Source organism: Lontra canadensis, unplaced genomic scaffold (genome assembly GCF_010015895.1).
Source record: "Lontra canadensis isolate GAN:19392208 unplaced genomic scaffold, GSC_riverotter_1.0 scaffold88, whole genome shotgun sequence".
Lineage (NCBI taxonomy): Eukaryota > Metazoa > Chordata > Mammalia > Carnivora > Mustelidae > Lontra > Lontra canadensis.
The window spans coordinates 6459512-6515237 of NW_022631082.1; the positions used below are offsets into that span (position 1 = coordinate 6459512).

Genomic DNA, 55726 nt, shown 5'->3' on the forward strand with positions numbered 1-55726 from the left:
ACATGCAAGTGGGGGAGGGAGGGCAGAAGAAGATGGAAAGAGAGAATCCTAAGCAGACTCCATGCCAAGTGTGAAGCCTGACATGGGGCTCGATCTCATGACCTTGAGATCATGACCTGAGCTGTAATCAAGAGGTAGATGCTCAACTAATTGAGCCACCCAGGTGTCCCTCTATATTTTGATACAAGTACTTTTCAGTTATATTATTTTCAAAATTTTCTTTCATTCTATGGGTTGTGTGTTCATTCTCTTAAACATTTTACTTCTCATGGTGGTAATATACACATTCTATAAATAATCTTACCCATTTTTAAGTGTAGAGTTCAGTAGTGTGAGCCACACTGACTGTGAAACCAGTCTGCAGAACTGTTTTCATCTTGCAAAACTGAGACTCTATACATATTAAACAACAAATCCCCACTGCCCTGGGACCCTAATCCCTGAGAACCACTATTCTTCTCTCTGTCTCTGTGAATTTGATTACTCCAGGCGCTTCATGTAAGTGGAATCATACAGTTTTTGTCTTTTTTTGACTGGCTTGTTTCATTTATGTCCTCAAGGGTCACCCGTGGTGTAGCATGTGTCAGAATTTCATTTCTTTTAAAGCTGGTTAGTATTTTGCTGTATGTGTATACCATATTTTGTTTACCCATTCATCTCTGATGGACACTTGGGTTGCTTCTACCTTATGGCTACTGTAAATAATGCTCTTGCAAACACAGGTGGACAAATATGTTTGAGTCCATGTTTTGAATTCTTTTGGGTATACACTCAGAAGTGGGATTGCTGGATCATGTGATAACAATCTGTATATTAAAAAAAAAACAACTGCCATACTATTTTCCTATTTTCCACAATGGCAGCATGGAGTTACATTCCTCCCAGAAGAGTGTAAGTAGAAACAAATGAGAATGGAGAGAACACTTCACGCTCATTTTGTGAACCCACAAACCTTATCCAGCAATACATAATATTCTATACCATGACTAAGTAGGATACAATCCAGGGATGAAAGCTTGGGTTAATATCTCAAAATCTGTTAATGTAATAATGAGAAGGACATCGATACAATAAGAAACAAAATAGCAAGATCTCAGTTGCCTCAGAGAAAATAAGTGACAAAATTCAATATGCTTGTGTGATTAAACCACTCAGCATATCAGGTGTAAAAGGAAATTAACTAAGCTCATTAAGAGCATCTATGGAGGGGAACCTGGGTGGCTTAGTCGTTAAGCGTCTGCTTTCTGCTCAGGTCATGATCCCAGGGTTCTGGGATCGAGCCCCACATCAGGCTCCCTGCCCTGCAGGAAGCCTGTTTCTCCCTCTCCCACTCCCCCTGCTTGTGTTCCCTCTCTCACTGTGTCTCTCTCTGTCAAATAAGTAAATAAATAAATAAAATCTTAAAAAAAAAAAAAGAGCATCTATGGAAAACCCAAACTAGTATTGTTTGTGGTTGTGAAAAGCTGGATGCAGTCCCCTGAAGTAAGGAACAAAGCAAAGATATCTGCTCTTGCCATTTATATTCCGGATGCACCATCTATTTTAGCTAAAACTATTATGCAGGAAAAGGAAACAAAACGCATTAAGGTTGGTTAGGATGTAAAACTATACCACCTCCCCACTGAGGTATCTTGTTTCTAGAAAATTCTAAAAAATCCACTAAAAAAAACCAACCCTCCTAAAACTTATAATTGAGAGGTGCCTAGTTGGTTCAGTTTGGTAGCGCATGGGACTCTTGATCTTGGGTTGTAAGTTCAAGCCCCATATTGGGTGTAGAGATTACTTAAAAATGAAATCTTTAAAAAAAAAAAAACCCTGATAATTGAGTTTAGCAAATTGGTTGAATCCAAGATCAAGGTATAAAAATTAAAAAAAAATTTTTTTTCGAGAGAGAGAGAGCAGAAGGAAGGGGCAGAAAGAGGGAGAGTAATCCCACACAGGCTCCATGCCCAGTGCAGAGCCTGACTTGGGGCTCAATCCCATGACTCTGAGACAATGACCTGAGTGGAAATCAAGAGTCAGATGCTTAGCTGACTGAGCCACCCAGGTGTCCCACAATTGTATTTTTATACACTTGTAAGGAATAGTCTGGGGACACCTGGGTTCAGTTGGCTAGGTGTCTGCCTTCAGCTCTGGTCATGATCCCAGAGTCCCGGGATCTAGCCACCTGTCAGCTCCCTGCTGCTCCCTCTCCCTCTGCCACTCCCCCTGCTTGTGCTCACTCTCTCAAATAAATAAAATATTTAAAAAAAGGAATAGTCTGATAATAAAATTAATAAATGCATTTACAATGAAATCAAAAAGAATAAAATACTTAGGGATAATTTAGCAAAAGAAGTCCAAAATGAATATTCAGAAAACTAAAACATGAGCAAAAGAAATTAATAAATGTGTAAATAAATGGGAAAATGAATCAGAAAACTTAATATTGTTGAAATAGTGTTAGCCCCCTAAATGATCTAGAGACTCAGCACAATACCTATCATGATCCCAGCTTATCTCCCCTTATATAAATTGGCAAGATGGCTTTTTAAATTATATGGAATTGCAAGGGAACCAGAATAGCCAAAGTACTCTTGAAAAAGAAAAACAAAGTGGTAGGACTAACATTTCTTGATTTCACAACTTTGTAATATGCAGTAGTAATCAAGAGAATGTGGTACTGGGGCACCCGGGTGGCTCAATCATTCAATCAAAGTCTGCGTTTGGCTAAGGTCATGCTCTTAGGGCCCTGGGATTAAGACCCACATCAGGCTCTCTGCTCACTGGGGAGCCTGCTTCTTCCCTCTCCCTCTGCCTGCTACTCCCCCTACTTGTGCTCTCTTTCTGTCAAATAAATAAAATCTTTTTTAAAAAAGAAAGAATGTGGTACTGACGGTAGATTAAGATTTGAGAAATAGGGGTGCCTGGATGGTTTCGTTGTTTAAGTTTCTGCCTTCAGCTCAGTTCCTGATCTCAGGGTCCTGGGATTGAGCCCCATATCAGCCTCCCTGTTCAGTGGGGAGTCTGTTTCTCCCTCTCCCTCTCCACTTCCCCACGTTCTCTCTCTCTCAAATAAATTAATAAAATCTTTTAAAAATATATTTGAGAAATAAACCCACATATCTGTAGTCAACTGATTTTGGGGGGGTACTAAGAATAGGACAAGAATATTCTTTTCAAGGGTGCCTGGCTGGCTTAATCAATTTAGTGTCTGACTCCTGATTTCAGCTCACGTCATGATCTCAGGGTTGTGAGTTCGACCCTGTGTCGGCCTCTGTGCTAGGCGTGGAGCCTGATTAAGATTCTTTCACTCCTTCTCCCTCTGCCCCTCCTCCCTGCCACTCCCTCTCTAACAAAGAAAAAAAAGAATATTCTTTTCATAAATTTGTGCTGGGTCAATTGGATAGCTATATGCAAAGGAAAGAGGTTTTATCCTTACAGGACACCACAAACAATAATTTAAAAGAAAGGATAAAGACCTAAACATAAGAGTAAATTATAACACATTTACATAAAATATAGGAAACAATTCTGAACTTGTATTTGGCAAAGAATTGGTAGCTAACACACCAAGAGCAAGAATGGAAAGGAAATGGGCTTTATCAAATTTGGACCTCATTAAACTAATGACTTTCATTCTTTTTTTTAAGATTTATTTATTTATTTATTTGACAGAGATCACAAGAAGGCAGAGAGGCAGACACAGAGAGAGAAGGAAGCAGGCTCCCTGCTGAGCAGGGAGCCTGATTCGGGGCTCTATCCCAGGACTCTGGGATCATGACCTGAGGGGAAGGCAGAGGCTTTAACCTACTGAGCCACCCAGGCGCCCCTATAACTTTCATTCTTAAAGGACACTATCAGGGAGACGAAAATACCTTTTGGAACCATTGTTACACTATTGTTGAGAATATAAAATCATGTTGATGGTATGAAAAACAACATGGCAATTCCCCCAAAACTACAAACTGAGTTATCCTCTAAGCTAGCAATTCTCTCTTGGGAATTGAAAGCAGTGATTCAAACAGCCTTACTCAGTCATTGACCACAGGGGTCTATGCCCCACTGGAGTTGCTTATATTCTATGTTCTAAACAACACAACCATTATATACTATGTTCTAAACAACACAAACCAAGTGTTTGAACAAAGTCACTCAAACTCAGTGTTTATGTGGAAAGGACTAAAGAAACTGTAATGTACATTTACTAGTTCAACCACAAAACATCAAATATCTACTCCTTTTGGGGAAAGATATCAATTATTTTTCATGGCAAGACATTGTTTTGCAAATAATTAGTCCTGCTTGAATACTTTCACTCTGCAAATCTAAGCAGATTTGAAATCACCCAGAATTAAATAATAGGTCTCAGAAACTTACAAGACACTCTCAGGAGAAGAGAAAGTGAAATCAAAATCCTTAACAAATGGAATGTAATATTAGAATATCTCGTTTTTTTCTGAAATTCACCGCTTTCTCATTTCATACTTTCTTTCAAGCTCTATTAATTAAATAAATGTTATCCCTATTGGAAAAAGATAAATAAATTAGCACATCTTTTCAAGGTGGCAAACCCTGTGTGGGGCAGTTCTAACAGGACAGATTCCCCCAGGAAAGTTTCAAAGAGGAAATTCTACCAAAAGACTTCCCATAGGATGTTTGTGCCCAGGAAATATACTTACAGAAGAGTCACATGGATTTCATACAGTATATTGAATGTTGTCCTGCCCAATTAAAACATTGTGTCTGTTCGAAATACATCACAGAGAGCAAATAGTTGGTAATCATGTCAATCAGAGAAGAAAGTGACATTTGGTAACGTGGAAGTGATCTCAAAATTAGGCATTTATTCCAGTTCTGACATTGATTTCTCAGCCTCATGCCAATCCCAGAACACCATCTAGTTCCGGTCTGACCTGGCCTGGTCTAGCCTGGTCGGGGACCCTCTTGCTCTGAACAAGGGCGTCCTTCCCCTAGAACGGACTCTCGAACTCCCTGCGCACATCTGAGTCCCCACGTTTAGAAAGAGCTGCAGGAAGACGCCACTGTCCCTCCAGGGACTGGACCAGGTGTTGTCTAAAGGCGAACGTCCAAGGAGGGGGCCTGTTCCCCACCCCCAGCAGAGACCCCTGGGCCTGAGAGATCCGGACCTCCTGCCCTGTTGTCACTCAGGAGCGGAGGGGCGGGTCCTTGCGAGCTGTCCAATCAGGGGCGCCGCCGGGGCCGGTGGGTGTGGCGACGCTCCGCAGCCACGTGGACTCTCTTGCTGTTGCTCCGGGTGAAGTCTCACCTGCGCTTAGCTGTCCCAGGTGGCTCAGTTAACGCTTCTGTAGCGCGGAGAGCTTTACCAGGTGCGGGAGCCGTAGGGACGACGCTGGCGGACCGAGAAGCCGGGAAATGGTGAGTGTGCGGGGCCGGGTGTGCCAGGAAGGGGCGGAGGGGCTGGCGACGGGCGGTGGCGGGGACCCAACCTCCCGCGGCAGCCGGGGAGTCTGAGTCCGCGGTGGCGCCGCTCGGACCTCAGCCCCCTCCGGCGCGCGGCGTGCGGGCTGGGCGGGCAGCGAGGACCTCGGCGTCCTGTCCCGTCCCTGCGCGCGGCCGCGTCTCCCTGATCGTGCGGTGACCACGGGGAGGGAGGGTCGTCAGGGGACAGTCGTGACTCGGTCTCCGGGGTTCGTGCGCGGGAGGTGCTGTGGTCCGGGGCCCCAGTCCCTCCTTTCTGTCGAGGGGCACCCGTTTCTCCTGAGTGTTCCCGATGTTTGGGAAGCAGAGGGTCCAATCCACGACCCTGTCCCTCAGCCTATCCTTTCCTTGTACTGGCAATGAATGCTTGTTTCCCAGTCCCGCCCCGCCTGCCCCGACGCCAGCTTCCCCTCTTCAGTTCACGGCATCAGCATCAACCATTTGTCCTCCGCGGTGCAATTCACACAGCGCAGTATTTTAACTATTTATCGTTTTCACACAGTCAATGAATGGCTCATTATAAACGTTTATAATTTTTGTCTGGATATTTTACATGAGAGGCAAGCAGAGAATAACCACGTGGAACTACGTTTTTATGAAATCCTGTGCCTCTCCTCCCAGGATCTTTTCCTGGGCACGGACATCCAGTGGGAAGCCCTTTCGGGGGAGGTTCCTCTTGAAAGTTTCCTGGGTTATCTCTCCAGCCAGCACTGCCCATGCCTAGGTTTGTCACCTTGATAAAATTTATTCATTTTTAGTTTCCAGGTTTTTTTTTTAAAGATTTTTATTTATTTATTTGACAGACAGAGAACACAAGTAGGCAGAGAGGCAGGCAGAGAGAGACGGAGAAGCAGGCTCCCTGCTGAGCAGAGAGCCCGATGTGGGGCTCGATCCCAGGACCCTGGGATCATGACCTGAGCCGAAAGCAGAGGCTTTAACCCACTGAGCCACCCAGGCGCCCCTAGTTTCCAGTTTTCAAATGTAAATGTATTTAATCGATAGATTGAGAAACACAGTATTAGATATTTCCAAAGAGAAAGAGAAAAATTCTAATATCACATGGCATGTGTTAAAATTTATCATTTTTCTAATCCCTGAGAAGGTGTAGTAATATTCTTAGGTGAGTATGTGTGTGTGTGGGTGAGTGTGAGGGTGAAGGGGAGCAATTTCCAATGTAATTCCACCATTTAGTGTATTCAGTGATTGATTATAGACAATTTCTTGCCATGGAAATAATTATTTACTATCATTATTTCTGAAAGTAATAAATGTGGATTTTCTTGTTGAACTACAATTTTCTTCCACCTTTTCTACATAAACATTGGGTGTGTGTTACTTTCCTAGATTCTTCATATCCTGGGTTTGTGTCATTAAAAATATAAATATACAGGGCGCCTGGGTGGCTCAGTGGGTTGAGCCTCTGCCTTCGGCTCAGGTCATGATCTCAGGGCCCTGGGATCAAGCCCCACATCGGTCTCTCTGCTCAGCAGGGGGCCTGCTCCCCACCCCTCCCCACCTGCCTCTCTGCCTACTTGTGATCTCTGTCTGTCAAATAAATTTTTTTAAATCTTTAAAAAAAATAAAAATAAAAAATATCAATATAGTCCAAAGCTATGTGACTGGGAACAGAAGGCTATGACTAGTGACCCAGGCTAGTCTTCCCACACTCTGCCCCACTGAGCCTGCAACAGGAAATACCTTCAAGACCCCAGATAGTTCTTCTTGAGAGCCTCTGCAGGTGTCCTACCTGCTCATAACCACCACAGAAGGAGGCTTTATATGAAGAGAAGCTACAGAGCCTGAAAAGCTGGGGATGCATGTGCACAAAGGGGAAGGGAGGTAATTTCCTTCCGAGGCAACTGTGGTACCCTTGTGCCTGTGTCTGGACATAGTTTGGAGTTTTGCGTCCCTGTGCAGGTACGCTCAGTGTAATTTGGATTGAAAAAGTCTGTGAAAGTCAGGAGTTCCGTGTCTGGGTTAGGGTTCACAAATTTGGGAGCTCATTTAGGTAACAGCCTAAACCTGAATCCAGCTGAGGGTTTCCCTGCTTGTGAGAATGCAAGGCTTAAGGGGAGAGGGGTTCCATTACGCCCCAGGGAGGGGAGGGTGTGCAGGGCTCCCAGGATTCATTCTTGTGGCTGCTCAGGTGTCCCTTTCCCCCCTCCCCCACTTTCTTGGGGATCTATCAACTCCAGGGCTTTTGTCTCCACTGGAAGAGTCAATTTTTTTTAAAAAAGATTTTATTTATATATTTGACAGACAGAGATCACAAGCAGGCAGAGAGGCAGGCAGAGAGAGAGAAAGAAGCAGACTCCCTGCTGAGCAGAGAGCCCAATTCAGGGCAGGATCCCAGGACCCCAGGATCATGACCTGAGCCGAAGGCAGAGGCTTTAACCCACTGAGCCACCAGACGCCCCCTCCACTGGGAGAGTCTAGAGTGTGTTCAGCAATATGAACGTGGCTCTCCTAATGTCCTATGAGAAGCAGGCCTCTCCTCGGTGCTGAATCCAATGTTTACATTTCTTTTCTCTGGATTCCTTTATGGATTGAGTACTGAAGCCCTTTGGTTCTAGGTTCCCTTAGTACTTTGTAATTTTTTTTGAATTTTTTTAGAGAGGGAGGGAGATGAGAGAGGTGCAGAGGGAGAGAGAGAATCCCAAGCCGACTCCAGTGGAGCCTGACTCAGGGCTCCATCTCACAACCCCGAGCTCATGACCTGAGCCGAAATCAAGAGTTGGATGCTTTAACCAACTGAGCCACCCAGGCGACCCGGTACTTTGTAATTTTATTCCCTGTGGGAGAAATAGCACTTTTTGTTTCTTGGGCTTGCAAATGTAAATTGGTTGAGAGGGATAATGGCTGTAAGGTGAGAAAACTATGGAACTCAGTAGAATTTTTGTTCCTTTTAGGCGAAAGAACTTCAAGATTTGAGATGAACGTGCTTCAGTTTTCAGGTACATGTTTTCATTTTTACATCAGTGCTTGTATGCGCATGTTTCTAGAGGACTCTGACATTTAAAAGGATAAAGAAAGTAAATTCCTATTTTAATTGACATGAGGAAATGTACCTGTAGCTTATTAATTAAGTCCTTGAAAATCCAGTCCATTTAAGGAGCTAAATTCAAACCCCTATTGCATCAGAACATTATTTCTGAAAATACTGCCAGTGTTGAACTCGGAAGGGCAAACTATGATGCCACATATCCTTCTAGTTAGAAAAATATTTGAAAATATTCATTTTCTATGGTTTTCACTTTTGTAACTCTTAGTGTTTAAAGGAATTAAATCTGGGACACTTGGCTGGTTCCATCTGTGGAACACGAGACTCTTAATCTCAAGGTTGTGGGTTCCAGCCCTATACTGGGTACAAACTACTTAAAAATAAAATCTTTTTTAAAAAAAGGAATTAAATATGAGAATCGTTTCCTATGTACAAAAGTTAAAATTAAATAAAGATTGCTAAATAGTAAAACTTGGTATATACAAACTTCTGTTGATTTGAAGTAAAACCATGAGATAGAAAGTCTGACTTAAGAAAGCTCACTGCTGGGGCATCTGGGTGGCTCAGTGGATTAAGCCTCTGCCTTTGGCTTGGGTGGGGATCCCAGGGTCCTGGGATTGAGCCCCACATCAGGCTCTCTGCTCAGTGGGGAGCCTGCTTCCTTCACTCTCTCTGTCTGCCTCTCTGCCTACTTGTGATCTCTGACTGTCAAATAAATAAATAAAATCTTAAAAAAAAAAAGAAAGAAAAAAAACTCACTGCCCACACATCCCACTCCCCTCCAGTGCTATAACTCCAGCCATCTTCCAATCCACAGTCTTGATCATTTCATGAGCTTACAGCCAGCTTTTGTGTTTCTTTAGATAGAAACCAAGCCATTTCAAATGCATATTTTTCTTATCCATGCGTGTCCTTGTAACAAGCAGCCAGACTCCACATCTTTTGATGTTTGCTGGCAGCTTACCCCTCACCTCTCCCTCTTTCCCTTATCTCCACACTTGGACAAACAGACAAGAAAGTCTGGAGACGCCCTTATATGGTACTGACTTCAGATTCCCAGCACACAAGCCCCCGTGTCCAGAATTCTTGCCCGGGCCCCACCCCTGACAAAGATTCTTTGTTTGACCAAACTTGAGTCAGACTCCTGAACCTTCTCATAAGTCTGTCAGGGTAGCTCCTTGTAAAATCCGGTTTTAGCAAGAACGCTGCTAAGTCAGTTGATCCAGAATCATCCCCATACCCTCCATATCTGATCACCCTTGATATGTGACCAAGTTCCTCCTCCCACTTGCTGTGTGTGTTGGGGCAGGGAGGAGGCATCAGTCTTAACACTGGAACCGCATATCAGCTGGTGACTGTTAACTCGTCTGTGAACAACATATCCAGACGAAGCCACCACTCATGGGTCTGCCTTCTTTTACTCTGACCTGCTCACCTGCTCTGTCTGATGGTGGCGTGCACTGTGGGCTGCCCAGTCCCCGGGAGCTCGTGTAGTGTGCTGTGCTGCCCTGTGCCGGTGACCCTACGAAGCCTAAGTTCTAGAATCAAACTGACCAGAGGTGGTAGCTCTAGGATTCTTAGACCTTTCAGAGCAGGAGTATGGGATTGGGGCCCTCCTTACAGTGGTCCTGGGTTGATACGTTTGCAGGGATTTATCTGTATGTTAGAATGAAACTGCGATAAAGGCTGGGTTGGCCCTGAGATAGCCCAGGGGCGGGGCTGGGGGAGAGGACTATACAAGAGGAGAATGTATCAAGGGGTCACCCCTGAAACAGCTGTCATTTAAAAGAAGAAGGGAAGAGAGGGGAAAGGCGGATCATTAGAGTGCAGGCAGAGTCCTGACCCCAAATACCAAAGGACCCATCAGGATCCTGAAATACCTCTGGGGCTACTTCTCTGCCTGACTGTGGCAATGATTCTGACCCTCAGGGTCACAGAGGCCAACACACACAGCACAGCAAAGGTATTCATTTAAGATGACTTAAGTCCAGGATCTTCAGATCCTATAAAGCAAAACATTTGTCACAGGAAAGTCTCCTGTCCCTGATGGCACTGATTCGAGGCTCACTGAAGGAAAAAAATATATATAAATACCTAGGTAGAGAGGACACTCCTTTCCCTGAAGTTGATCCAGTGACCAAAAACAAACCAAACAAAACAACTCAAAATAGGGAAGGATAGGAAGAAAATTCCAATTTCACCCAATTGGAAATCCAAAATATACTAAAGGAATCTACACAACAAAAAAAGAGTACAGGGCACTGTTTAAACCCTTTAAAAACCAGGGGCACCTGGATGGCTCAGTTAGTTAAGTGTCTGCCTTTGTCTCAGGTCATGATCCCAGGGTCCTGGAATCGGGTTCCTTGCTCAGCAGGGAGCTTGCTTCTCCCCCTCCCTCTCCCTGCCACTCATCCTGATTGTGTACCCTCTCTCCATCTTGAATGAAAAAATAAAATCTTTAAAAGACAAAGGATTTGGGGGCCTCTACAACAGAGATTCTGAATTAATTTTGCCATCTGCTTCAATGCACTAATTCGGAAACCTTCATGCAAATAAGACTAGGGTTCAAATTATAGTTATATTGGGATTCCAGAAAATTTCAGCAAGTCATCCCTGCTATTGTAGGGAGTTACTGAATATAAAATAGGGGACAAATAGGTATGTATGCCTCACCTTAATGCTCTTCGCAGTTTCTTGCCGGGTACCATCGTTCTGCAAGAAGTAACTTTTCTGCATTCAGTATGATGTTAACCATGCATTTGTCATTTATGGCTTTTATTGTATTGAGGTACATTCTTTCTATACCTAATTTGTTTCTTTTCATCATTAAAGGATGTTGGGTTTTGTCAAATGCCTCTTCTGCACCTGTCAAAATGATCATATGACTTTTATCTTTTGTTTTGTTAATTTGGTGTAACCCATTTTTGGATTTGCAGAAGTTGAACCATCCTTGTATCCCAGGGATAAAGCTAACTTGATCATGTTGTCTAAGCCTTGTAATGTGCTGTTGAATTTGATGTCCTAGTATTTCATAGACAAGTTTTGCATCTATGTTTCCCAGGGATATTGGCTTGTAATTTTCTTTTCTTGGAGTGTGCTTGTCTGATTGTGTTATCATTGTAATGCTGGCCTTGTAAAATGGTTTTGCAAGTGTTTCTTCCTCTCTGACTTGTTGCAAGCATTTGAGAAGTGTTGGTTTGAATTTTTTTTTAAGTGTTTGGTAGAATTCACCAGTGAAGCCATCTGGTGCTGAGCTTTTCTTTGTTGGGAGTTTTTTGATTGCTGATTCAATTTCCTTACTTATTACTGAGCTTTTGATTTCCTATTTCATGATTCAGTCTTGGTAGGTTATATAGTTATAAGAAATTATCCAGTACTGGGGCGCCTGGGTGGCTCAGTGGGTTAAAGCCTCTGCCTTCGGCTCAGGTCATGATCCCAGGGTCCTGGGATCAAGCCCCGCATCAGGCTCTCTGCTCAGCGGGGAGCCTCCTTCCTCCTCTCTCTCTGCCTGCCTCTCTGCCTACTTGTGATTTCTGTCTGTCAAATAAATAAAATCTTTAAAAAAAATTAAAAAAAAGAATTTATCTAGTACTTGTAGGTTATCAAATTAGTTGACATATATTTATTCATAGTAATCTCTTATGATTCTTTATATTTCTGTGTTATCAGTTATCATTTGTCCTTTTTAATTTCTGATTTTATTAATTTAATCTTTTCTCTCTTTTTTAAGGATTCTATTTATTTATTTGCCAGAGAGAGAGCAAGAGAGAGAGAGAGAGAGAATGAGAGTACCCGCAGGGGGAGTGGCCGGCAGAGGGAGAAGCAGGCTCCCTGCTGAGCAAGGAGCCCGATGTAGGACTGGATCCCAGGACCCTGGGATCGTGACCTGAGCTGAAGACAGATGCTTAACCAACTAAGCCATCTAGGCGTCCCTAATCCTTTCTTTTTTTTCTTAGTCTCGGTAAAGGTTTGCCAGTTTTGTTTATCTTTTCAAACAACCAACTCCTAGTTTCTTTGACCAGATAGTTTATGCTTTCATATGTTTTCATGTTACTAATTAGTATCCTTTCAGCTTAATAAAATTCCTATAGCATTTTTCTTTTTTTAAGATTTTATTTATTTGAGAGAGGGAGAGTGTGCACAAGCTGGGGGGGGGGAGGAGCAGAGGGAGAGGGAGAAGCAGAGTCCCCACTGAGCGGGGAGCTCTACAAGGGACTCCATCCCAGGATCTGAGCTGAAGGCAGACACTTAACCAATTGAGGCACCCAGCGCTGCCGCCCCCCGCCCTCATAGCGTTTCTTATAAGGCAGATCTAGTGGTGACGAAATTCCTTCAGTTTTGTTTATCAGGGAGTCTTTCTCTTTCCTTTCTTTCTCTAGGATAGCTTCACAAAGTGAAGCGTTCTTGGTTGGCAGTTTCTTTCTTTCAGCACCTAGCATAAATCATTTCATTGTCTCATGTCCTCAAGGTTTCTGTCAAGAAATCGGCTAATAGTCTAATTAGGATTTCCTTGTATGTGATGTTTTGCTTTCCTCTTGCTACTTCCAAAATTCTCTTTGATTTTTGATAAACCACTTTTAATGCATCTTCGTGAGGTCTTTAGGTTCAACCTGTTCAGGGATCTTTGAGTTTCATGTACCTGGGTGTTCACATCTCTCCTGAGATTTGGGAAGTTTCTGGCCATTATTTGTTTATTATTATTTTTAAAGATTTTATTTATTTATTTGTCAGAGAGTGAGAAAAAGAGCACAAGCAGGGGGAGGGGCAGGCAGAGGGAGAAGCAGGCTCCCCACTGAGCAAGGAGCCCAATGCGGGACTTGATCCCAGGACCCTGGAATCACAACCTGAGCAGAAGGCAGAGGCTTAACTGACTGAGCCACCCAGGTGTTCCTGTTTATTATTTTTTTTAAAGATTTATTAACTTATTTTAGAGAGAGCATGAGTGGGAGGGGCAGAGGGAGAAGAAGAGAGAATCTCAAGCAGACTCCATGCTGAGCATGGAGCACGATGGGGGGCTCAATCCCACAGCCCCAAGACCAGAGCCAAAACCAAGAGTCAGATGCTTAACTGACTGCACCACCCAGGCACCCCTAACCATTATTTCTTTAAATAAGCTTAATACCTTTCTCTCTTCTTTTGGAATTTCTATAATGTGCACATTATTTATTTTACTGGTGTCCTCTAATTCTCATAAGCTTTATTTATTTTATTTTTTTTTTTATTTATTTGACAGCAATACAAGCAGGCAGAGAGGCAGGTTGGGTGGGTGGGGGGGGAAGCAGGCTTCCCACTGAACAGAGAGCCCAATGTAGGACCCAATGCCAGGACCCAATGTAGGACCCACCCTGAGGTCATGATCCAAGCTGAAGGCAGAGGCCCAACCCACTGAGCCTCCCAGGCGCCCCTCTTCATTCCTTTTCATTCATTTTTCTTTTTTCTTCCTTCATCTGTACAATTTCAAATGATTGGTCTTCAAGTTCACAGATTCTTTCATTGTGAAGAATTTCACAGTTCCTCCCTCCCTGTCCCTTGTAACATTGTGGTCATTCATTTTGTTTATCTATAAGCTATAATTACTGAAAACATTGCTATTATGACTTTGAACAAATAGTTGTCAGATTAAATAAAAATCATTGTATTTTACCTTTATTGTTTTGTTCTCTGACACTCTTCCTTTCTTGATTATTATCTTCCTCCTACTGAATTTCTTTCAACATTTCTTGGGAAGCAGGTTTTACTGGTGACAAAATCCCTCATATTTTGTCTCCAAAAGTCTTTTTTTCCTCGTACTTTTAAAGAATTATTTTGTTTGACACAAAACTGTAGTTGGAGTTTTTTCTTTCAACACTTTTACAATTTAACAAAACTCTCTTCCTGCTTGCATGTTTCTGAAAAGAAGCCTGAATTAATTCTTTTCTTTCTATATAACTATATTTTCTCCCCCTAGTTTCTTTCAAGATTTTCTGTCTTTTCCTCTCAACTTTGAATATGATATTGCTAGGTGTGCATTTGTAGGCTTTTATCTTTGGTGATCTCTGAGCTTCCTGGATCTGTAGTTCCATGTCTAACATTAATTTGGGAGTATCTCAGTCATTGTTTCACTTATATCTCCTGTTCCTTTCTGTTTTTATTTTCCTCCATGTAGTCCAATTATGTTATGTTACACTTTGTGTCACTCTCCCAAATTTCTTAGATTTGTTTTGCCTTTTTTGTTTATTCTCTTTGCATCTCAGTTTTGGAAGTTTCTATTGACATTTCCTCAAGCTCACTGAATCTTTCATCACATATTTTCACTGTATTGATGAGGCCCCCCAAAGGAATTCTTCATTTTTCTTCTATTGTTTTGTTTCTTCATTTCTTGCCTATTTCTTTTGGTTCTTTCTTAATTTCCATCTCTGAGTAAATTACCTACCTGTTTTTGCACGTTGTCCACTATTTCCATTAAAGTGCTTAGCATATTGACCATGGTTGCTTTACATCTCGTCTAATAATTGCAACATATCTGCTACATCTGAATCAAGTGCTTTTACTTGTACTATTTCTTCAAACTGTGTATTTTAATATTTTTGTTGTTGGTGTTGAATGCCAGTCATGATGTACTGTGAAAAAAGAACTGGGATAAATATGTCCTTAGCTTGAGGGTTCATGTTTATATGACGAGGGTTTAGTCTATGTTTACTCTCTGTAGCTGTCAAAGGCTAAAATACCCAAGGTGTCCTTGCTTTTGTCATTTTTGGGAGTACTGAAAAGACTTCTTACAATAAGTTCTGAAATGTATATTTCTTTCAGTTTATTCCATTGTTATTAAATGGGGGCCATCCTGATGTAATGGCATGTTGTGGATGGAGAGGAAGTGTTCAGTATTGGTCTCAGTATTTTAATGAGCATGTGTCTCTGGGCTGTGACCTTTGGTATAATAAGAAAAATGTCTGGGTTTTTTTTTTTGTCTGTTTGTTTTAATTTAAGTAGGCTCCACACCCAACATGGGGCTTGAAGTCATGACCCTGAGATCAACAGTCATGTGCTCCACTGACTGAGCCAGCCAGGCACTCCCCCAAAATTTCTGGGTTTTGTCCTTAGTTCCTACTAAATACCATCAAAGCCCTTGGACTTTCTGGGTGAGAAAGGTGATAGGAGCATCTTATTTTCAAAGAGGCCACTATTTGTAAGCCTTCAAGCATTTAGTAATGCTTCAAGATTGAGGTTGGTCACCAGGAAGACCAAGATCTGATTAGAGGCTTAGAATTTTCAGCCCAGCCCCCAACCTCTGGGGATTGGGAAGGAGCTAGAGATTGAGTTATTCACCAACCACCAATGATTTCATCAGTCATGCCTATCTATGTAAGGAAACTCCATCAAAACCCCTACACCTCAGGATTCAGAGAGATTCTACTTTGGTGAAGACATCAGTGTGGCAGGAGAGTATTGTATCTGGTGAAGACATGGAAGTTCCCTTCCTCCCCCACCTACTTTGTCTTGTATACCCCTTCCATTTGGCTATTTCTGACTTTTGCCTTTTAAAATAAATCAATAATAAGTAAATTTTATTCTAATAGTGTTTCTACTGAATTAACAAACATGGGAGTTTGTCTAGGGACCCTCCAAGGGCTGGGCCTCCCACTTGCAGCTGGCTTCTAACATGGGGACCATTTTGTGGGAGTATACCCTTAAACTGTAGAGTCTGATGTTAACTCTGGTTAGTGTTAGAATTGAATTGAATTGAATTGTAGGCCACCCAGTTGAGAGTTGGAGAAATGGTTTTGGAAAACCATTTTGTTTTTTGTTCCAATGCGCTGGAAAACCCAACATATTGACTATGAGCAGTGAAAAATGACCTATGAATCCCACAGGGGTATCTAAGTTCCCCCACACCCTCAACTTAGGTCAGGCAGAAAGGCCAGAGGGGAATCAAGAGGCTACTTCCTTCCCTGACCGCATGGGATTCTTGAGAAACAATTTTTTTTTTTTTTGAGAAACAATCTTTTGAGGACAGATCTTGTTAAGAAGAACAGAATGTTGTAGGAATATTTCAAAATGGCAACTATTTTATGTCTCCATTTTTGGAGACAGCAGTTTGTACTGTGACCTCAATTCTTCTATAGGTCTAAGAAGAATCATTGATTTTACTTGGCTAGCTTTTTCTGGTAAGGATAGAAATGTCACCTTCTAAACTCCTTCCATGCCAGGGAAGAAACCATAAGCCTCTGACTCCATTTTAAATATTTGACTATTGATATGTTGAGAAAATCCAATATTATTCCTGAGTAGAGAGAACCCAGTTCTTTTCTCCCGTGTATCTCCTTTGTATTCACCCAGAACTCTTTCCTTCTGACAGTTCTGGTCTCCAAATGTGTGAGGGTTTTTCCCCCACAGCTGTGACGTCAGCAGGGTGTCAGTCCTAACACTATCTACTTGTAGATAGTGCAGATCCTACAGGTTAAGGGCTCAGTCCCACCAGACCCCCCCACTTCAGATGCCAGTCACTTGTAGTAGGTGCCAATAAAGTTACCCACAACTGACTTGCTACAAATCAGAGGTTCCTGCAATCCCTTCCTTAGGTTCAATTAATTTGTTATGGCAGGTTCCAGAACTCAGGGAAACACTTACTTAATAGATTTTTAGTTTATTGACGATATGATAAGGGATACAGACGAACAGCCAGATGAAAACGTGTTGAGGGGCACCTGGGTGGCTCAGTGGGTCAAAGCTTCTGCTTTTGGCTCAGGTCATGATCCCAGGATCCTGGGGTCAAGCCCCACATCGGGCTCTCTGCTCCATGGGGATCCTGCTTCCCCCCGTCTCTCTGCCTGCCTTTCTTACTACTTGTAATCTCTGTCTGTCAAATAAATAAAATCTTTTAAAACTTTTAAAAAGAAAACATATGTTGAGAGAGTTCTTGGAGGGCCCCTATGGAGTTGGAGTATGCGACCCTCCTAGTACGTGGATGTGTTCCCCAACCTGCAAAGTCTCCAAACCTCATACCATTGGGATTTTATGGAGGCTTACTAATGTAGACATGATCATTTTTTTAAAAGACTGAATTCTCTATTTTAGAAAGAGAGAAGTGGGGGAGGGGCAGAGGGAGAGAGAGAATCCTCAAGCAGACTCCCTGCTAAGCATGGAGCGCAATGGGGGGCTTGATCCCAGGACCCTGAAAGTATGACCTGAGCTGAAATCAAGACTCAGGTGTTTGACCGGCTGAGCCACCCAGGCATCCCTCCCTAAACATGATCAAATATTAACTCCATTTTTAGCTTCTCTCTCCTTTCTGGAGGATGAGCTGAGCTAAAAATTCAAAGCTTCTAAGCATGGCTTGGACTTTCTGATGACCAGTCCCCACCCAAGAGCCTACCCAGAGTCACCTCATTAGAACAAAAGATGCTTCTAGTGCTCTTATCACTTAGGACTTTACATGGTTTCAGGAGCCCTATGTCAGGGATGGAATCAAAGACCAAATATTAGAACAAGAATGGCTCCTAGTACTCTTATCTCTAGGAATTTACAAGCTCCAGGAATTTGGAAGAGAGCAATATGTATATATTTTCTACTATCTGACAGCTGACTGCTTTAGAGTTTTACCTCTCCCTCATCCCTCTGTGCTCCACATCTGTACGAGCTAATTCAGAAAGCCTGGGTGCTCAGCTTTGGCCCTGGCAAGAGAGTCAGTCACAGTAAGTCCCTAAACTCTCACCTAGCCACCCTCCAACCACCCTCAGTAAAAACACATGCCTGTCGGGGCGCCTGGGTGGCTCAGTGGATTAAGCCTCTGCCTTCGGCTCTGGTTGTGATCCCAGGGTCCTGGGATAGAGCCCTGCATCAGGCTCTCTGCCTAGCGGGGAGACTGCTTCTCTCCCCAACCCCGCCTGCCTCTCTGCCTCCTTGTGATCTCTGTCTGTCAAAGAAATAAATAAAATCTTTTAAAAAAATAAATAAAAGAGAAATTTAAAAAAAAATACACGCCTGTCTCCTTTCCTTGCTCTGTCAAGGCATTCCCACCTGCTTGAGAGGCTTGCCTTGTCCTCCCCAGAAACTTCCATTATGAAAGTAACAAACCCTTTCATGTATTCCTAGTAGGTATGTTTTAGTTTCTACTTTTCAACCAAACCTTGGGGGTTTCTGCTAAAGCTGGAAATGAAAGCTCACATTGCCACGTTACAGAAAAAACAAACATACAAATTATGTTCTTTTTTCAACCTTAATTACTTCTTAAAATTGTTTATCATCAAATATATTGAGGAAAGAATGTACAAAATGTTTTGCGGTAGGATTTGCTAATAATACAAACATTCCCGAAGTCATCATCAAGATTCCTAAGTGTGGGCAGTAGTCAGAGTCTCATGTTCCCCTCCGTGGCTCACCTCTGTCCTGCCCCTTCGATGACCGTTGTCCCCATGCTTTTGTTTATCCTCGATACCTTTACCATCTCTTATTTTTCCCTAAGCGGTGTTCTTTCCGTTTTCCTCCTCTGACCTTTGAGCAGGTAAGTATCCACGGAATGACGCTGAAAGGTTTTCCAGTGGGTTTTTGCCTCAGTATGTTTCTGACCTGCGAGCACCTGAGGCTTCGGGGCTGGTCTAGGACTGTGGGGTTCAAACCTCCCAGCAAGCTAAGTGGCCCAAGGCTTCGAGATTCTTTCCATACAAAGGAGTGCGGTTGGGGGGCGTGGTGGGCAGAAGACTCCCTGATGGCAGATGGTCCAAGATCCAAATGGAACCAGACTCCGCACTACCTACGGTGAGGTCACTTGGGTCCGTGTTTGTGAGGAAGGGTCACGGCTCCGTGAGTGGCCTGGTGGCCTCACGGTTCAGAGCGACGTCCTCGGAGAGACCAGGTTGCAGCCCGCCGCCCAAGCAAGGTCGACTCAAAGACGTGACCTCCGGCCCGCTGTCGCTCAGGCGGGCGGGGGCGGGGCCTCGCGAACGGCCCAATCAGGGGAGTCGCTGGAACCGTACGTGCGGGCGACGCGCTGTGGACGGCGGGGACTGGGTGCCGTCGCCGCTGTCCGGCCGAGGCTCGCATCACCTCGCGCTGTCCTGAAAGGCTTGGGGAGCTTCCGCCACATCCTCTGTCGCCGTGAGCTCCGCCGGCCGCGGCAATCGCATGGTGGTCGACCCGGTACCCCAGAAAGCGGGCAAATGGTGAGTGTGCGGGGCCGGGAGTCGGGAAAGGGGGGCAGTGGGACCGGCTGGAACCGGCCGTGGCTGGACCTGGCTTCCCCGCGGTGAACTCCGGAGTCTGGGGACCCGAGGCCGCGGATGGCGCGGCACACAGCGCGGGGCCGGCCCGGCCGCAGGGACCCATGCCATCCTCTCCCGTCCCTGCGTGGCCGCGTCTCCCTCAGATCGGGCGATGACCACAGGGAGGGTCATCAGGGGACGGTCATGCCTCGGTCTCCCGGGTTCATGTGTGGGAGGTGCTGTGGTCTCTGGGGTCCCCTTCCCTCTCTCCCTGGGGGGACCCGGTTTCCCCGCACTTTTCCAAACATTTGGGAGTAGGGTCTCAAAGTCACGACCCTGTGCCCCCAGCCTAGCTCTTCATGGGACTGGCAATAAATGCCTCAATTTCCAGATCTTTCCGTGTTTTCTGAAACGCCATCTTTCCTCTCTAGTTCAGAGCATCATTATTAACTATTTGTTTTCCGGGATGCATTTCATATTACGCAGTATTTTATCATTTACCCACAGAGCCACGGATGGCTCTTTTTAAAGATTTATCTTTTTGGCCCATGGATGTTTTACTTAAGTGGAGAGCCAAGACTAACCACCTGGAATATGTCGCATGAAATCCCTTTGCCTCTCCTCCCAGGGTCTTCCCTGGGCATCGACATCCTATGGGAAGTCCTTTGGTTGGCGGTTCCTCCTTGGAGACTTCCCTGAGTGTTGTCTCCTGTCAGTATTGACCCTACGTGAGTTTGTGACTTTATTCAATTTTAAGCCTGCATTTTTCGGTTAAGTTAAAATGTTTTTAACCAGTAGATCTCCAAAGTATGAAATTTTACAAAGAGGCAAGAAAGGGGTGAATTTCAGGGGAAAAAAAATTCCATTGTTACATTTATTACAAATTTTGTTTCCTTTTTTTTCCTTCCCGTGAGCGGGTGTGTTAAGGCCCAGAGATTCGTCCTTTTAGGTGATTTGAAATGCAGTATCAGGACTTAGACTTGCAGTACCTAGAAGGGTGTTCAATTATGATTGTTTCCAAACAGTTTCTTGCCATGGAAATTGTAATTAACCAACATATTTATATTTTCTAAAGAAGTAGATGTTGGTGTGTTCCTTTTGTTACTAGAAGAATCCTTAGTTTTCTTTCCTCCCTTATTCATAAACACCGGGTTTGATTTTGTCCAAACACTAGGCTTATCACTTTTGAGGTATTGGTGGTTCAGAGCAACTTGGTAGGAAGCAGAAGCCTGAGGTCAGTGTTTCTAAGGTAAGGACTCCCCCTTGAGCCTGAGAAGGGAGGTACTTGAAGGCCCAGCTGGTTCTTCCTGGAAGACACCACAGAAGGAACTGAGAAAAGCTAGAGAACCAAGGAAAGCTGGGATGCCTGTGTACATGGGGGATGGGATTACAGGACAGGGCAGTGCTGCTCTTCCTGAGGTGGAAATTGTGGTTTCTTTGTGCCTGTTTCTAGACATAAGCTTGAGCTTTGCGTGCGCAGTGTAGGTGCACTCAGAGTAATTTTGTACATTGAGAAAGTCTGTGAAGGTCAGGAGATAGGTCTTCTGGACCAAGTGTTTGTGAATTGGGGAGTTCTTTTGAGTTAGATCCTTACACCAAATCTGGCCAGTAGTTTCTTAACTTATGCGAATGGAACCCTGAGAGAGGAATGTTTCCATTATGCCCTAAGAGAGTTGTGTACGTAGCTCCCAGACTTCATTCCTGGGGCTCCAAGTGTTCCTCCCCAAACCTCCTCTCTGATTCTAGAGGTCGTATTCCAACAGGTGCCATCTGGACCACAAGCTGGGAATATGAATTTTCCTTCTGACCTGTGGAAGCAGGCTGCTTATCTCACCTGATTCAAATATTTGCATTTCTTTCCTTGTATATGTTTGTATATTGCATTTTGTAACCTTTAACTTTAGGTAGCTTCCCTCAGCCATGTGTGATACTGTTTGCTTTGTGAGAGCATGAAATTTTTAGTTATTGGATTTTGAAAATACAGGTCGATTGAAAGATACAATGGAAGTAATGGAAAGAATCCTGGAACCAAACAATGTTTGTTCCCTTTAGGCAAAAGGTTCTCAAGAGGCGAGATGGGGGTATTTGAGATTCTCAGGTAGGTTTTACATTTTAGGTCAGGTTTTGTGTGTGTGTGTAGAGGGAGCTTTGGAAATTTGGATGCTGTAATACTGTTAAAGGTTAAGGCAAATTAATTCCTCTTTTAATTGATACAAGGAAAACTGCTCAAAACTTGCATAAATCTTTGATAATTCCCATACATTTAATGTCTGAAGGCCAAATCCCTAGTGCATTATAATATGCTACTTAATCTTAACCCCCCCCAGTGAAAGTTGAGAGAAGAAACTATGGTGCCTTTTTTTTCTTTTTCGTGTTTTTTATTTACTTTAATTTTTTCAGTGTTCTAAGATTCATTGTTTATGCATCATACCCAGTGCTCCATGCAATACGTGCCCTCCTTAATACCCACCACCAGGCTCTCCCAGCCCCCTCCCCCGCAAAACCCTCAGTTTGTTTCCCAGAGTCCACAGTCTCTCATGGTTCGTCTCCCCCTCCGGTTTCCCCCAACTCCCTTCTCCTCTCCTTCTCCCAGTGTCCTCCGTGTTATTCCTTATGCTCCACAAGTAAGTGAAACCATATGATAATTGACTCTCTCTGCTTGACTTATTTTACTCGGCATAATCTCTTCCAGTCCCATCCATGTTGATGCAAAAGTTGGGGATTCATCCTTTCCGATGGAGGCATAATACTCCATAGTGTATATGGACCACATCTTCCTTATCCATTCGTCCGTTGAAGGGCATCTTGGTTCTTACCGCAGTTTGGCGACCGTGGCCATTGCTGCAATGAACATTGGGTACAGATGGCCCTTCTTTTCACTACATCTGTATCCTTGGGGTAAATACCCAGTAGTGCAATTGCAGGGTCATAGGGAAGCTCTATTTTTAATTTCTTGAGGAATCTCCACACTGTTTTCCAAAGTGGCTGCACCAACTTGCATTCTCACCAACAGTGTAAGAGGGTTCCCCTTTCTCCACATCCTCTCCAACACTTGTTGTTTACTGGCTTGTTGATTTTGGCCATTCTAACTGGTGTGAGGTGGTATCTCATTGTGGTTTTGGTTTGAATCTCCCTGATGGCTAATAATGATGAACATTTTTTCGTATGTCTATTAGCCATCTGTATGTCTTCATTGGAGAAGTGTCTGTTCATGTCTTCTGCCCATTTTTCGACGTGATTATCTGTTTTTTGAGTGTTGAGTTTGAGGAGTTCTTTATAGATTTTGGATATCAGCCCTTTGTCTGTAGTGTCATTTGTGAATATCTTCTCCCATTCTGTGGGTTGTCTCTCTGTTTTGTTGACTGTTTCCGTTGCTGTGCAGAAGCTTTTGATCTTGATGAAGTCCCAAAAGTTCATTTTCCCTTTTGTTTCCTTTGCCTTTGGAGACATATCTTAAAAGAAGTTGCTGTGGCTGATATCGAAGAGATTACTGCCTATGTTCTCCTCTAGGATTCTGATAGATTACTGCCTCACGTTGAGGTCTTTTATCCATTTTGAGTTTATCATTGTGTATGGTATAAGAGAATGGTCAAGTTTCATTCTTCTATACATAGCTATACAATTTTTCCACCAACTGTGGTGCCTTTTATTATGCAAAGAGATTTGAAATTCTTTTTGTTTCTCATGGCTTAAACTTTTATAAATATTCATTTTTTAAAAGATTTTATATATTTATTTGACAGAGAGAGGGAACACAAGTAGGGAGAGTGGGAGAGGGAGAAGTAGGCTTCCAGCTGAGCAGGGAGCCTGATGCGGGGCTCGATCCCAGAACCCTGGGATCATGACCTGAGCCGAAGGCAGACGCTCAACGACTGAGCGACCCCGGCATCCCTATGTTTATTTTTCTTAATATGTATTTATTTTAAAGCGGGAGAGCATGCCCGCACATGAGGTGGGGGCAGAGGGAGAGAGAGAGAAAAATCTCAAACAGACTCCCTGCTGAGCACAGTGCCCAACACAGGGCTTAGTCCCACAGCCTGGAAATCATGACCTGAGCTGAAATCAAGAACTGGACACTCAGCTGATTGAGCCCCCCAGGCACCCCATAAGTGTTCACGTTTATTTATTTATTTTTAAAGATTTTTTTATTTATTTGACAGAGATCACAGGTAGGCAGAGGCAGGCGGGGGGAGGGGGAAGCAGGCTCCCCGCTGAGCAGAGAGCCCGATGTGGGGCTCGATCCCAGGACCCTGGGATCATGACCTGAGCCGAAGGCAGAGGCTTTAACCCACTGAGCCACCCAGGCGCCCCAAGTGTTCATGTTTAAAGGATGAAATCTTAGAATGGTTTCCTAATTTTCCTAATGTTTCCTAATTTTTTCCTAATTTTTCATTAAATTTTAAAAAGCATAGTAAGATTATTCAAAAGAAAGGGTATTAAAAAGAAAAACTATGGTTTATATATATTACTGTTTACCTTAAATAATATATGCAAGCGTTAGCAAAAATATGTAAAATATAGTCTAAGGAGACTCAGTGCCAGAACATCCTGGTCCACTCCGGAGCTCTGGCTTCAGCCATCCCCGAAAATGAGTGTTGATCATTTCTTGAGCATCCTGTTAATGTTTCTTTATGTGTCTTTATATGACATATAAATGACATAAAATATATATATATAGTCTTTAGAGATACATTTAGATATATTTAAATTTAAATGTATATTATAAATATTATATAAAATATATAATATACATTATATTTATATCATTTAATATATTTAAATATTATATATTATATTTATAATATATAAATTTAAATATATAACTATATAAAGACTATATATAGTATATATATGTTATATATACTATACATATATATTATCTTTACATGAAGACAAGCTCTTGCAAATGCGCGTTTTTTCTAACCACGATTTTCTCCTTGTATGAGCAGTCAGGTTCCATATTTTGGATGTTTGCTCACAGTTTAAGTCTCCTCCCCCCCTCTTTGTCTTATGCCTCCCACTTGATCAGGCTGATGAGAAAGTCTAAGTGGTATCTCCTCTAGAGATGGCAAGAGATTCAGATCACACAGGCCCCTGCCCCGGGCAAGGATTCTTGCCCCGGCCCCACCCCCAACCACAATGAACCCCAGACCAGGCTCTTTTCACCGCTTTCTGAAGCCCAGTCAGAGCTGCTTGAAGGGACAGACCTCCCATCCCCAGAGACCTTTATTATGTGATTTGTAAACCTTTTCCTACCTCCTTGCTCTGTGTGTGTCCCGGTGCCACACTGACCCCAGTCTCGACGTGGGACCCACATCTCCTCAGGTGACCATAATCACTGGCACCGCCGGCCACATCCAGGCAGGACCGCTAGGCTGTGGGTCCGCTTCTCTTACTCTGACCTGCTCACCTGCGCGGACGCCTGATGGCGGCATGTTGCGCGGGCGCTCGGGGCTGGGGAGCGCGTGCTGTGACCTGTGCTGCCCGGTGTCGCATGGCTGACCCTCCCACGCCTCAGTTCTGTGTTCAGCCTACCAGACTCGGTGGTCTACACAGTCCCCAGGCATGTGGGAGCAGGAGTGTAAGAGCAAAGCCCTCCTTAAAGTGGTCCAGGACTATGTGTTTGCTGATTTATGTCTGTGGTAGGGTGACACTGTGACAGAGCCTGGGTTGGCCCCACATACCTGAGGGTGGAGTGGCAGAGGGGACTCTACCCTGTGCAAGAGGAGGGCCCACGGCGGGGGGGGGGGTCACTCCTGAAATAGCGGTCACTGAGTTAGAGAAAGGAGAGGGCAGGGCAGCCAGAAGCCTGTGGGCTGAGTCCACATCCCTAATCCCAGGGACCCTTCAGTCCCTCTGTGCCACCCCTGCCTCTCCTGCAGCAAAGATCTGGAGCCTCAAGTTTAAGGGACACACTCAGGGTCCCCCTGTGGCACAGCAAAGGCGTTAGTTTAAACTTGATCTGAGTCCAGAGTCCTCAAGCTCAATAAAACAACCAGTGGTCGGGGCGCCTGGGTGGCTCAGTGGGTTAAGCCTCTGCCTTCAGCTCAGATTATGATCTCAGGGTCCTGGGATCGAGCCCCGCATTGGGCTCTCTGCTCAGCAGGGAGCCTGCTTCCTCCTCTCTCTCTGCCTGCCTCTCTGCCTGCTTGTGATCTCTGTCAACTAAGTAAATAAAATCTTTAAAAAAAAAAAACAAAAAAAAAACAACAACCAGTGGTCATGCGGGAGGCTCCAGGCCCTGCCGGCACTGCTCTGAGGCTCCCGGGAGGAAACAATGTACAAATATCCAGGTAGAGAGCACCCCACTTCCCTGAAGTATACCCAGTGATGGGCGAAAACAAAACCGGAGAGGAAGCCGAAGAAAAAAGTGTTGAAACTGATGCAGAGAAACTGGCTCTGAAGACCCAGAGGGGGTCCCACGGGACCAGCCAAGAGGGTCCTTGGTTATGCTTAGGATAGAAAGCAAATTTAAGCCCGCAGGAAGTGAGAGCAGAGTTTATTGAAGATAGAGAGTGGGAGTGCGAGTACAGATGGAGTGTCTGGGAGATTCAGAAAGGAATAGGAGAGTGAGTCTCGTCTTTCAGGTCGGGAGGTTTTAAAGGATATATTTTTTTAATTTATTTATTCGGGGTGCCTGGGTGGCTCAGTGGGTTAAAGCCTCTGCCTTCAGCTCATGTCATGATCTCAGGGTCCTGGGATTGAGCCCCGCATGGGGCTCTCTGCTCAGCAGGGGGCCTGCTTCCCGCCCCCCCCACCCCTCTCTGCCTGCCTCTCTGCCTACTTGTGATCTCTCTCTCTGTGTCAAATAAATAAGTAAAATCTTTTCTTTTTAATTCTATTTATTCAATGCAGGGCTTCCTCCCAGGACCCTGGGATCATGACCTGAGCTGAAGGCAGACGCTGAACCAGCTGAGCCATCCAGGGACCCCTCGGGTCTGGGGTTTTTATTGAGAATGCTGGTTTGATGTACATGTCCTGTCAGGCATCTGGGAACTGGTCCAGTGAGTACGAGTGCTCTGGTGTCCTCCATACCTCACTTGTGCCTTGGAGCCAGGTGTCTTGGCGGCAGGGTATCTGGAGTCAGTGGTCTTTGAAAAGGTGTACGATGACCCCTCCAGGCCACTCCTTGGATGTTATCTGTTGTACTGGAAAACACCAAAGAAATCATTAACTTGGGACGCCTGGGTGGCTCAGTTGGTTGGACGACTGCCTTCAGCTCGGGTCATGATCCCGGAGTCCCGGGATCGAGTCCCACATCGGGCTCCCAGCTCCACGGGGAGTCTGCTTCTCCCTCTGACCTTCTCCTCGCTCATGCTCTCTCTCACTGTCTCGCTCTCAAAAAATTAAATAAAATCTTAAAAAAAAAAAAAAAAAAAAAAGAAATCATTAACTCCCTGATCTTTACAAGGAGGACATACATTAAGGCATGTGTAAGGGGGTGCCTGGGGGGCTGAGTCTGTTAAGCCTCTGACTCTTGATGTCATCTCAAATCTGGATCTCAGGGTCCTGAGTTCAGGCCCTGTATTGGAGGCTATTTAAAAAAAAAAAAAAAAGAGGCTTGGGGCACCTGGGTGGCTCAGTGGGTTAAGCCTCTGCCTTCAGCTCAGGTCATGATCTCAGGGTCCTGGGATCCAGTCTGGCATCAGGCTCTCTGCTCAGCGGGGAACCTACTTCCCCCTCTCTCTCTGCCTGCCTCTCTGCCTGCTTGTGATCTCTCTCTCTGTCAAATAAATAAAATCATCTTTAAAAAAAAAAAGAGGCTTGTGTAAGGCAGGGGTGCAGGTATTAGCAAGAATAGAAGCAGGAAAAGTAGCAAAGGAAAAAAAATCCTTTTTTTGTGAGGTCCCTTCAGTTTTTCTGTCTCAAAACCAAGGTCTACAGTTTGACCAATTGAAAATTCAACATATATTAAAATAATTTTTGCAACAAAAAAGATAAAAATACACTCCTTCATGCTCTGGGCCTCTACAACACGGGCTCTATAATGCATTAATTTAGGAAACTATGCAAATAGTCAATACTAAGGTTCAGCTTGCAGCTAAAGCTGGGGACCCGACTATACTTAAGCAGGGCGCCCCTGATAAACTTAAGGGAGTTGCTGAATATAATACAGAGAACAAATAAGCGTGTCTCATTTGAACCACGAGAGCTGCGCTCTTACCTAAAAATCTCTCATGGTCCTAGCACCCATTTTCTTTCTTTTTTTTTTTATTTTAAAGATTTTATTTATTTATTTGAGAGAGATTGCACAGAGAGAGGGAGAGAAGCAGACTCCCCACTGAGCAGAGAGCCCAGTGTAGGGCTCGGCCCCATGACCCTCAGATCATGACCTGAGCCTAAGATAGACACTTAACTGACTAAGCCACCCAGGCACCCCATACCCATTTTCTTTAAATATCCCATACTGAACAGAGAAAGACTGAACCCACTGTGTCTTATCTCCCTCTCCTCCCCTCTCATGCTCTCACTATCTCTGTCTCTCACAAATAAAAAAAATCTTAAAAAAAAAAAACCTTTAACAAATATTTAAATTTTGTTTTTGGCACTTTTAAATTTTACTAACAAAATGGGACCCCACCGACCTTCCTGCACCACCCCCCAGTTAAATTACTTAATCCGACCGAACATAAATTTTTTTAAAAAGATTTTGTTTCTTTACTGACAGAGAGAGAGAAATCACGAGTAGACAGAGAGACAGACAGAGGTGGGAGAGGGTGGGAAGCAGGCTCCCTGCGGAGCAGAGAGCCCAATGCAGGACTCGATCCCAGGACCCTGGGATCATGACCTGAGCTCTGCTGAAGGCAGAGGCTTAACCCACTGAGCCACCCAGGTGTCCCTGACCAAACATAAATTAAACAGGGCCTTCAAGGAATCCAAACCATTGATTGAAAACTCCTTTTTTAGTGAATAAGAGGCTGTTCCCTCTGGTTCTCCTTTTAACAGCCTTATTTGGCCTAGCGTTTAAATCTGGAAAGAATGAATGACATGTCAGAGTGGATTCCTGCAACCTTGAGGCTGTGTCTGCACCCGATGAATCCCTATTCCCAGTCCCCACTGTAGTGGAAATTCATGACTCTGTCGATTCAGCACCAGATACATTTCCTGCCGTCAGAGACTTGAGCAAGTTGGATTTGTTCAGTGCCCCTTTCAGCCTCCTGTCAAGTGCAGTTGGTTTTTACCTCCCAAATGACATGATGCACCTCTACCTGGTTACCTGCAGGGGGTGTCCAACTGCAGCCTGTGCACTCAGCCTCTGTGAGTGGGATCTGACCTGCGCCTACCTTGCTCCAGCATCATGGGTATGACATCACACTAACAACAGCCTCCGCTGAAGATATTTGGGACATAAAAATTTTAATAAAAAGAGTTCATAAAGGGGTGTCTGGGTGGCTCAGATGGTTGGGCATCTACCTTCTGCTCAGGTCATGATCTCCAGGTGCTCGGATTGAGCCCCACACCAGGCTCTAGCCCCACATTGGGCTCCCAGCTCAGTGGGGAAGCCTGCTTCTCCTTCTCCCCATGCTTGTGCTCTCTCTGTCTCTCTATCAAATGAATAAGTTTTTAAAAATTTTCTTCTTAAGGGGCGCCTGGGTGGCTCAGTGGGTTGAAGCCTCTGCCTTCAGCTCGGGTCATGGTCTTGGAGTCCTGGGATCGAGCCCCGCATTGGGCTCTCTGCTCGGTGGAGAGCCTGCTTCCCCCTCTCTCTCTGCCTGCTTCTCTGCCTACTTGTGATATATATATATATAGATATATATATATCTATCTGTGTCAAATAAATAAATAAATCTTTAAAAAATATTTTTTTTCTTTTTAAAAAAAGAGCTCCTAAAAAGGGGCTAGCCCATTGCCATATGTATGAGGCAATGCCCTGGCACCTTGTTTAAATTCTTTTTTTTTTAAGATTTTATTTATTTGACAGAGACCACAAGTAGGCAGAGAGGCAAACAGAGAGAGAGAGGGCAGCAGGCTCCCTTCTGAGCAGAGAGCCCGATGTGGGGCTTGATCCCAGGACCCTGAGATCATGACCTGAGCTGAAGTCAGAGGCTTAACCCACTGAGCCACCCAGGCGCCTACATGGCTCAGTCGGTTAAGTGTCTGACTTGGGCTTAGGTCATGATCTCGGGGTCCTGGAATGGAGCCCCACATAGGGCTCCTTGCTCAGTAAGAAGCCTGCTTGTTCCTCTCCCACTCCCTTTGCCCCTCCCCTTGTGCTCTGTCTCTCAAAGAAATAAAATCTTTTTTAAAAATCTTAAAAATTATATGGTAATCTGGAGCCTGTTCCCTGCTTGACACCGTGAAGTAACTGCTGTCCCTCTCAGCAGCCACCACACTGGCTAGATTCCTTTGGTGTTGTGGCCGCAACATACTCTTTGCTTAAAATCCTACTTGAGTCCATTGCTGCTCTTACTTGTAAAACGGTCCACCCTGACTAGGAACCCCCATGACAACACAGACGGCTCTGGGCTCTGGTCCAGTTGCCGCACAGCAGGCACACCTGTGAGTGCCCCCAACACTGTTTCACGACAGAGGCCTCAGTGACCTCTCCTCAGGCCTCCTGGGGTTGCCCGCGATGGCCTTTCCTTGTCCATGGGCTTCCGAGGCAAGAAGTGGCCCCAGGCCCCAAACTGTGCCCGTCCGTCATCAGTCCGTCACCTTAGCGCTGACCAGCAATGGCTTCAGCTACGTTTGTAGACTCTTGGGTGATTGTGAAGAGATGCTCCTTCGTGGTAAAAAGTCAGGGACTCTTTCCTCCCAGACCTTTCCAACATACAAACCAAGGTAACATTTGTCTCCCAAGTGCGCTGAGGTCCCAGTGTGAGTCCTTGCCTGGACACGCCTTACCACACCAGAGTTCTAGACGCTGCTGAGAGCGATGAAGGCACTCATGTCACTTCTCCGAACACACAGGGTGGGCTGTCCGGAAGGGCGTTCAGTGGAAATTTCTGTTCTCCCATGTCTCTGGGTTTAGGCCTCAGAGGGTGCCATATAGGTCACTGAAATAAATTCAGATCAGTTGAATGAACGATGGCCTCTCTCAGTCGTCAGTCATCAGGGATGAATATGAACGCCTCTGTCTTCTTTTTTTTTCCCCCCAAGGCGGACTTCTCTACAGCAGTTTTAGGTTTATAGAAAACTTAATCAGAAAGTACGGAGAGGGGGCGCCTGGGTGGCTCTGTCGGTTACGCATCTGCCTTCGGCTCAGGTCATGGTCCCAGGATGGAGCCCTGCATGGGACTCCCTGCCCGGTGGGGAGCCTGTTTCTCCCTCTCCCTCTGCCTGCCTCTCCCCATTTGTGTGCTCAGGTACGCGCATGTTCTCTCTCTCAAATGAGTAAATAAAATCTTTAAAAAAAAAAAAAGGGGGGGACGCCTGGGTGGCTCAGTTGGTTAAGCGGCTGCCTTCGGCTCAGGTCATGATCCCAGCGTCCTGGGATCGAGTCCCACATCGAGCTCCTTGCTCAGCGGGGAGGCTGCTTCTCCCTCTGCCTCTGCCTACCACTCTCTCTGCCTGTGCTCATGCTCTCTCTCTCTCTCTAACAAATAAATAAATAAATAAATCTTTTTTTAAAAAAAAAAGGGACAAAGAATTCCCACATAACCCTCTTGCCTTCATATAGTTTGCCCTATTTTTTATATTTCGTGTTGCTGTGGTATAGTTGTTATATCTGTGAGCCAGTACTGATGTGGTAAAGTCCTCGGTTTACAGTAGCCAGTCTCTGGACTCTGACAGCATCAAATGATGTGTGTCAGTCATTTCTGGACCATGTAGTCTACTTTCCCTTCCCGAAGCACCCCCTGCCATCCATTCAGTCATTCCTCCTTCCCACCCCCCAGATCCCTGGCAACTGTAGCTCATTAACTGTCTCCGGTTTTGGGCTTTCCAGAACTATGCTTGGAACCATACAGTGGGTGGCCTTGCCATGGTCTCTGCTTTCACCTCGCAATAGGATTTTGAGGTTATTCCACAGCTTTCTGGCTTGATACCTCCTTTCCTGTTACTACTGAATAATATTTCATTATATGGAGGTGCCGGTGATTACTTTTCCATTCACCTGTTGGAGGATACTTTAGTTACATGTAAGTCTTGGCCATCCCGAATAAAGCTCTTACAAACACTCGTGTGCAGGTTTCTTTATGAAGTACTTTTATGAGTTTATAACTCATTTGGGGTAATAGGAAGGATGGTGACTGCTGGATAGTATGGTTAAAAAAATAGGTGGTTTTTTAAAGAACTGCCCACCTCGGGCGCCTGGGTGGCTCAGTGGATTAAAGCCTCTGCCTTTGGCTCAGGTCATGATCTCAGGGTCCTGGGATCGAGTCCCACGTTGGGCTCTCTGCTCAATAGGAAGCCTGCTTCCTCCTCTCTCTGTGCCTGCCTGTCTGCCTACTTGTCATCTCTCTCTGTCAAATAAATAAATAAAATTTAAAAAAAAGAAAAACTGCCCACCTCCCAAAACAGGCATATATTTTCCATTCCCATCGGCCATGAATGAAGGTTCCTGTTGCCCCACATCTTCACTATTACTTTTTTTTTTTTTGCAGTGTCTTGAATTTTTGCTGTTGTAATAAATGTCAGGCTGTATATCATTCTCTCATTCACAATTTCTAATGACATGGTGTTGAGCATTGTTTTATATGCTTAATTACCATCTATGTGTCTTTGGTGAAGGGTGTGTTCACATCTTTCTCCCATTATTTTTAAGATTTTATTTATTTAGGGGCGCCTGGGTGGCTCAGTGGGTTAAAGCCTCTGCCTTCGGCTCAGGTCATGATCCCAGGGTCCTGGGATCGAGCCCCACATCGGTTTCTCTGCTCCGCGAGGAGCCTGCTTCCTCTTCTCTCTCTCTCTGCCTGCCTCTCTGCCTACTTGTGATCTCTGTCTGTCAAATAAATAAATAAAATCTTAAAAAAAAAAGATTTTATTTATTTATTTATTTGATGGAGAGAGATCACAAGTAGGCAGAGAGGCAGGCGGGCAGCGGGGGGAAGCAGAGAGCCTGATGCGGGGCTCGATCCCAGGACCCTGAGATCATGACCTGAGCTGAAGGCAGAGGCCTCATCCACTGAGCCACCCAGACACCCCATCTTTCTCCCATTTTTTAATTGTGTTGCTTGTCATACTATTCTTGTCTTAAGAGTTCTTTGGACATTTTGGATACTAGCCCTTTATCAGAGAAGTGTTTTGTGAAGATTTTCTCCCAGTCTGTGGCTTCTGTTTTCAATCTCTTAATTTTCACAGATCAGGTTTTCATTTTAATGAAGCGAAACTCAACTATCTTTTTTCCTTTCATGGATCTTGATTTTGGTGTTCTATCTGAGAAATAATTACCAAACCCCAGGTCATCTAAATTTTCTCATATGTTATCTTACGGGAATTTTTTATATATCTCTGAGTCCATTTTGAGTTAACTTTTACGAAAGCTGTAAGCTCTGTATCTATAAGATTTTTTTTCATGTGGATTCTGTTTTTCCTGGCACTTTTTGTTGAAAAGACTGTCTTCTATATTGAATGGCCTTTGTCTTTTGTCATAGATCAGTTGACTATATTTGTTTAGATCTATAGGAAGGCACAATTTTCCCTTTTCTATATTAACCTTTTTAAAAAATTTTTTATTTATTTGAGAGAGAGAGCGAGCGTGAGAGTGGAGAGGTCAGAGGGAGAGCAGACTCCCCGCAGAGCAGGGAGCCCGATACGGGGCTCGATCCTGGGACTCCAGGATCATGACTGAGCTGAAGGCAGTCGCTTAACCAACTGAGCCTCCCAAGTGCCCCGCTATATTAACCTTTTATCCCTTCAGTCTTACTCTACTCTCTTCTAGTTCAAAGGACTTTCCTTGTTGTTGTGGATTGTTTGACATTTGCTTCTTAGATAGTCATTTTTATATGTGTCAAAGACAGTTTTTATTTTTTACTTCCCATTCTGTATTTTTTTAAAGATTTTCTTTATTTGACAGAGAGAGATCACAAGTAGGCAGAGAGGCAGGCAGAGAGAGAGGAGGAAGCAGACTCCTCGAGGAGCAGAGAGCCCGATGCGGGGCTTGATCCCAGGATCCTGGGGTCATGACCTGAGCCGAAAACAGAGGCTTTAACCTACTGAGCCACCCAGGCACCCCTGTATGCCTTTTATTTCTTTTTCTTGTCTCCTTATATTAGCTTTGACTTCTAGAGATCATGGCAGCTTCCAGGGGTTGAGGTTGAGGTCCTCCGAGACCACACGCACACACCCAGGCTGTTACCCCTGCTTCTGATCTACAGATTAGAATTTCCGTCAACCCCCTCCAACTCAGGAGGGCTGGCACAAGTCCAGGTTGTGACCTATTCTGACCGGTGATAAATCAGAGCTTCCCACAAGCTCCTCCTTGGCTCTGTTTTGATGAATACTAATTTGCTAGAGGGGCTCACAGAACTCAGTGAAACATTGTACTTACTAGATTGCCACTTACTATAAAAAGTTACAACTAGGAATGGCCAGATGGAGGGGGGTAAGGTGTGGTATAGGGAAAGGGCTCAGACCTTCCGTGTTGCCTGGATGCACCACTGTCCCGTCACCTTCATGTGCTCTCCAGCCAGCCCCATCCTGTTAGGTTTCTGTGGAGACTGCATTACATAGGCTTGATTGGTTAAATCACTGGCCTTTGGCCACTGATTCATTTCCAGCCCCTGGGCCCCCTGGAGGTCGGGGGTTGGGGGGACTGAAAGTTACAACTTTCCAATCAAATGGTCGGCTCCATTGGCAATCCAGCCCCTTCCTTAGGTGCTTTCCCAAAGTCCCTGCACTAACATAGTACCAGCCCTTTCATCACTTCCAGCCCTTAGCAAACTCCAAGGTTTGGGGTAGATTTTGAGGCCGGGAACTGTGGAATAAGACCAAATATGTATGCAAAATATATTTGGTCATTCAGACAACCAGATTGCACTATTGCTGTCTTTGTGAATTTTCCATGTGAACTTGAAAAGAATATATATTCTCTTTGATGACGTATCCCACAGTTTTCAACTAAATCCAGTCATGGTGCTGCCCAATTAAACTGCGACTTCTTGGGGCGCCTGGGTGGCTCAGTGGGTTAAGCCGCTGCCTTCAGCTCAGATCTTGATCTCAGGGTCCTGGGATCGAGCCCTGCATCGGGCTCTCTGCTCAGCGGGGAGCCTGCTTCTCCCACCCCCTCTGCCTGCCTCTCTGCCTACTTGTGGTCTCTCTCTCTCTCTCTGTCAAATAAATTAATTAATTTAAAAAAAACTGCGACTTCTCTGATATTCTTCCTGCTGATCTGATTACTAATAGAGGGTCTTGACGTATTCAACTCTAATAGTGGATTCATCTGTTTCTCCTTGCAGTTCTGTCCATGGGAAACTCATGTATGTTGCCACGTTATTATTCACATAAGCAGCATGGAATGCTGTGTCTCCTTGGAGACTTTTTTTTTTTTTAAGAGAGAGCCTGAGTTAGCAGAGGGAGTTGGGGGGATGGGCAGAGGGAGAGAGAGAGAGAATCCCAAGCAGGCTTCACGCCCAGCACGGAGTCGGATGCAGGCCTCAGTCTCACAACCCTGAGACCATGACCTGAGCTGAAATCAAAAGTTGGACGCTTAACCAGCTGAGCCACCTGGGGTAGATACAAGGAAGACATTTGGTCTTGAGCACGCTTCCTGGCAAAGATCCCTGAAGCCCTCAGAATCCCGAGTGATAAGGGTGAGAGAGTGTGTTTTGTTCTAATGAGGCATTTCTTGGTGGACTCCTACATAGCTTCAGGATGGGGATTGGACACCAGAAATGCCAGGCCTCGGTGGGAAGTTTAGAACTTTCAGTCCCAGTTCCCAGCCTCTGGAGAGGGAAGAGTGGTTAGAGATTGAGTTAATCACCAAAGTCCATGAGTTAATCACTCCAGCCTACATAATGAAACTTCTATCAAAACCCTTAAAGATGGGACTTCGAGGGGTGCCTGGGTGGCTCAGTTGGTTAAGCAACTGCCATCAGCTCAGTTCATGATCCTGGAGTCCTGCAATCGAGTCCCGCTTTAGACTCCCTGCTCAGCAGAGAATCTGCTTCACCCTCTGACCCTCCCCTTCTCATGCTCTCTCTCACGCTCTCATTCTCTCTCTTGCAAATAAATAAAATCTTAAAAAAAAAAAAAAAGATGGGACTTCGAGAACTTCCAGGTTGGTGAACCCGTGAAGGTGCTGGAGGCAGGGGGAGGTCGGGACAGCTTGTGGGGAGAGAACATGGAAGCTCCAAGTGATCTGCCCCCCTCACCCCTGCTCCCATTCTTTTCCCTATGTATCTCTTCCATTGGGCTGTTCCTAAGCTGTTATCTCTTGTCATAAACCAATAATTGTAAGTCAGGTGCTCTTTTTTTTTTTTAAGATTTTTTTTATTTGACAGATCACAAGTAGGTAGACAGAGGGGGGAAGCAGGCTCCCTGTGGAACAGAGGATCTGTTGTGGGGCTCAATCCCAGGACCCTGAGATCATGACCTGAGCTGAAAGCAGAGGCTTAATCCACTGAGCCACCCAGGCACCCCAGTCAGTGCTTTCCTGAGTTCTCAGAATTGTTTTAACAAATTATCAAACCTCAGGGGTTTCAAAGGCATCTGTGGATTTGTAGTCAGCTGGGTGGGAATGTCAGCAGACGAGGCACCCCTCTTATGGCTGGCATCTGAAATGGGGCAGTTTTGTTGTAGTGAATGCTTAATCTGTGAATCTGACGCTTAGTGTTAGTACTGAGTTGAACTAATGGCCACATACTGGGGGAATTAGAGTTGGAGCTGTGGTGTTAGAGGAACCGTCACCTACTCATGTCAGGAAGGAAGAATCCTGTCACTATCACAAGTATTTCTCTGTCCTCCACCTCCTCAGGTCCACCAGGTGCCAAGAAAATCCCAGTCAGTTATGCTTTCATAAAATAGATTTTGAGGGGCGCCTGGGTGGCTCAGCCGTTAAGCGTCTGCCTTGGGCTCAGGTCATGGTTCCGGGATCCTGGGATCCAGCCCCGCATCGGGCTCCCTGCTCAGTGGGAGGCCTGCTTCTCCCTCTCCCACTCCCCCTTCTTGTGTTCCCTCTCTCACTGTCTTTCTGTCAAATAAATAAATAAAATCTTTTTTAAAAAGTAGATTTTGAGAGGAAAGGCCTGGTAAAGAACAGAATATTTTGGACATATTTTTAATTGGCTACTTTTTGTCTCTCTGACTTTGAAAGCAGTAGTTTCCCTGTGACCTCAGTTCTCTGATGGATCTAAGAGAGTTGTTGATTTTTAACATGTGTGGTTTTTTTTTCCTATGAGGACAAGAATACCAGCGTTTAAACTCCTTGCATGGCTGACCCGAAACCGGGAGTCTCTGACATTTTTTGATGTTTGTCTGCTGACAGCTTTCAACCTTCATCTCTCCTTTCCTCCATCTCCGTACAAGGGGGCAAGACAGCCTAACTATTCACTGCTTTGGCGCTGGCAAAATATTCGGTTCGCTGAAGGCCCTGTCCCGGTACCTGAAGTCTCACTCTAGCCCACTCCCAAATCTCCATAACAAAATCCAACCAGGTTCCTTTCCTTGCTTTCTCAAGGCATTTCTCCCCTGGTTGAGAGGCCCGCCCTGCCCTACCTCCACTGGGCACTTGCATGATGGAAGAAATCTTTTCATGCCCTCTTGGCCTGTGTGTGTGGTCAGTCTGATCTGAGTCAGATCTTGGGTGGGCGTCTACCTTCCTCTGTGGGTGACTATTAGAGCCACAGAAAAGGTAACCTTGTATATACAATGCAATGCATTTTACTTATTCTGTTGATAAATCCTTCACATCTTTCCATACCAGTATGTCTCAACCTTTGTTTTTAAGAGCTATGTAACCAATTCTTTAAAAATAAACACTTGTTATCAGTTTGTTTTGCTGCCCAGATCTGTGAACTAGAATTCAGATTTCTATATTACAGAGTCAAGAATAAAAAATAAGAACTTCATACTTCTCCAAACTTAATTCTTTAAATGTTTATCATCAGATATATTCAGAAAATGATATGTATAATGCTTTATGGGAAGATTTTATAGTAATAACAATATAATAGTAATAATAACATCTTTGTGATCATCATTATTTATAAGTGGGCCTTGGACAGGTTTTGTCTCCTGAGGCTCCTGACCTGACTTCTCTCCATCCTGCACCATGAATGACCTCTGACTTGATGTTTTATTCTCCCTAACCTTTGCCATCTTTTTTTTCCCCACTAAATGGTATTCTTTTAGTTTTACCTTTAGATATATGAGTATAGGGGCACCTGGGTGGCTCAGATGGTTGGGTGTCTCCTTTGGGCTGGGGTCATGGTCCCAGGGTCCTGCAATCGAGCCCCACATCAGGCTTCCTGCTCAGCAGGGAGCCCGCTTCTCCCTCCCTCTACTATCCCCCCCCCCCGCTTGCGCTCTCTCACTCTGTCAAATAAATAAAAATAATAGATAATTAGATAAATAAATAATAGATATTAATGAAATCACATTCAAAATGTGTTTTGGTTGGTTCTTTGCAATGGTATGTTTCATAAATGCTTGTATCTTGATGGCTGCGAGCCATCCAAGTTACTCACCCATTGCTTTGCTTTTGGTATTTCGACTTTTTCAAATTTCATTTTTACTCTTGTTAAAAATACAGCTCCTTTCTTTCTTGTGTCAGACTCCCAAGTGCAAATACACAATAAATTCTCTGGACATTGGAGGAATATTGTAGCTCGTGATCAAACTCAGATTGACAGGAAATGGCAATGGAGCGTGTCAGTTGATGGTTTCCTCCATTCGTGCATGATTTATGTATTTGTTGACTGGTCATCCACACCTGGCGTTATTAAATTGACTAATTTTTATCCTAATCAGTATGAAATGTAATGTGCTTGGCCTTTTTTTTTTTTTCTTCCCCTTATTACTTAGCAGAAAGACTTTCTTTTTTTAAGATTTTTTTTTTTAGAGAAAGATGGCACAAGTGGCAGGGACAGAGAGAGAGAGAAGAGAAAGAGAATCCCAAGCAGACTCTGCACTGAGCATGGAGCCCTACATGGGGCTTGATCCCACAACCCCAAGATCACGACCTGAGCCAAAACCAAGAGTCAGATACTTAGCCAACTGCACTATGGAGGCATCCCCAGATGGACTTTTTTTTTCATATATGGTCTTTCATCTTCCTGTTAAATGTTTTGATTATTTTCTATTTTTAAACTGTTCAGTCTTACTCTGCAAACTATTTTTAATATAGTTTTTTAAGATTTTATTTAACCATTTGACAGAGAGAGAGAGCACGAGCAGCGGGGAGCAGCAGGCAGAGGGAGAAGCAGGCTCCCATTGAACAAGGAGCCTAACACAGGGCTTGATCCCAGGACTCTGGGATCGTGACCTGAGCTGAAGGCACACGCCCAGCCAACTGAACCACCCAGGCGCCCCTAACTCTTTAGTATTGCGCGTTATTACAGATATTTTCTTCTACCTTGTTTTTTAATTTCCTTAGTTTGATTATGAATTGTTCAGTCTCTTGTTTCAGGTCTTACTCTTTCCCTCTTACGAGAAAATTCTCCCTATTTTTGGATCAATGAAGCATTCATCTATGACTTCTCAAGTGTCCTAGTTTTATCTTTCACATTTAAATCTATAATGAATTGGCTATTTTCCATGGAATAGAAGTGAATACAATGCATTTTTCCAGGTAGATAACAGTTTGTCTTTCTGGGAGCTCCTGGGTGGCTCAGTCAGTTAAGCATTTGCATTCAGCTCAGGCCATGATCCCAGGGTCCTGGGATCGAGCCCCACATTGGGCTCCCTGCTCAGTGGAGAGTCTGCTTTTCCCTCTCCATCTGCTCCTCCCTCTGCTCATTCTCTCTCTCCCTCTCTCTCTCCCCCTCCCCACTTTCAAATAAATAAATAAAATATTTTAAAAAAATAAAAAGGGTTTCTGATGTCTGCCACTGTACAGATCACAATGCCTGATCTGCCCTTGACCAGCTTCCAGAATTTAATGCTGGCCCATGGAAGATGCTTTTCCTCTTGGTCTGTTTTTCTCTCTGCTAATACTGTGCTGTCTGGAATGCTATAGTTTAAGAAACGTTGATGTGTATTAGGCAAGCCACCCCTTTGTTCTTTGGAAGACCTTTTTTCCTCATACTAGGTTTGGAGGAATAGGTTTTGTTGACCCCTAAAAAGTCTGTTTTGGGGATTGATGGGATTTTATAGAAAAACATTCTGGGAGAGGAAACATCTTGGGAAATGGAGTTGTTTCTAAGAACATGTACCATATTTTCACTTTTTTTCATTCTTTGATGCTCAATAAAAATGTAAATCTTTTTGGGCACCTGGGTGGCTCAGTCGGTTAAGCCTCTGCCGTTGGCTCAGGTCATGGTCCCAGGGTCCTGGGATGGAGACTCACATCGGGCTCCCTGCTCAGTGGGGAGCCGCCTTCTCCCTCTGCTTATTCTCTCTCTCTTTTGTCAAATAAAATCTTTTTAAAAATTTAAATCTTGGGCGCCTGGGTGGCTCAGTGGGTTAAGCCGCTGCCTTCGGCTCAGGTCATGATCTCAGGGTCCTGGGATCAAGTCCCGCATCAGGCTCTCTGCTCAGTAGGGAGCCTGCTTCCCTTTCTCTCTCTGCCTGCCTCTGTGTCTACTTGTGATCTCTCTCTGTCAAATAAATAAATAAAATATTTAAAAAAAAATTTTAATCTTTTTCTATTAGGATCATTAAATAGCATCCATTTGTTTTGTTTAGTATTTAATTAAATTGGTTTGGCAGGGGAGTGGGGGGAGTGCCTGGCCGGCTCAGTTGGAAGAGCGTGCGCCTCTTGATCCCGGGTCATCAGTCTGAGCCCCACATTGGGTGTCGAGATTACTTAAAAATAAATAAACTTTAAAAATTATAATATAAGGGATGCCTGGGTGGCTCAGTTGGTTGGACGACTGCCTTCGGCTCAGGTCATGATCTCGGAGTCCCGGGATCGAGTCCCGCATCAGGCTCCCAGCTCCACGGGGAGTCTGCTTCTCCCTCTGACCTTCTCCTCGCTCATGCTCTCACTGTCTCTCTCTCAAATAAATAAAAAAAATCTTTTAAAAAATAATAAAATAATAAAAATTATAATATAAGTAAATTTGTTCTGGAGGAAACCAGATGCAAGCTTCAAGGAGATGTGTTACCTCCTATTGTACTCCATAGAAAGGGTTCAGTCCCCCAAACGACGTGTTGTAACAGCACATGTAAATGTTATCTCCCCAGGAAGCTTATTTAGAGACTCAGTGCCTGGGTCACTCAGGCACCCCCTTCTGTGCATAATGAAAGTTCAGACTCTCAGAGCAAACACTAGAGTTTGGGCTGTATCATATTCTTTGCATAAACAGTTTATGGCACACTGAGTCACTCTCAGCAGGTTGCTGGGCTCCCTCCTACCTCTTGGTGGCTGGGAGCCACCAACCAAGGACAGATACCATGGGCAGGTGTTCATAAGGATCGGCAATCTCATGCCTGCTAGTAGTGTCCACTCCCTTCTGCACACTGGGTCATAGGACATTCTGTGAGCAAGTGCAGGGGTCCATTATAGAAAAAGTCATTAGAGCCCACCCAGGGAGCTCATTTTACTTTGTGGATCTACCAAGAAGTGTGAGTTTCCCCTCTCTTTTCTTAACCAAATGGGTGAACTCTGCCATCCAAATTACTGTGTGGGAGCTATATCCCCATATAGACATCTGTGGGTTAATCATCTTTTTCAGACACCAGCATTTAGGGGAATGAATTAGCTGCAGGTTGTGCAGGCCCAGAGGTGAGGCAGTCATACTCCTGTGCCATACCTGAGGGGACAGAAGTGAGAGAAATGGAAGGGCGGCCTCCAGAGCAGCTGGTTGAAAATCACTGCCTCCTGAAATTGGAGAAGGGAGGTCTTCTGTTCTCTTGGAGGAAAACGCCGCTGAGCCCTGTGTGTGTTTTACAGCAGTGGGCACACTTGCCACCGAAGCACTGTGGCTTTCAAACGAACTTCCTTGCAAATTGCAGCTTTTATCCCATTGCGCACGCTCAGCAGGGCCCGGAGTACACCATTAATGGTTCTGGAAAAGCTCTTCTAGCCTCTTAGCCATCCCAGTAGATGTGCATATAAATGCTAAAAGTCGGTGAGCGGCAGCTCTGAGGCCCATGAATGTAGGGATTTTTGTAGAGTTCTAAGTTGTGATGCCTTCTTTTTGAGCTATAGTTTCTGGGTAACTCCCTCGCCCCATGAAATGGGACAAATAGAAAGGAGTAGCTCCGTTTCTGACAAAAATTCTTACAGACAAGGTAAAATTAATACTCTCTGCTAGGTGTGTTCATTCAGCCAGTGGCATCCGACTACTTCTTACGGCCTGGAGCGCTTCAGGACAATATGGCCAGCTGGTGCTGGTTATACAGTGGATCCCCACAGGCCCTCTGGCCTTACATGTCTGGCGATGGACGTAGAAGGAAAAGCTCCCCATGTTTCACTGTGTTTTTACACATTAAAACTTCCTGAGGATGTGACCCTGCACTTCATGCAGTGCTGTGTGATATGGTGGCTAATAAGGGAGGAGCTGAGTTTTTTTCTCACAAGGAATTGGTGGTCTCAAAATGCAAATGTTTCTTTCCTTGTATATCATTTCTCGCATTCTCTGATGCGCCTGGGATGCTACCATCAGAGAGCAATAAGATTTGAACATAGTAAAAAAGTAGAAATAATTTCCGTGTGTTCATGATGTTCCTAAATGTATGAGAAATGATTACATACAGAGCGTGAGAATTCTGATGACCAAGTCATAGAATTTTTTGAGATTACAGAATCATGTGAGCTTCTTACGAATTGACTGTAGTTTCCTAGTGCTGTCTCATCCATCCTCCTCTGCACCTATGTGGGATGTTTTAGGACCCAGTGGCCTTTGAGGATGTGGCTGTAAACTTTACCCTGGAGGAGTGGGCTCTGCTGGATCCTTCACAGAAGAAGCTCTACAGAGATGTGATGCGGGAAACCTTGAGGAACCTGGCCTCAATAGGTAAGGACGACACCTTACTTTCACCTTGTCATTTAGAGGACAAGTGTTTCTCGCCCATCAGCATTCTTTGATTTGGAATGGGAAAAGGAATACCTCCGGTAAGTCAGGCATGGTCAGAACTTGGTCATCATGGACTTGTAATAATTCTTCTATAATTTATTGTTTTTTTCCTGGGTTTTCATTGTAGGGAAAAAATGGAAAGACCATAACACTGAAGATGAGTACAAAAACCAGGGAAGAAAACTAAGGTGAGTAGCACTCACGGTGGAAAGCAGCATCCAAAGGAATCTTTGTATGTTATGAAAATGCAAAAGCAAGCCTAGTTTCAGATGTATTTTCTTCTAGAAAATTTGCACCAAAAGTGTTTTCTTAAATGTGACACATCTTCAGTGTTTTAAAAAATAGTTCATTTGGAATTATTATCCAGAAACTCCATATGTGACTGTCACTGTTTTCATATAATAGTTATGGTTGAGCCCCTCTTGCAGAATATTCATTTTCAAACAATTCAGACAAGACAGAAAAACCTGCCCTTTCCCCTACATGTAAATGATAACAATGTAATTCTGGTATTTACTAATAGATGGGAAATCACAATAATACACTTCTGGTGGTTTTTGGTTTTTGTTTTACAGAAGTCAAACGGTAGAGAGGTTCTGCCAAAGTAAAGAAGGTAATCAATGTGGAGGAAACTTCAGTCCTATTCCAAATCTTAATCTGAACAAGAAAACTACTGAAGTAAAACCATGGGAATGCAGCGTATGTGGAAAAGTCTTTATGCGCCATTCATCCCTTAATAGGCATAAGCGATCTCACACTTCACCAAAACCATACAAGTATCAGGAATATGGAAAAAAGCCTTATAAATGTAAAGAATGTGGAAAAGCGTTCAGTTATCTCCAGCCTTTTCAAAAACATGAAAGGAATCACAGTGTAGAGAAATCTTATAAATGTAAGGAGTGTGGGAAATCCTTTAGATATCGCCAGTCTGTTCGAAAACACGAAAGGACTCACACTGGAGAGAAACCCTATCAGTGTAAACAGTGTGGAAAAGCCTTCAGATATCATCAAACCTTTCAGACACATGAAAGGACTCACACTGGAGAGAAGCCCTATCAGTGTAAGCAGTGTGGGAAAGCCCTCAGTTGCCCCAGTTCCTTTCGAAGTCACGAAAGAACTCACACGGGGGAGAAACCCTATGAATGTAAAAAGTGTGGTAAAGCCTTTAGTTGTCCCAGTTCCCTTAGAAAACATGAAAGAACTCACACTGGAGAGAAACCCTATGACTGTAAGGAATGTGGGAAAGCCTTCATTTCTCTTGGAAGCTTTCAAAGACACATGATAACACATACCGGAGTTGGACCGTACAAATGTAAGGAATGTGGGAAAGCCTTCAGCTGTCCCAGCTCATATCGAATACATGAACGATCTCACACTGGAGAAAAACCCTATGAATGTAAACAATGTGGCAGAGCCTTTAGTTGTTCTAGTTCCTTTCGAACACATGAAAGGACTCACACTGGAGAGAAACCCTATCAGTGTAAAGAATGTGGAAAAGCCTTCCACTGGCTGACCACTTTCCAAGTGCATGTGAGAACTCACACTGGAGAAAAACCCTATATATGTAAGCAGTGTGGGAAAGCCCTCAGTTGTCCCACTTCCTTTCGAAGACATGAAAGGACTCACACTGCAGAGAAACCCTATGAATGTAAACAATGTGGGAAAACCTTCAGCTCTCCTCTAGGTTTGCAAATACATGGAAGAACTCACACTGGAGAGAAACCCTATAAATGTGAGGAATGTGGGAAAGCATTTGTTTCTCTCACAAGTTTTCGAAGACACATGATGACACATACTGGAGATGGACCTTATAAATGTAAGGAATGTGGGAAAGCCTTCAATTGCCCCAGTTCCTTTCGGATACACGAAAGAACTCACACAGGAGAGAAACCCTACGAATGTAAAATATGTGGCAAAGCCTTCAGTTGTTCAAGTTACGTTCAAGTACATGAAAGAACGCACACTGGAGAGAAGCCCTATGAATGTAAGGAATGTGGGAAAGCTTTTATTTATCGTACAACCTTTCGAGGACACATGAGAGTGCACACTGGTGAGAAACCCTATAAATGTAAAGAATGTGGGAAAGCCTTCAGTCGACCCAGCTCGTTTAGAAGCCATGAAAGAATTCACACTGGAGAGAAACTTCTGGAATGTAAACATTGCGGGAAAGCCTTCAATTGGCCCACATCCTTACATAAACATGTGATGAGAATGCACACTAGATAGGTAAATTATAACTGAAAAATACAGGAGAGTTTTCAGTCTTAACAAATACAAGGTCATGTAAAAACACCACTGGAGAGAAATGCTATAAATGAAAGCAATAGGGGAAAGTCTGATATAAATTAATTCAAGTATAATACTCCAGAGAATTTGCTACATGAAAGAAATGCTTCAAAATTAAAAATAATGAATTTCATTCTGAAACTCAGTCTCCGGACTGTGGCTTCCAGTTGTTGCTTTTCAGCTGGACACTGAGTCGAGACAATTCTGTAACCACTGTTTAAGCAATAGTACATACGTAAGCTTAGTAGGTAGCGTTTTTCACTGAATCAGGTCATAAAATTTTTGTCTTTCCCTTTTGAAGTCTGTTGGATCAATGGGTGAGTTAAAGCGTATTTCTAATATGTAAGGAGGGCTAATTTTTTTTAAATTTTTTAATTGTTCAGTAAGTGAAGGGACCAAGGAATAATGACATTTTGGTATTTGTTGAGATTTTCCTATTGACCTTATGTCACAGGTACTGGATATTCCTTATCCATTATAAATAGTCCTCCTTTCATATGAGAAAAGATTTCCTTCTTTTTCTTTCATCAAAAGAGACTTATTTTCCTGGCTAATAAGTAGTTGGCATACGTTTGTAAGTATGCAGAGTTTATCATAGAGTATTATCTCGTTAGAATTGCTGTTTACTTATTTCCCTTTCATTCTTTGTCATTTCTCCTGTGGGTTTGGATATTACACTTTAAGAGACCTGTGATCAAACAAACAAACAAAAAAAAACAATGTAGAATTGGAGATGGCTCTCCTGGAATGTGCCAGGTCAACATGGGTAATGTTTTGACCTAATTTTCTAGAATCTGTTCTCTTTATAGTTTCCTATTAGAATTCACTAATAGCCTCACTTGCATGAGATTTGGAAGGCAGAAGGGAAGAAGGCCTTCATTTTTGGAGTTACAGTACAGGCAGTGATAGAGACCAGAGGCGTTTTCCACACACCTTCCAGGCCATTCTTTGCCCTGCCAGTCAAGAGTATCTTCAGTATCACCACCAACTACTTGACTTCCATTTTCTCAGAGCATAGGTTTCCACAGATGTGTCCACAAGTTCCACAGCAAAGATCGATGCCATTTGGATTTTCCTGCAAGCCATCCTGTGTCCACCAGGCAATACATGTAGACTATCATGGTTGAGAATGTCCTTTAAAGCGCTGACATCTTTCTTCTCTGGATTGTATTTGTATAAGGTCTAATACATGTAGTGAGCATCTTGTCCTGGGTTCCTCATTCCACCAGCACAGCTACAGTGATGCAGTCAAAAGGAGCCCTGTGGTAGTTTGTTTCTCTACTGCATTGTACAGTGACTTCTGTGACCCAGTCCTTTCTTGTGAGAATAAACACCTTCCTCTTACAGGCAGACTGTGGGTTTTTCTCATTACTCACAACTGAACCTAATTCTTCAGTACATTTTCAGTTATGTTTGTATGTGATTTACATTTCTTTTATCAGACCAACATTTCTGTACATGTTCCTTTAAAGTGTCTTATTAACTGCTGTATACATATTATTTTCTCCATTTCCTGATAGGTTATATTAAAACATGCCATTGCAATTATGGATTTTCAAATTAACTTGTAATTTTGTCCTCATGATACATTCTGGGCCAATATCATCATGTGCATACAAGTTAAACTATTTTTTCCTCAATTTTTTTTATTCTGTAGTAATAATTTTTGCAGTTAAACAAATTCGTCATCGTCCTTAATTCCAAAAACTTACATCATGGTTTTGTCAGTGCCTTCTTGCCAGACACTACCAGAATGACATCTGTAGTCAAAAAGGGGGGGGGAATGAATTGTAGTTTAAATTAAAGATGACCACAAACCATAAAGAACAATGGATATTGGGCACCTGGCTGGTTCAGTTCATGGACTGTGTGATTCTTTATCTCAGGGCTGTGAGCTTGAGCCCCACATTGGGTTGTACAGACTACTTTTAAAAAATAAGTAAAACCTTTTTGGGGGCACCTGGGTGGCTCAGTTATTGAGCATCTGCCATTGGCTCAGGTCATGATCCCAGGGTCCTGGGATCCAGTCCCGCATCGGGCTCCCTGCTCAGCGGGGAGCCTGCTTCTCCCTCTCCCACTCTCCCTGCTTGCGTTTCCTCTCTTGCTGTGTCTCTCTCTGTAAAATAAATAAAATCTTTTAAAAATACAAGTAAACCCTTTTTTTAAAGATTTATTTTATTTTAGAGAGCATATGAGTTGGGGGACAGGATGGGCAGAGGGAAAGAATCTTCAAGCAGACTTCCAGCTGAACCAGGATTCGAGCCCATGACCCATAAGATCATGACCTGAGCCAAAACCAAGTCAGTTAACCAGTGAAAACCAAGACACTTAACCAACTGAGTCACCCAGGTGCCCCCAAAATAAGGAAAATTTCTTAAAAAATGGATTGTATCAGTGTGAAGTTTCTCAAAAGGTCTAGGATTTGGACTTGTGAGACTCCTACAGAGATTAATACATTTAAAAGCAGACATGTAGGGGCGCCTGGGTGGCTCAGTGGGTTAAGCCGCTGCCTTCGGCTCAGGTCATGATCTCGGGGTCCTGGGATCGAGTCCCGCATCGGGCTCTCTGCTCGGCAGGGAGCCTGCTTCCCTCTCTCTCTCTCTCTCTGCCTGCCTCTCCATCTACTTGTGATCTCTGTCAAATAAATAAATAAAATCTTTAAAAAAAAAATTAAAAAAAAATAAATAAAAGCAGACATGTAAAAATAAAAAAAAATTTTAAGTAAAAAATAAAAGCAGACATATATATGGGGGAATTGGGGTAGAAATCACACCCACAGACTGAGGTAAGACCCATGCCCAGAAAAGGCCTTAGAATGCCTTAAGTCTTCATGCTGGACTGGCAGTGAAGGTCTTTCTGTGCATGGAGCCAGCCTGCAGGGTTCAAATGCCCAAGTTTCAACAGAAGAGCACAAGGCTCACAAAGATACTTGAAAACATGGCCCACTTGAACAAATTAAATCATAAATCCCCAGAAGCCAACCCTAATAATGAAACAGAGGCTTCAGAGTTAGGAGACAAAGAATTTAATAACTCTGGGGCACCTGGGTGGCTCAGCTGCTTAAACGTCCAACTCTTGACTTGGGCTCAGGTCATGATCTCAGGGTTGTGAGATCAAGCCCCACATCCGTGCCCAGCATGGAGCCTGCTTAAGATTCCCTTCCTCTGTACCTCCCCCACCTTGAGTGTATGCATACTCTAAATAAATGTGTTATATATATTTGCATATATATATTATTTATATATAAATACATATATATGTATATAACTCTTAAAGGGCTTAAGAGAAAAAGAAGAAATTGAGAACACAGAATTATTTTTAAACTGAATTGGAAAAAAGTCACTAAAGGGATCAAAAGCAGATTTGTACATGCAGAAGAAACAATCTGTGAACTTGAAAACTGGTCATTTGAAATGGAAAGTCTGAGGAGCAGAGAAAGAGTAAAGGAAAGGCCAGGGAATGTCTGGGATACCATTAAACCAACCAATATTCACATTATGGGAGTCCCAGAAGGAGCAAAGGGAGAGGAAGGGGCAGGGAATTGATTCTTCTTGGTGTGATACTTCCATTATGCATATGTTTTTGTACTTAGTATTCCATGTTTTCCAAGGACTCTTCATTTTTCTTCATTCTAACCTGTTCTTTAGATTGCATAATCTCTCTCCATCTGTAACTCCTCGTTGATAGTCTTTAATGTGACATCATCATACCCTCTTTTACTTCAACTGTGGTTTCCCTTAGTTCTTTGAGCAGATTGATAATAGCTGCCTGAAGTCCTTGTTAAATCTGTCATCTAGACCATCTTGCAGGCACTTGTCTGCCTTTTTTCTGTTTGTAGGTCAGTCCTTTCCATTTTTTTGCAAGTATTATACATTTTCAATCAAAAATTTGACATAGATCCTATACTTCCCAGGGCTGCTTGTCTGTTTTATTTGCTTTGAGATTAGCTAGCTAACATTTTGGTGACATTGGTTTTTTTCCACATGTGAGCATCTGATGTTGATCCCCAAGGGACCCAGCCTCGGGCTTGCTCACAGTCACAGTGGGATGACCGGTTTTGACAGGACGCTCATTGCCTTTCCCTGATCACACTGTCGCGGCAGACTGCTTCATTATTTTTAATGGTACCCTGGGACGCAAATTACCCCCGTTTCATTCCTGCCCCTTTGTGGAAGCAGTTTTTGAGGCCAGTGTTTGAGACTTCTAATCCCAAGAAGGCTTTCCTTGTCTCTTTCCCTGGTTCTCTGGTAAACTGGCTGGCCTGCTTGTTTCATATATTGATCTCATGAAGCTACTAGCCTCCTCCTCTTGGCTTGCTGTCAAAACCTCCCTTGTCTTTAAGAGCACCCTTCGTCTTGAACTTCCACCATTTGTTTCAAATAAAGTTCACCCTTCTAGAGAGAGCTTCAGAGCTGTCTGCTCTTAGGAACTGCCTCGGCTTGTGAACAAAATCCTTGCACCACAGCTCTGGAATAATGGGTGGGGTCATTCGCCTGCATTTCTTGGAATAACCCTCCACCCACTTTTTTGGAAAGATTTTAATAGAGCAGCGGGAGGGTCAGAAGGATAAGCAGACTCCACACTGAGTTCAGGAGCCCCACACAGGGCTCAATCATGACCTGAGCCAAAGTCAGACTGAGCCCCTGAATAACCCCCTTCTAGGGGAAAGACGCTAGGTGTGGGTGGCAGCCTCTTCTTGACCTGCCTTTCGGCATAGGATTTCTGCCCTATAAATGAGCTAGGAAAAGGGCAGTTGGGCCTCCAATGTTCTTAACATGCCATATCTGAAGTGGGGTCTCCACGCCTATCAGTGGCAGCCAGATGGAAATGGCCCCCTGCAGTCTGTAGCTGGGAGGGAATGACAGAGGCTGGTGCCTGCCCCTCCCGGGAAGATAGATCCCTGGACTAAGAGCAGGGTTTGGGGAAGCCTTGTGTTCTTGGCTGCCCCTGCCTGGGGTGGGGTTTGCATCACTGACAAGAGAGGGGCAGAAAGCAAGGTGTGGTTTCAATGCCACAGACTCTCACTCCCCTTACTCTTAATTAGGTTTTACTGAATACATGTTTGTTTGTTATATCCCATTATGACACTTTCCAGAGGCATGCAATAATTGGATTTTTTTAAAGATTGTATTTATTTATTTATTTGACAGAGATCACAAGTAGGCAGAGAGGCGGGGGAGGGGGGAAGCAGGCTCTCTGATGAGCAAAGAGCCCGATGTGGGGCTCGATCCCAGGACCCTGAGCTCATGACCTGAGCCGAAGGCAGAGGTTCAACCCACTGAGCTACCCAGGTGCCCCAATAATTGCATTTTTAAAGTGACTCTTTATATTTGTTTCATTGGGGAAAAGGTCCACAGAGTTGGCTCCTCATGCTGCCATTCCAGAATAGTGTCTTTCCCTTTGGTGCTGTTGGGAATGGGATTTTCTTAATGTCAGTTTGGGATTTTTCATTACTAGTTTAGAACAAAGTGGGTTCTTAGATCTTCGATCCCTTGACCTTGCTATTTTAAGTCTTTTCCCCTTAGAGTCAATGGTCACTTTTACAAACAAGATTGTGTCATCTGCAAATAAGAGTTTCGCTTCTTTCTTTCTTATCTTTGTTCCTGTAAGTGTTCTTCCTTGCCTTGCATCAGCTAGGGGTTTCGGGACAGTTTTGAATGGAAGTTGTGGAAGAGGACACTTGTTTTGTCTCCGTTGTGAGGGGAAATGCATTCAGCCTACACCTCTACACGGGTAGAGTGTTAGCTGTAGGCTTTTCATGTTTCATCAGATTGAAGTTTCCTTCTAAATAGCATTTGACAAGAATTAAGTCCACTCTTACCTTCTTGGACAAACTCCACTTTGTCATAGTGTGTAAACCTTTATATGTCTTGCCATGTTTCATTTGCCAATATTTTGTTCAGAGGTTTTATGTTTGTGAAGGTCATTCATCTGATTGTTGGGGTTTTTCCCCCCCTCCTTTTTTTCAGTCGACCCAAACCCACTTCTGTTTCGGCATTCTTTCTTTCTCCTTCAGCTTCACTGAAGTATAAGTGACAAATACATTTTTTTAAAAAGATCAACCTAAGTATACCTTTAAAAAAAAAAAGATTTTATTTATTTATTTGACAGACAGAGATCACAAGTAGACAGAGGGGCAGGCAGGGGAGTGGGGGAAGCAGGCTCCCTGCTGAGCAGAGAGCCCGATGCGGGGCTCCATCCCAGGACCCTGGGATCATGACCTGAGCCAAAGGCAGAGGCTTTAACCCACTGAGTCACCCAGGCGCCCCTGACAAATAAATTTAAAATATACTTTAAAATATACATGAGAGGGCGCCTGGGTGGCTCAGTGGGTTGAGTCTCTGCCTTCGGGGCATGATCCCGGGGTCCTGGGATCGAGGCCCACATCGGGCTCTCTGCTCACCAGGGAGCCTGCTTCCCCCCTCTCTCTCTGCCTGCCTCTCTGCCTACTTGTGATCTCTGCCTGTCAAATAAATAAAATAAAATATGCATGAGAATTATTTGACACAAGTACACTGGGTGAAAGGATCCCTGCCATTTTTGTTCTTGTAATACCTTTGTCTGAATTTGATAAAATTATTTTCAGTGTACTTGCTCCTCTTTTATTAGTGTGGTCCTGGTATTCCTTCGTTAAAGTATGTTAGAATTCCAACAGTGAGGCTATCTGGCCCATGGCTCTTCTTTGTGTGAAGATTTTTAACCAACTGGTTCAACTTCTTAACTTGATAGAGACCTGTTCAGATTTTCTATTTCTATTTCTTTCTGAGTTTATTTAGTTGGTATGAATATGGCTAGGAATTGTTCATTTCAAATAAATAATCTAGGGCACTTGGGTGGCTCAGTTCATTGGACAACTGCCTTCAGCTCAGGTCATGATCCCGGAGTCCTGGGATCTCATCCTGCATCAGGCTCCCAGCTCCATGGGGAGTCTGCTTCTCCCTCTGACCTTCTCCCCTTTCATGCTCTCTCTCACTCTGTCTCTCAAAGAAATAAATAAGATCTTTATAAAAGGTAAATTATCTAATCTTTTGGCATAAAATAATTCATATGATTCCTTTATAGCTTTAAAAATCTCTATGTTTATAGGGCTTGGGGGTTTTGTGGGTTTTATTGGGAGGGGTTGGAGCAGGTATACTTGCTTCCTTGTTTTTCTATTTTTGTGATTCGTGTCTTTTTTTTTTTTGGTTCTGTTTTGATTTTATCAATTTTCTTGATCTTGTCAGAGAACCAAGTTTTTGTTTTATTGATTTTTTTTTCCTATCGGTATTCTGGTGTTGTATTTTATTGATTTCTGCTTCTATTTTTTCCTGCCTAATATTTCCTTTTTAAATCTTACTTTTGATGTGCTTTTTCTAGTTTACTGAAGTTGAAACTTAGATTGTTGATTTTAGACCTTTCTTCCTTTCTAATGTATTTAAAACTATAATTTTGTGTTCCATAAATTTTGATATTCTATTTTCACATTCATTTACTGCAAGGGTTTTTTTTTTCAAATTTTTTTTTTTACTATTTGATTAATTCCTTTCTTGTGGTCTGAATTATTTGATTTCTTTGAGGATCCAAAGCAATTTTTAAGGTTAAATTCTTTTATTTCCATATACTTAACATCTTTTCCATGAAAATGACTTACTATTTTAGTAGAAACTTATATCTTGCTTTCATCAGTGCTGTGCAGCCAGAGATTACCAGGAACACAGTTACAGTAGAACATAACAACGAGTTATTGACTCATTGCAGTGGTGGAGACCATAACGCCGTGAGGAACTGTGATGCATCTCAGTGGATGGTAATAGGAAGAGAGGACTTATTCTGTGATTTGGGCTTACACTGGTTGGTTGGCAGGGGGAGGGAGTTCAAGAAATTGGGACATTGATTAATGATATTAGGAAGTAAATGTAATTCTATGATCAGGTAATTTTTTTAAGATTTTATTTATTTTATTTGACGGAAAGAGATACAGCGAGAAAGGGAACACAAGCAGGGGGAGTGGGGGAGGGAGAAGAAGGCTTCCCGCTGAGCTGGGAGCCCAATGCAGGGCTTGATCCCAGGACCCCGGGACCATGACCTGAGCCAAAGGCAGACGCTTCACTGTCTGCGCCACTCAGGCACCCCTATGATCAGGTAATCTTAATCATTAGATCTAGAAATGGGGCTAAAACCAATGATAAAGAATTGTCAATCGTTTATGCCAGAACAGTGAGATATTTGGTAATTTCTGTGGCTTGGACAATTTCGTTGTATAACCCAGTTAACAGACAAGATAGTGGCCTCATGTGGGTCTTGTTCCATCAGTCAGAGAATGAACCTGTGGGATTTAGGTTGTCTGGAAGATAGTTCATGTTCAACATCAGAACAACATAGCCTTGTTACAACAGGCCAGCAACTAGCAACACCAACACCTATCTAGCGCCATCTGTCCAGCTCCCACCTTGCCCAGTGTGCTGGCAGACACCATGTCCATCATCTCATGGAAATTGCTCAGTCCCCATAGATTAATACAGTAAAACTTGAGCAAATTCTACAAAATAGCTCTATTTCCTCTTAAAAAAGCAAGTGATTGCAGTAAATTTTAGTCACAAAAGGTAGTAAATGATAAAAGATTGAATTCAAACCCACAGCGTTTGGCTCAGAGACTGTGCTCTAAATGCAGTTCTAACTTTGAAGCCTCTCCTCTGGGCCAGGGGTCCTCATTCAGAAGTAGATACACTTTCTGCAAAAGAGTCAGATACTAGATTTGCTCACCTGAGCAGTCTCTGTGAGCTCTGTCACAACTACTCAATTCTGCCATTGTCCTCTCTGTGAATGGGACAGAGGACTAAGAGTTGCAAACTATTAGAGTGCCATCAGCAGAATGGTGGCTGTGAAGCTTGAAGTCCTTGCCCCCCCCCACCCCGCCCACAGAAGCATTGGAGAATAGTCGACAGTCAGAGCTTTACAGCAAGCAAGTGATACCTGAGTAGGAAATAGCCATCTTCAAATGGGAGGAAAGTTTTTTTTTTTCTTTTTACTTAACGCTGCCTAGTCTTCCCAGCATGTAAGTGGCCTTGATCTTGAAGCAATGACACCTTGGGTCCCAGTTCTTCCCTTGAACCCAAGGGAGCAGAGCAAACCTGATTTGTAGAATTATTGTGAGTGTCTGTCCTAACCTGTCTGGAGGAGCCTGAAGGAACGCGTGGAAGCCACATGAGACCACAGCTCTGCCCAAAACATCTTCCCAGGCTTCCTCAGCCAGACATGGCCCATGCCCAGGACACCAGTGAGATTCAGAAACATTTCCAGAAAGCCCATCAGTCCACAAGGCCTTGTGCAGGATAATGGCTGGGCCCAGTCAGCTTTCCCAGGGTGTCCTTAGCATGTTCAAGATGGAGACTTAGAAAATTTGGAACATACTCAAGTTGGCCTCACATGGGACCATGGCTGGTTGGGGTCTCCCTCCAATTCCTCCCCATCCAGCCCAAGCCAGTCCCAGCGTCCAAAGAGGGACTAAGAAGACTTTTGGGAGGCACCCTCTGTGACCATGACCCATGGTGGACTGAGGCCTAGCCAGGGTGCCCTCCACGAGCCGGCCAGGCTGTCCAGGAATTGGAAATGTCTTTGCAAGCTAACCTGGGGCCCGGCAACACAGGCTGATGCTTCCACTGGTGGTGACTGAACCCATTTCAGAGATCGGCCTTCATGTCCAGGGTGCCCTCACAGGACGCCCTAACAGGCCCCAGACAGCGTCTCCCCTCCAGGAAGGGGAATCAGAAAGCTCCTTCAGGAAGTGCATGAGTCAGCAGTGATTCTTGAATCCCTGCGGCCAGACCTGGATGCCTTCCCCAGCCACCACGGACTCTAGACAAGCTGATTCTCCTCCCTTGGTTTAGAAGGCCTCTCCTCTCCCCGGTGCAGGAGGGAGGACTCAAGCACCCTGAAAACACTTCTCCCAACCCCTGGGCCCCATCTGGGCTGTGGATGGGACCTGGGCACGCTCCGTCGGCCTCCCTGTCTGGCTGGCTTGTTAGCATGGAGAGAGACTTAGAAAAATTTTCGGGAGGTGTAGCCAATGAACCATAACGTGACTGCTCTTCCCCTCGCGCAGCGAGTTGACTCGGGGCCTTCCTTTCCTCAGGAAACATTTTCAGAAGGGATAGGTAGTGACTGGAACCCCACTGAGGACAGCTGCCCGCCAGGCCTCCCTGCCCCCTCCTCAGAAGGGGAAATTTCAGGGTGCGCATCCAGGGACCCAGCCCCACACAGGACTGCAGCCGGGTGAGGGGAACGCCCCCCGCCCCAGGACTTCTGGCCATGATCCCCACCTCAGGAGCGAGAATCTAGAAACCAGGCACCAGGTGGGAACACGACCAAGCCCAGGACACCACCTCATTACCTGCAACGTCTCAAGGGAGTCCCCGTGAGCGGAGGGGACCGCCGGGCGCCGGTCAGCCCATCCGCGCAGTTCCTGGATGTCGCTCTCCTCTATATCGCAATGCCGGTCTCAGGGGAGCCTGTCACGGCCAGGGCGACACTGCCACCAATCTCCTGGAACTCAGCCTTGCTTTTCAACAGTTGGATCCCACCCCCAGGCCCGCATAGCCGAGCTCCGGGGACGACATAAAAATAGCCACCAGGTGGCGCAGTTCAATCAGCGCGACCTGGATGAAACGACCCACCAGGACCCAGCTTGCGTGGTTAGGTCTTACCCAAATGATGTATCTCCGCCCACAGCAGCCGAGGAGGAGCCTCATGGGCCCAGGACACCATCCGCGGAACTCCCGGGG

At 44.2% G+C, this 55726-nt stretch overlaps 1 protein-coding gene across 2 annotated transcripts; it reads left to right on the forward strand.

Moving 5' to 3' along the window:
- Window positions 1-5331: 5331 nt before the first annotated feature.
- On the forward strand, window positions 5332-46316 carry LOC116883124 (zinc finger protein 791-like). Of its 2 annotated transcripts, XM_032884105.1 has the most exons (5): window positions 5332-5379; window positions 8352-8396; window positions 42494-42620; window positions 42808-42868; window positions 43256-46316. In XM_032884105.1, exons 3-5 carry the CDS (start codon window positions 42587-42589, stop codon window positions 44904-44906), a joined length of 1746 nt encoding a protein of 581 aa, XP_032739996.1. In that variant the 5' UTR covers window positions 5332-5379; window positions 8352-8396; window positions 42494-42586; the 3' UTR covers window positions 44907-46316. The 2 variants fall into 2 exon arrangements, with proteins under 2 accessions (XP_032739996.1, XP_032739997.1); XM_032884106.1 differs by lacking the exons at window positions 5332-5379; window positions 8352-8396 and adding an exon at window positions 19305-19581.
- The last annotated feature ends 9410 nt before the right edge of the window (window positions 46317-55726 follow it).

Bases quoted from the DNA above. Each gene is read 5' to 3' on its own strand.
- LOC116883124 (XM_032884106.1), top strand. The intron at 42,621-42,807 runs GTAAGGACGACA...TTTTCATTGTAG, and splicing joins GAGGAACCTGGCCTCAATAG to GGAAAAAATGGAAAGACCAT. The intron at 42,869-43,255 runs GTGAGTAGCACT...TTTGTTTTACAG, and splicing joins AACCAGGGAAGAAAACTAAG to AAGTCAAACGGTAGAGAGGT.